Source organism: Hyaena hyaena, unplaced genomic scaffold, assembly GCF_003009895.1.
Source record: "Hyaena hyaena isolate Hyena2069 unplaced genomic scaffold, ASM300989v1 scaffold_36, whole genome shotgun sequence".
In the NCBI taxonomy this organism is placed as follows: Eukaryota; Metazoa; Chordata; class Mammalia; order Carnivora; family Hyaenidae; genus Hyaena; species Hyaena hyaena.
Window position 1 is genome coordinate 297,923 of NW_024080668.1, and position 51,556 is coordinate 349,478.

Consider the following 51,556-nt stretch of genomic DNA (forward strand, 5'->3'; position numbering starts at 1 on the left):
TCATGACAAGAATGTGCACAGAAGAAAACAAAGTGTTCTGTCCTGCAAATACAAATAGAGAAATGGATAGTCGTGGAGAAATGGGAAAAGCTAGCTCTGGAGAGAGCTGCAGGGAGGATAATCCAGTCCGATGGTGGACATCCACGTACCTACATCCCCAGCCATGCTCCCCTCCTACGCACAGTCTGTGGCCAAGCCACCTGGTGCACCAGCATGTTGCCTGGTCTGAGTCCTTGACTGGATTAAAGTTCAGCCCTTAGGAGAGCCGGGGTGGCTCAGTCGGTTGAGCTTCTGACTTGGGCTCAGGCCATGATCTCACAGTTCGTGAGTTTGAGCTCTGCATCGGGCTCTGTGCTGACAGCTCAGAGCCTGGAGCCTGCTTCAGATTCTGTGTCCCCTTCTCTCTCTGCCCCTCCCCTGCTCATGCTCTGTCTCTCTCTCAAAAGTAAATAAACATTAAAAAAAATTTTTGTTTTTAATTCAGCCTGTAACAAGTCAGCCAAAGTGTACCAATGTCTTCAAAGGTATTGCCAGGAGTACTAATATTCTTGGCTTAAAGGGGATTCACCAGTTCCTCATCTATGACCTCAACAAATACATCAAACATCTGCTCCCTGGCTCACTATGGATATAATACCATGCCCTTGTGAAAATTCCCTTATCTTTGTTTGAAAGAAAAAAAAAACCCTAATCCTTCTAAATGCTGATGAGTTAAACAGGATGATATTTACTCCATTGTCATCATCCCTACACTTTTTTTACGGTCATGAATATAGGGCATGGATTGGAAGAAGCCATACAGAGGCGCCTGGGTGGCTCGGTTAGTTAAGCATCCGACTTTGGCTCAGGTTGTGATCTTGTGGTTCATGGGTTTGAGCCCTGCATCGGGCTCTGTGCTGATAGCCAGCTCAGAGCCTGGATCCTGTTTTCGATTCTGTGTCTCCCTCTCTCTCTGACCCTCCCCTGCTCGCACTGTCTCTCTCTTTCTCTCTGTCTTTCTCTCTCTCTCTCTCAGTAAATTTAAAAAAAAAAAAAAACATTAAAAAAATGTTTTTTAAAAAAGGAAGAGGCCATACAGAATTTTGTGGTTGTTCTGGGTAACTAATAAGTTTTGTGTGTGCCTGGGATATTAGGGTTGTAAATGACAATGAAAGGTATAAAAGCATATAATGCTTATATATGTTTATATAGTATGGGGGGGGGAAGAGCATCTGAGTTGTTTAAGAGCAGGTGCTGCTCACACTAGATCTTTTTATACGTGTCCTTCTCAAGGGCGTACACATTTACACTTTATTCCCGTTACACACTTTTGGTGGAAAGGTTATATACATGTCACTGAAGAGCCTCACAGTTCTGACTCTTTGTCATTTTCGTCCAGATAGTATTCGTCGTCGGTGGTTGTGTCTGTGTCACAATCTGAGTCGACAGGGGTCTCTTCATAGATATGAAGTGGTGCACTTGGAGATAAGGCATGTTCCGGCATCTGGCTGCTAGCAGAATATGAGCTTGGTGGCCCTGTTGGCTGAGGGGGGTTAATTACATCCTCTTTCAGGAAGCCGGGGTTCTTAAGAAAACTTGGTTTCCATAATCTTCCTTGGGTAAGTGACCTCTTTACATTCTCCAAGAAAGCCAGCTGTTGTTCTTTCCCAAAAATTCCATAATCAATAGGTCTAGATATAGATGTTGCAAACTTGGGCCCCATGTTTTTTCTGCCGCTACTCAAAGCCCGGTTTTCATTTCCGTCACAGGAGGAAAGCTCAGAAAAGGATCTGAATCTTCGATTGTACCCGCTGTTGGCAGAGAATTCATCCCCAAGGGTCAGTTCACTCAGGGCATGGTCAATAGAAGTGCTCTCAGAAAAATGGCGCCCCCTGACTTTTGGAGGGTGACTTTTGCGTACCAGATCACCGTGCACATTGATGCTTTTTAAACTGTTTGAAAGACAGGGGTATGGTTCAGGTCCCCACTCCAGAGAGGAAGGACTTCTTTGTTGTTGCTGATAACTGGCCAATGGGATGCTTACTCTAGATTTCTCTGTAGGCTCCAAAGGAAAAAGAGAGTTCATTCTTGTCTCAGGGTCAGAGAAATCAGCTTCCCCGAAGCTGGTGAATGTGGGTGGGGCCAAGACTCCTGACTCTCTTTCCAAAGTCTGAGCTGCTGTGACATCTTCAGACTTCTCATACATTGGTGATGATTCTGAGATATTTTTAGATTCATTCTGATGTAGCTGTGAAATGCTGTTAGACTTCGGATTGCTTAAGTGTGTAGAAGCTTCTCTGTTGGATATTACAGTGACCTGGAGAGAGTTCTCTGATTTTTCCACATCCATTATATCCCTACTCAACCTGCTTTCATTTCTGGATTCTATGGACTTTGGAGTAGGCTCAGGGGATGGTAGATTGCACTTGGCCTTGCCAAGAGATAAACTGTCAGGGCCAGAACTATTCCCACTTTGTGGAAAGATAGTGGCTACATGTCTTCTGGGGCTTAAATCCTTAGCTGGGAATTTTCTGCTTGCTTTGGACATGGCTGCCGATCCGTGTTTTACTACCGATCTGTTTTTCCCCTTTTCTGGGTCATCCAAGCTGGTTTTCTGTTTACTGCTTCCTTCAGGAAATGAAGGTGGATCCCATGCCAACTTCTGCATTTCATCTTCAACCCCGCTGTTCTCTGTTGTGCTCATCCCCTGACTCCTTGGGGGTAGCTCTCTGGGTTCAGACTGTGAACTGTCTAAATCTGGTTCACCTGAACAAGTCCCTTCATCAAGCTGTAGTTTACGCAAAGCTGGAGTAAGACCAAAGACTTGGCTTTCCAAGTCAGAAAGTACTTTATTGGTCTCTGTTTGGAAATCTGTTCCGATTTCCCCTCTTACTTGACTGGGCTGCAATCCATTGGAGCTACCATCCACGGCCTCTCTCTGAAGGCCTCCTTCAGTTCCTGTAGCTGTAAAGTCTATCCCAGGACCTGCACATTCCCTGGAACTTCCTGCGTTTTGGGAATTTCCAACATTCTCTTCTGAATGGGCTGGGAGATTAGAAGGACCACTGTGGCCGGATTTACTGGATGGCTGATGGTTTTCAGCTTTCTCTTCTGTGCCTTTTTTTCCCTGAAGCATTGATGAAGTAGGCAGAGTTTCACTTTGTGATCTTTTCCCTCTCTCTTTTCTGCTCTGCAAATCACCTAGAGGTGTTTTAGTGAGGCTATCTGGGGAAATCTCTCTAGTTTTAGATTCTCCTTTATGAAAAGAAACACCTGCCTGCGTAGAATCCACTTGCTGTAAGGTTGGTTCTGAGGGCCAAATGCTTGGTGATTGTGAAGTGGCCCTATTTTCAGTGGTGTGAGAAAGACAGCGGGTCTTCTCCTGAGCAGAGTTGACTGGAATCTTTAGACCTTCAGATGAAGGTGTTCCTAGCTGCTCTTGTGTAGAATAATTTAGTTTGTCCTTTTCAAAAGCTTTAGTAAATGTTTCAGCATCCACTTTAGTTGATTCCGTAAGCGAATCTATACATTGTGTATACTTCTCGAGAAGGTGAGAGAATTTTTTGCTGTATTTCCTTGGTAGAGTGTAATATACCGAAACCACCTCAAGACATTTTACGTTATCTTCATCGCCAGAAACAGAAAACATGCTAGTAGTCTTAAATTTATGTAACGTTTTCCCACTTTCTTTTCTTGGCATGTCTGAAGAAAAAGGCAAAGGGTCTTCATTGGAAAGGGAAAACGGACCTGTCCTGGAGGGAGCAGTTTTACCATCCTTTTCAGTACATTCTGGAAAGTGTTCCTTTTGGTGGTGTCTTTTGGGTGAAGACAAATCGCTAACAGATGAATTATTTTCCAGAGGGCTAATGATCACCTCCTGAGGTTTAGGTGTTATAGCTGAAGCATCTGGGTTTGAGACCAAGCTTTCTTCTCTTTTGTCTCTCCCATCGGAAGCATCTGGTACCCCTGACGGACACGACACGGCCCTCTTGATGAGGAACGGAAGTGGTCTAACAGAAGCAAACCCAGTGTTTTTCAGGTTTGTCATCTTCTCCGTGGCTTCAGGTGCTGCTGGGACCGAGTCTGACACTGTGTTGGAACGTGTGCTTTCTGACTCGGAAGAACTGGGACTGAGTTTGTTCAGTGTGTATTTCCCTGTTGGGTGTTCCACGCTGTTTTTGGTTGGGAATGGAAGTGGTTCATTCCTACACGAAGACATCACTGTCTTACTTTCCGACTTCCTGTCATTGATGAGAGAGCTGGCTGATTTTGCTGGAGAGGTACAGGAAGTTGTGTGAATTTCAGGAGGCTTGGAATTGCTTTGATTTGTCTCAACAGAGCTACTGTTATCACTCCTGGGTGCTGATCTACTTTCCATTTTGCTTAACTTTTCCACAGAGGATACACGTCGTCTTATTTTTCCTTTTCCTTTCCCATCCTTGAAAGGAGAGTGAGAATGGCATTTGACAACATCAACGACCTCACTGAGTACAAGCACACACTTCTCGTTACACTTTGGGTTTTCTGAGGGGCTTAGGGCAAACTGATCACTTTGGTCCTTGCTATCATTGTCCTTTTGTGCCCTTTCTCCCTGAGAGGGATCCTTGCCTGGAGGACTTTTCCTGGAGAAGACTGTTGTGGAAGGAATCGCCAGATTATCAAGGAAAGAATTATTCGATGGTGAGGAACCAGGTGACAGATGACCCCTAGCAGATATACCTGATGACAGATGAGAATAATCACATGGGATCTTATGACCAGAAGCTGGTTTGCTACAGTTTGTAGAATGACTTGTGGTGCCTTGTTCTTCCTTGATATCTGAAATAGCAGACTTTTCTGGAGATTGTGCCTTTTGATCATCAGCAGGTTCAGAGCTCCAATGGTTATTTTTAACAATGCCTGAAGTATCTTCATTACTTGCTCTTACTGCCTGGTGACCACCTTGATCTGGGCTGGGAAAAGACGCTGTTCTGCGTTCCTGAATGAAAGGAAGGGAAGTTGCCGAGCCAAGTTTTCTGTTCCCAGTGTAATTCTTATCTTTTTTAAGTTCATTGGCTCTCTCTCTGTGTGATATATGAATTTTGGGGATCTCTTTCCTGGCAATGCCTCCAGGTGACCTTTTTGAACTTACTGTGGTAGATGCATTAAAAGCAAACCCTTCGCCTCTGGCTGAGTCCTGGGAGAAGGGATTTTGGAAGTCCAAGGAATGTTTAGAGATCACGGTCTGTGAAACAGGTTGGGCCATTTCACCCGTCACATTTGTGTGGTCCCTCCTGTGTAGCTGTTTGTCTTCTTCCCGAATAGATTCATTCAAGGCTTTCTCATCAGTCACTTGTGTGACCAGAATATTGGATGGGCTTTCAGTAAGAGGTGGAGAATCGACTGAATCGCTCTGGGTCACAGGGACTTCTGTATACCTTTTCACTGGCAGAGAGGCAGGCTTAGTTTTCTGCACAGTGACTGTGGGATTCTGAAAGCTAGGCCTCTGAGCGTTCCCTCTGTCACCAGGACTCTGGGGGAAGGAGGCTTTGAATGACGATGCTAGAGTCGTCGGAGCAATTCCAAACGAGTAAGGTTCTTTGTCTGCGTGAACTCCTATAGGAGGGCCGCGCCGTTGACATACTGACCTGCCAGATCTGCAGCGATAGCCGGGACCAGTCACGGGGCAGACATCTGGTATGCTGAAATGAGTCATCTGGCTCTCATTACCTTGCAACACCTCCATGCTCTCCAGTGTGGATGTCTGAGAATCAAACTGCCAGAGATGTGGCTCTTCTTGATCTCTGAAAGCGTTTGTTCTGTAACCAGGAGAAAATGATTCCCAGTGTTGAGAACGAACACTATGGCCGTGACCAGCTGATGCCTCAAAGGATATCATTTCAGAGTCTCTGTGAGAAGTGAATGGATGCCTACTTTGATGGAAGTCAGACCAGAAAGAATGTTCTTCCTGTCGGCCCCAAAGAGGACTTTGTCCAAATCTTGGTTCCCTGCTTTGTCCAAAGGTACCGCTAGAGAAAGATCTAGCAAATGGGTGTCCTTGATGGTAGAATGGCATATTTTCCGAGTTCTCAAATGGGTCAGGACTCATTGCATTATCCATGGGGGTGTCCAAATGAACACCTTGGTAAACACTCTGCGAACAGTAAAATTCATGTCTCCTATCCTCCTGAAAACACCTGGGATACATGTACTGGTCAGCAGCGTCAACCTCCATTGGCGAAGGTGCCCCCAGGAACTCTTCCTGGCTTTGCCTGTCTCCAGAAGAATCTGATCTATTCCATATGATGGATGATAAAGGGGTTCTCTTTGGGCTCTGCCGGTGCCTTGGTGGGATAAACCCACTCTTGTTCTGAGTTATGGTTGGAAAATGTAAGCTTCTTGTTGTGAAGTATACTGTGGCCGGTGAAGCTGACGGCTGTCTGCTGTCGAAACACACAGAAGTACTACCGAAAGTATTCTTTTGCACGTAATCTTCTTTTAAGAGTCTGGGCTCCCTTGTCCGGTACATATCATAAATTGTTTTTGTCCTAGGAGAAAAGGTTTTAAAACCTTCCCTAGGGGTTCCTGGTCTTAGGATGTCATAGATAGACATATTAGAAGCTCCGTTATGGTGGTTTTGATACCTTCCTGTGATATTGCTGTGTGTGCTCCCCCTGGAGTAAAAATGACTGAGCTGTGATCTTGATCCATAGCTGAGAGGCGCTGCGGTATTCCCTGAGCTTGGACATTGCTCCTGAGCCAGTTTATTATCTAGGTCATCTAAAACTGAAACGAGAACATGGGTCAGGTTATTTGTAATATAAGATTTTACAGTCTAATAATAATGAGTTGTTGAGGTCCCTCTTCAAAAAACAAAATCATTTACAAATTTTATTTAAAAAAATTTTTTTAACCTTTATTTTTGAGGGAGAGAACATGAGCAGGGGAGGGGCAGAGAGAGAGGGAGACACAGAATCCAAAGCAGGCTCCAGGCTCTGAGCTGTCAGCACAGAGCCCAATATGGGGCTCGAACCCACAAACTGTGAGATCATGTCCCAAGCCAAAGTTGGACACTCAACTGACTGAGCCACCCAGGCACCTCTTTTTTAAAAAAAAATTTTTTTTAATGTTTTATTTATTTCTAGGAGAGAGAGAGAGACAGCGTGAACAGGGGAGGGTCAGAGAGAGAGGGAGTCGCAGACTGAAACAGGCTCCAGGCTCTGAGCTGGCAGTCAGCACAGAGCCCGACGCGGGGCTCGAACCCACAAACCGCGAGATCATGACCTAAGTGAAAGTCGGACGCTTAACCGACTAAGCCACCCAGGCGCCCCCAGGCACCTCTTTATATAAATGTGAGGACATTAATTTAGATTATGTTTTTAAGAGACTGACTTTTACAGGGTTGTAGTGGAAGTTTCTTTTTCACGCTTTTCCAAACCATACTTTTTCAAAACTAACCTTCCATGATGACTTAAGAACATAAAGCTACATTTTTCTTTTCTAACAGCATTTTAATTGTGGTGTTTTTATTTTTTAGCTTATCTTTTGCTTCACTAGGGTAGCTAAGATATTTCCCACCATGTTTACCTCAGAGGACCTCAATAAAAATGAGAGTCTATAAATAACGTGTGATTTCTCAGTTGTACTGTTAAGAAAACAGCATTATTACCAAAAGCTTAAGCATGTAATTTATAAACATATTTTTAAAAATTTATAGGAGCACCTGGGTGTCTCAGTCAGTTAAGTGTCAGACTTCGGCTCAGTTCATGATCTTGCAGTTCGTGAGTTCGAGCCCCACTTCGGGCTCTGTGCTGAGAGCTCAGAGCCTGGAGCCTGCTTCAGATTCTGTGCCTCCCTCTCTCTCTGCCCCTCCCCTGCTCACTCTCTGTCTCTGCCTCTGTCTCTGTCTCTGTCTCTCTCTCTCTCAATAAAAATAAATAAATAAATAAATAATAAAAATTTAAAAAAATGTATAAACATACTTAGTTGGATGGATTTCAGCAACATATAAAATTTAGATTTCTCTACAACTCTAAATGTATCAATGCTCATGGTAGATTGTTTTTTCCTGGAAAAATTAAGAGCAATTATCACCCCTATAATATTGTACTTTCTATATGTCAGACCCAGTTCTAAGCACTTAATTTATTAATTCATTATAGCCTCATATGACCTTCTAAGATTGGTACTATTACTATTCTTGTTTTATAAATGAGGAAACTGAGGCATGAACAGATTCAGGTGTTGGGGACAGCTAGGAAGAGGATCCAGGACGTCGGTCTCCTGAGTCTGCACAGTGTAGCACCTATGTCATAACAGCTCACTTTTCATTTTTCCTTTTTTTTTTTTAATTTTTTAATGTTTTATTTATTTCTAGGAGAGAGAGAGTGCGAGATAGTGTGAGCAGGGGAGGGTCAGAGAGAGAGGGAGTCACAGACTGAAACAGGCTCCAGGCTCTGAGCTGGCAGTCAGCACAGAGCCCGACGCGGGGCTCGAACCCACAAACCGAAAGATCATGACCAAAGCGAAAGTCGGACGCTTAACCGACTAAGCCACCCAGGCGCCCCTCATTTTTCCTTTTAATGAATTATAAAGATGACTTCACTATAAGCTCCTAATGCTACAAGGATTTGAAGTCACTGCTATTAAACAATGTTTACTTTTCTCTCAATGGCAAGGTCAGAGGGCGGTGTCCATGTCAGAGCCCAGTGACCTCCGCATAATACGGAGGACCTAGGGGAATCTGAGACCCCAAGATCATGCTTACTAGGACCACAGCCTCTGTGTCTTTGAATGGTGTTTATTTAATTATATTTGACCTCTTTTCCTCAATAAAAACCTGTCAGAATTTAAATAGAACCATAATTTTTTTTAAGGTCTCAAGATTCCCTAAGGGCCATCCTCTGGTGGAAATATTTTACCCTATTCATATTCCAATAAACACAAACAAGCAGATTATGTGTTTATTGAAGAAATGTTCATTAATGAGGATCAAAAGTTGCCTGAGAAATAAATTATAGGATTATTTAGGTTGCGGAAGAAGTCCTACCTTTCCTCCTGGGTTACATAAAATGATACATTCTCTCCTTGGTTATTTACGATTATTTGTCATTAAAAATTTTGATTTTGGGGCGCCTGGGTGGCTCAGTCGGTTAAGTGTCCGACTTCGGCTCAGGTCATGATCTCACAGTTTGTGGGTTTGAGCCCTGCGTCAGGCTCTGTGCTGACAGCTCGGAGCCTGTGTGGAGCCTGCTTCTGATTCTCTGTCTCCCTCTCTCTCTGCCTCTCCCCACCTCAAGCTCTGTCTCTCACTGTCTCAAAAATTAATAAACATTAAAAAAATTTTTTTTTTAATTTGATTTTGGGGCACCTGGGTAGCTCAGTCGGCTAAGCATCTGACTTCAGCTCAGGTCATGATCTCACGGTTTGTGGGTTCGAGCCCCACGTCGGGCTCTGTGCTGACAGCTTGGAGCCTGAAGCCTGCTTTGGATTCTGTGTCCTCTCTCTCTCTGCCCCTCCCCCCCCCGAAAAGTAAAAAAATAATCATTTAAAAAATTTGAGTTTAACTCTTCAATGACAGAGTCAGTATTTGTGAACATATGTGGGATGTATCTGTGGACATGTCAACTGTGTTGGGGCAAGTGCTGAAGAGATTTCTGATGCTCTGGGCATCCCCTGCCCTGTTTTATTTGTACGCTGGTGCTATTTAACATGCACAGCCAGCAGAAGAACTCATCTTGAGAATTAAAGATCTGTAACTAAGGAATTCTTCGGGGAATCACCCTGAAGGGAAAAAAAAAATGAAGGACAAAATATTTATCTCCAGTCTCTGAAATAATTCCATATATCCACACACACAAAAATCAAACAGTGCCAAAGTGTAAGGTGTGGCAAAAATAAAACAAAACTGTTGAGTGACTAAAAAAATCTGTCTTTAAAACAAATTATAATAAAATCTCTTTGATTTCTGTTCTCCCTTTCAAGCTATTTGTGGGGGTTTATTTTCCTTAAAGTCTTTTGCTGCCTACATAGAAAATAGAGGAAAGTATAACAAAAGAGGTAAAATCACCTGGAATCCGCCCCAGATATAACACCTCTTAACATCCCCAGAGAAAGATTCTAAATTGTTCAGTCACTTAGAATCCCAGGTTAACAATGCTGTTTTATTCATTACTCTTGAGATTAAAAAAAAAAAATCTGTTCTGTGTTTCCTCTTCATTTGCAGAGAGGACAAATCATTTTTTTTTCATTTCATAAACGGTAGCTCTCCTGCACTAGCAAAAGCTTTGTTTTCAAACAGAGATTTTCCTCTGGGCTTCTTTTCTCTGAAGCAGGTTCTCTCCTAGGAACCATCTGGGGACGTCTCTCCCTGACCGCCCCACCTGTGTCCCAACTACAGCGCCAGGGAAGGTCCGTGCCTATGCAAACCGGATTTAGTTCCTGGGGCTGAAGCTGGAAAATGACTTCAGAGTTTCTTATGATGATACAGAGTAACTTATGTAAGGAGGACCTATGCTTGGGGCACCTGGGCGGCTCAGTGGGTGAAGTGCCCCACTTTGGCTCAGGTCATGATCTCACGGTTCATGAGTTCAAGCCCTGCATCAGGCTCTGTGCTGACAGCTCAGAGCCTGGAGCGGCTTCGGATTCTGTGTCTCCCTCTCTCTCTGACCCTCCCCTGCTCATGCTCTGTCTCTCTCTGTCTTTGGAATCTGTTTCAGTCTACTGTTGTCTGTTGTACAAGGTTAATTTTCCAACAACAACTCGATTTTATCACTGTGCATTTAGGTACTGATTGGGAACAATAAAAGTCTATTTAGGAACGGTAAACTTTATAGACATATTTCCTAAAAAGGCATTTCCTTTTACCTGAGCTTCATATTAAACATTATTCTCATTCTACAGATTTATCAGCCTTGGTCTGAGCCTATTTGCTTAGATTATATTTAAGTATAAGATTCTTTAATATTTGTGTTAATAGCATGTAATAGGGGCACCTGGGTGGCTCAGTCGGTTGCATATTTTACTCTTGATTTCAGCTCAGGTCACAAAGCCACAGTTCGTGAGACCAAGCCCCACAGTGGGCTCTGTTCTGACAGCATGCAGCCTGCTTGGGATTCTCTCTCTCCCTCTCTCTCTCTCTGCTCCTCCCCTACTCTCACTCCGTCTCTCAAAAATAAATAAGTAAACATTAAAAAAATACAATAAAGAGCAGAACGGCCTCCTCTTCAGATAAGGCAAATAAAAAGATTTCAGAAATTAAGTATAGGGTATGATATGTTTTGAGCACCTTAACACAAACTGTAATCATGATGTGCTTTCGCACAGGGAGTCCCAAAGGCAGGTTAATGCACAGACTTACCTTGGAAAAACTCATTTTCCAGCAACGAAGCATCCCAGGGAGGCATACCACTTCCCTCTCTCATGCCTGCTGGCCCCGGGACAAAGACACTGTCAACGGGTTGATTTTCCAGAGGTGAGCTGTATAATTTTGCCTGCTAATTTTAAAACAGAAAATGCAAGATTATTTCTGCACCTTCTCTACCAGAATACTCATGTGTCCCCACAAAAATTGCCCAAACCTTAAAGTCTAAGGACCACACATCAATTTTTCTAACACTTCTTTCTCAATGCACAACGTTTCGTTATTTCTATCATTTGCAAGTGATCACACACTTCTCTATATCTACACTAATGGTTTTTAGGATGAGTCTTCAAGCAAAATCTTGAGTTTCTCTCTGCCAAATACTCCTACAAACTTGTACAGCCCCACACAAATCTTAGGGAGGTTTCTAGAAAACAGGAAAGAAATTGACCTCTCTTGATTTGGGAGTGTGGTCTTCATGGCCCCAGTGGCTGGAATTTTAGATTTAACACCATCCTCGGGGCTGTCAAGAGCTGGCTAGCTGAAGCCTGTAGTGGACCTTAAGGTGTGTGAACTTGCATTTAGATGAAAACAAAAAGTATCTCTATCCAGAGAGTTCATGCAGAATGGTAGAACTTCCTAGACAGACATAGGAGCTGATTAACGGTGCTCCCTGAATCAAAGGTGCTAAAAAGTATGACCTTATAAATGGTTGGTTTTTTTGAAACACCACTGCTAGTTTTACTGGGCTTAGGAGGATGATATAGGGCTAATGTCGTTTTCCTTTCTTTACAGCAACTTTTTATCTTAACATATTTTAATTGTTTTAATTTTTCTTTATTTGAGAGAGAGAGAGAGAGTGGGGTAGGGGCAGAGAGAGAGGGAAACATAGAATGTGAAGCAGCCTCCATGTTCTGAGCTGTCAGCACAGAGCCTGACACGGGGCTCGAACTCACAAACCATGAGATCATGACCTGAGCCAAAGTTGGACGTTCAACCAACTGAGCCCCCCAGGTGCCCCATCTTGATTTCTTCAAATCCATCACCACCCTACTTGCAAGCTTAATTCGCCTCCATGACCTTGGGGGATTATCCACTCCCATAGCTTCACTTTCTTTTGCCAAAACGCCATTTGCGTTTCCTCTGTGATACCAGCTCTGTCGCTGAGGACTCTAACTCCTGCAGCTGTCCCTGCACAAGGCTAGCACTTTCCGTTCAGCGACTGTTGTTAGCTCACGCTGCTCCTCAGTCCTTGCCTCTTGGGTACCTCTTCCCCCCAAGTTTTCTCTTTCCATTTGGTGTTGGCCATTACGCTTTATTTCCTTTGAATGCCCAAGACCAATTTCTAACTTTTCCAAAGCTCCAGCATTTTCACTTCTCTATCACAGGTCTGTCCGATTCCAAACGCCAGGTTCTCTTGATTTCCACATTCCTCACAATCCCGTAGTTTTACTCCTGCTACTTTCCTTCTCAAGATCGAGGTCATTATTTCTTGCAGGAGCCCTGCCCAAATTTTAATGACTAGTAGTTTTCAGTTCTGTGTGTAATGGAATACACACAAGGATTTACGAATAAGAGAAAAACAATCCTGTGATAACTTAGGATATAGATCATCGGATATAATAATTAACACACTAATATAAAATTCAGGGGTAAACAAATATTAAAGGCAAAGCATAACTACAGTAAGATACCATTTGTAGGTAATAAAACCAGAAACCAATCATTTGTGTGGACTACATGCATCTGATTAAGAGAATAGCAGGCATCGGTGTCTCTTAACCATTTTTAACACCCAAACAAACTCCAGATTTCCTCTATATAGACCAGAATACATTCCTTTTGGCCTCATGGATCATATGCTTTTATAATGAAAATTCATACTTAAGTGCAAAATACTTAGACTGAGGGCTCAGGTGAAGAGATGAACTTCTCTAAGATGGGACACATTATTACCTCTTAGAGACCCTGAATATAACTTCCTTTGGTCATACATCTGCCCAAATCCCCTGCTTTAAAACCAACATTACTCGTCCAACATATTATGGATGCTTCCTCCACATAGAGGTACAAATTATATGACTAAGAGGAAATACAGAGAGATCACGATCAATTTGAACTCTGCAAGCATGTTTTTTTTCCAGTGACAAAGCAGTTAAAAAAGTCACTCCTGGGGTTGCCTGGGTGGCTCAGTTGATTGAGCTCGACTCTTGATTTCGGCTCAGGTCATGATCCCAGGGCCGTGGGTTCAAGCCCACTTCAGGCTCTGCACTGAGCATGGAGACTGCTTAAGATTCTGATGCTTGCTTTCTTTCTCTCTCTCTCTCATGTAAATAAAAGAAGTCATACTAGTCTATGGTAGATACCAAACATAGAGAGGATTGAATACTATTACTGTATTCCTTTTATTTGAGCTATATGTGAGTAGTTAGTATCATTATTAATTATTATTATTATTTTATTATTATTAGCAGCTGAATATTCTAGGCAATGTGCTTTGCGGTCTTTACAGATTACCTTATTTCATTACTTTAATGACCCTATGAAGTTGCTTCATTTGGGAAAAATGAGATTTCAAGAGGTCAGGTCATTTGCTTCAGGTCACACTGGTGGAGGGAAGGATTTCTTCCCAGTCTGTGAGAGTCCAGAGCCCAAGCTCAGTCGCATGTCTTTACTGTTTTCTTAGTTTATTAGCGCACTACATCCTATCTGGAAGCACCCTCGAGGCCAAACACAGGTCTGAGAGGCGCTGGGGAGAAGTTTCCTCTCACCTACAATGGAGATAAATCTCTTTGCGGCCCAGAGCATGGGTTCTCGGACAGGACTCCATCTTGGAATCCTTCTCAAAACCACGTTCCGCGCCATGGAGTTGCCATAAAAGACAAAGCCTATTTCCCATTCTAGCCTAAAGGAGGAGGTTGAAAACAACCCCGCAGCAAAATCGGGTTGAAATGCTATTCCAACCTTGAATTTCAGCCATTCCTCCCCTACGGTCTTCAAGGGCCCTGTGCTCCAAGCTCACTACGCACAGTTCTCTAAAATGCTGTGCTCTTCATCCTAGACCTTCACGTCTCTGCTCCTGATCTCTGCCCTCTCCCCTCTTCTCTTAGAAAACGGCACTGCATCCTTCGGTGTCCAGCTCATCTATCACTGTCTCTGTGAGCTCTCTCCCTGGGAAGAATTCGTTACCATAGTGTTTTTATACCTATTATGGTACAAACCTATTATGGTGCATATTATTATACCCATGATGTCCTACTGAAGCGTCTACCTTCTTTCCACTTTGACTCTATCATTAGACCTCTCTCCTTCCTGCCTACCACACATTTCAGTCCCCGCCCTGGTCCTGGAAACCAAGCATTTGAAGACAAATGGATTAGGACCCTGTAAGTGGATGAACTTGTACAATAACTAGTATTCTCTTCCGTATCCTGAGCACCCAGCATACCATCCATGTGTAAGTGACTCGCTAATATTTACTGAGCGGATTTCCAACACCTCTCTTCCTACCATACCTTTACCTGCTTCTGAACTTCTCAACCCCATTTTTGTACAGTCACTTGATACCAACTATCTAACATTTGAGCAAAATAACCCATTTATTCCGTTTTCAATATACTTTCAAAATACCCTCTCTCATCAGATCCTTAGAACAAAATTTGCAAGTTAGGTAGGGATTATCGTTCCCATTCTGCAGATGAAAAAACGGAGTCTTGCATAAGTGCCCTATTTAAGTCATGTGAATAATAAATGGTAGCACTGGCTATTCACACTCATGTGATCTGATCCCTAACCCCGTCCTTTCCATTATGTTGTTGTTTACTGGTATTTTACTCATGTACACGATCCTCATTTAGATGGTAAACTCTGTGGATAAAAACCTTGCTTTAAGCATTCCATGCCCTCCATGCACATGCAGTTAGGGGTTGATTTCTAGCAGACCAAGGTAGGAAATTACACAAACGAGATTTCTAGTAAAGATTACAAAAATCGAGACACCAAGTATTTACAATATTAGGACTTGGAAAAGGACAACTAAGGGAAGAAAGCATAATGGTCAGACGCAGGAGTTCCACACATCCAAACCCTACTTCTGCCCCTTAACAGTGATATCACTTTGGACAAGCTACTTAACCTTTCTGTACCTTCATTTCTTTCTTGGTAAAATGAAGAAAGAAGAATAATGATGATAGTAGCAGCGCCCCTCCCCCCAGCTTACTGGGTGGTGCTGAAGATTATGAATTAATCGCCATACAACACTTTCTAACGGTGGCCAGAGCCTAGTGAGTCCTCATTGTCAGCCCATCACTATTTGTCAGTGGTTATGGAGGATTTCCTGGAGAATTCCTGCTGATGCTTACCGTGTAACGAATTAGAAAAGTGTTTCAAAGCATTAGAAACCAGAGTCTGAAAATGCTGGCTTTTAGGATGTCAGTTACATTCTCAAACGCGGTCCACAAAAAAGGCTGAGCAAAATGAAGCCTTTTACTCACCCCGATTCACTCTACTGATATTGCCTGCAATTCTGACACGATGAGACAAACAGACCTTCTGTCACAGAGTCACCTGAGACTATCTGAGAACTTCCTGGGGCAGCCAAACCTGTACAGCAGCTGTTGGAGCTGAAGCCTGAGCTCACTGATAGTATTGAATGCCTTGGCAAAGCCAACAGATTAATTTTTCAGGGTGTTCCTGAATTTGTTCTGTGTCTGTTATCCCACAAAGGTCAAATCCACCAGTGCGCCTGCAGCTTAAAAGCACTTGTTCGTTTCTTATTTCAGTGTTTAAGGGCTCAGATTGTGCCCAGCAATGGGGAGAGACGGGAACGCAGACACAGTCCCAGCCTCGGGAAGCCCACGCTGGCCCGTGTGCTGAGTATGCGGGCAGTGTGTCATGGGGGGTGTAGGACTGGCATATCACCTACCATCAGGCCCAGCCAAAATTGTTCAGACATGAGGAGTGATCACGTAGCTAAGGCTATCTGTCTCTGTTTTTGGTCTCAGAAATGGTGACCACTTTGACCCCAGTTTCCTCACCCATAAGGAGATGGCTCCCACTGGGAGCAATCTGCCCCACAAAGAACATTGGCATTTTTTGGAGATGCTTTGGATTGTCACAGTTGAGTGGAGAACTCTCGGCATCTAGAAGGTAGAGGCCAGGGAAGCTGCTACACGTCCTGTGAATATGAACACAGGATGGTCCCACAACAGAGAACAGCAGCAGCTCAAAATGTCAGTCGTGCTGCGGCTGGGAGAAACTGAGTACAAATCTCGAACCTTCTCTCTAACTTCTGAAAATCCCGTTTTCTGAAAACCTTGGCTGCTGTTAAGCTGAAGAAAATGTTTAAATAGCAGTTTTCTGCGGCACCTACATGGCTCAGTCAGTTAAGCGTCCGACTCTTGGTTTTGGCTCAGGTCATGATCTCGCGGTTCATGGGTTCAAGCCCTGTATCAGGCTCTGTGGTGACAGCCCGGACCCTGCTTGGGATTCTGTCTCCCTCTCTCTCTGCCCCTCCTCTGCTCTCTCTTTCTCTCACACACAAATAAATAAACATTAAAAAAAAATTTTTTTTTTAAATAGAAGCTTTCTTCTCTTTGAGTGGAAGGTCATCTAACGATGCAGACTAATCTCGTATTAACTACCAGAATCCCCTTTGTACCATTCCTGGCAGGCTGCTAACCAAGTGAAGGGAAATTCATTACCTCAGATCTTGGCAAGATCAAGTAGCAATGGCCTCAGCAGCAAGGGCCAACTTCCAGCTGTTTGCTGGTGAAGGATATAAGATTTCCATGAATAAATCATGGAAATCTACATGTCACACAAAACCTTTGCTTAGACAGTTTCATTATTTTCTCTCTGTCACTTTTCTTTTAAGCATTTTATTTATTTTCGAGAGACAGAGGGGAAATGGGGGAGGGGCAGAGAGAGAGGGAGACACAGAATCTGATGTAGGTTCCAGGCTCTGAGCTGTCAGCACAGAGCCCAATGCAGTGCTTGAACCCAAGAACCATGAGATTATGACCTGACCTGAAGTCAGATGTTCAAGTGACTGAGCCACTCAGCTGCCCTTATTTTATTTTATTTTTTTAACCTTTAATTTTGAGAGACAGAGATGAAGTATGAGCAGGGGTGGGGCGGAGAGAGGGAGACACAGAACCTGAAGCAGGCTCCAGACTCTGAGATATCAGCACAGAGCCCGACGCAGGGCTTGGACTCAGGAACCACGAGATCATGACCTGAGCTGAAGTCACTCAATGAACCAAGCCACCCAGGTGCCCCTCTCTCTCTGAATTTTTATAAAAGTTATTAATGGGAGTCAACAATCACTGGCTTGAGTTTCATTTCTTACCAATCCCAAGTCTTACCTTTTAGAAGGACACGTTTTTGAGTAGTGAAATGGTTAAATGCAAGTGGCAATCAGGAGGGCCAGCAAAAGATAACCTATTAATCCTCAGACTGGATTTTCATATCCTGAGAATTCCAAATTAGCTCTACTATTTTAAACTTCCAGGCATTTGCAATCCTTTTTTTTTTTTTTTTTTTTTTTTTGTATAATTTATTGTCAAGTTGGCTAACATGCAGTGTATAGTGTGCTCCTGGTTTGGGGGGTATATTCCCGTGAGATATCGTTAAAAGACTCTTACGGTTTGCATTTGCCATTCTTTTTGATCCCTCATCTGCTTCAGACCCCAGCACTCTTGAATGGTGAGGGAGGTTGGCCCTGAGTACTTCTCCAAGGACAAGCGGGAGCACAGAAGCCTGCTAGGGCCGGGCTGGAGATGTGACCCCTCGGTCCCTGCTCAGTAAAAAGAGAGTCTGCTGGTGGTGAGCAACCCCGGGCTCAGAAACAGGCGGCGCTTCTGGGCTGACAGAGCTGCAGGCATTACTGACCTCTGGCTGTGGAGTCCCAGAAACCCAGATTTTCTAATCTCAACTCTACCATTCGCCAGTGACCTTGAACATGATCTTCAAGTTCTCTGAACCTCAGTTTCTTCATCATTCAAAGGGGGGTGATAATGGCATACTTTACAGATTTCCTCTGGGGATCAAGTGAAATGATCTCTGTCAAGTGCCTGGATGATGGCAGTTTCTCCAAGAGAGTGAAGTAGTTATCGGTACTCATATCCTGGTTGGGGCTCAAGCACGTAGAGAAGCTAGGGTTCAGCGTTGGTCAGAAAGAGGTAGATTAGGCTGAAGAAGAAAGGGGACTCTCTTTTGTCTCTGAAATAAAGAACTTCTGTTTGTATGTACTCCTCACTAGAATTCTACCATGCTTTTTGTGAAGAAAAAAAAAAAAAAAAGACGGGGGGCAGGGAGAGAGAGAAAGGTAGGTATTGGCACCAGGGCCACAATAAATTGAAAAAAGCCTCTACCTTCCTCCTGCACCCTTAGGTCCTTTCCAAAAGATTCTCTTTCATCTCCCAAACACATGAGTCACACAGCAAGACTGAGGCATGTGAAGATCAAAAGTCAAGACCATGAAAAAGCCAGACACAAAAGACTTACAGCTTCTCAATCTTGTAAGCATGTGAACAGATAAACCGAAGTCTAAGCCCTTGGTGGAGGGTTATGTTGGGTCAGTCCCTCCACGGCACCTTGTTCCAGCCAAGGGCATCCTGCCAGTCCTCGGCTTCCACTCTGAACACAAATGATGTTGTAAGAGGGGCAGCGGATGCCTCTCATATCTGGCTCTGCCCAGTGCTTTAGGGATGTACAGGGGCGACCCGAGGGAGAAGGCACATCATGGCTTCACTCCTTCCCAGCAGAGCCCGCTGTTTGAGTATTTCAGTAGCAGAGCCAACTGGAAACCGACTGCAGCTGGGAAACTTTAAACTCTCTAGGAGAAATCTAAGACTTCTATGGTAAATTTAAAACAGAGTCAAGGAGAAGTCTCTTTACGGAGGTAGCCAACCAGGGATCTCATGAAGGCTGGATTCCCGAGCATAGCGTTTAGTTTCTGGTTACTCACCATACTCGTTCGCCTCACAGACACGGAAGGCCCTGCATGGCTGTCATATCTGTGGAAAGAATTTGAAATAATTTCTTTGAAGAAGTGCCTAACTCTCACCAGGAGGAAAGTCAATAGTGCATGTGCTCTGTTATCTGGAGAAGATTCTTTTCTAAAGTCCCATAGGAAGACATTTCGTGGTTAGTGCATTGTTGAAAAAATTTCAGAAATCTTTTCCCGTGACCATTTAGGCTCAACGTTTTACATCTTCATATGTCAGGTTAGCTAAGAAGAAATGACCTCACGGTGGACTTGGATTTGAACACAGCGTAAAGACATAATAACAAAAATAGTTACATGCGTTGAGGGCTTACTGTATGTCAGTGTTCTTGTGCTCTGTGCACATGTTACCTCACGTAAATGCATCACTCTTGTGAAGGGGATGCTACAAGAGTGCTGTCATTTTACAGAGAAGTTAGAAGACATTGCCTAATGTACATAGTTAGTGATGAGCTCAGAGCTGGCCACAGGCTCGTTAAATCCTGAGCAGTCCTTCTTAACGAGTGAGGCGCACAGACTCTTCTTGCAAATGGGAAATAGATTTCTGTACATTTTTATTTTAAAGAGAGATTAGGTCAGGGCCAGACCGAACAATTCACAAGGAAATTTTTAAATAGCAAGCCCTGTAAAGATGGCTTCTGGATGTTTATTTTTATAAAGATGCCTTATTTACTATGAAACCATCTTCGAGAACAATGATGCTCTTACTGTTTATGTTGCTTCTCTCCAATTCAGTAGGTGAAAAATTGACAAGACATGGGTCCCAAAGTGAGACAGATTTTAATCTTTTGGATCCACAGTCCTATGCCAAGGGCTGCTCTGCCTGAATTACAGCTCAAGGTTTAATAAACGACAATGGTTCACTGCTCTGTACAAAATGAGGTCCTCTCCTTCCCCAAGAGAACAGCAAAGGGAACCAAGAATTTAGCAAACAAACTGGGATTTTGGTCAGATCAGTCAAAACTGGCAAGATGCAGTTTTCTTTTCTTTGTTTTTTTTTTTGAATTTCTGAGAGAGAGAGAGCATGAGCAGGGGAGGGTCAGAGAGACAGGGAGACACAGAATCCGAAATAGGCTCCAGGCTTTGAGCTAGCTACCAGCACAGAGCCTGATGTGGGGCTCTAATCCATGAACTATGAGATCATGACCTGAGCCAAAGTCAGACGCTCAACTGACTGAGCCACCGGGGCGCCCCTTTTTTATTTGAACTCCTAGCTGCTTTGGGGTTCCCCATAGTTGGGTGTGAACCCGACCTCAAGACCATGACCTGAGCCGAAGTTGGACACTCAACTGACTGAGCCACCTGAGTGCCCCAGATTAGCTCAAATTTCAAACAGAAATTGACATGAATATTATGGACTGCGTTTCATATTACTCTGAAACACCAGGTCTAAACTAATATCTAGAACTTAAATCTTGCTTTTATTTTTATTCTTCCTTTCCCTACAGCCACACCGAGCCTGCATGCCTCCTTCCTGCCCATGGTTTTCAGGAAACGAATAGGACTGAGACAGGGACCCTGTTCTCCGAGAGCGTCCACAGTAGGAAAGAGTAGACACATTAAGAGCAGAAATACACGCCAAGAAGTGATGAGGACAATAGGGTGATGTAAGTCCAATGCCCTGAAAACGCAGAGGGCGGGTGAGCACTTTGCTGGGGGTGAGCAGGGAAGGCAGCAGGAAGAAGGCGGCAGTTGGCCTGGGAGGAAGGTAGAAAACAGCAGGGGCAAGAGCTCAGAGATGGGAAAGAGCCAGGCCGCTTGGGAACTGGCAGGTAATTCAATTTGCCAGAGCCAGGAGAACATACCAGATTGTGAAGGCTCCTTCCAGAGCTCACAGGGCGCCCACGCAGCTCACCAGGCCCTGAATCTACATGCCAGCAGCCAGGGCAGGGATTGGCCCCCAAGGGGGGCCGGGAGGGAGGACGATGTGACCCGCAGGATGACAGGAGCGCCTCTGGGAGGGAGAGCACGGAGGGTGAGGGTGAGCCATGCGCAGGGTGGGGTGGGGGTGCCCGTGATGGTGTGCCAGGCCGCGTGTGGGTGTCTTGGTGGACTTGCCGGCCTAGGACTCAGGTGGCTTGGATCCACAGAGTCTCCGCACCCACTCCCAGACCCTCCTAAAAGTGAATTTATGTTTCTGATGTGAACAGCTTTCACTTGCGCAGCAAATAAAAGCGGCGGTGGGTCCCGGACACGAGGCTGGTGGAAGTCCACCGGCCAGTGACGTCGCAGGACACAGGGCTACCTCCTCTTCTGCATTTGCTCTCAAGCCCTATGGATGCCACATCTTGAAGATCTCTCACATCCAACCCCACGTCTCAGCTCACCCATTCTGCCGAGTAAACTCCTATAATTTCTCTCTTGGACTCCTCTCCATCCTTCCTACCACTCATAGAGATCTGTCTAAAATCCAAATGTGATCGTATCAATCCTCTGCTTAACATCTCACAAGGTATTATCCAAAATCTTCACTTGATGCAAGGCTCTTTGATCTGATGAGCCTCCCAGGCCACCCCTCACCTGTCAAGCCCACACTCCACTCATCTGCAGGTACCTGTACGCTAGACTTACCAAATTTATTTCACTTCCATAAACTCTTCTCTTGTCTCTATACCTTTGCAGATACCACTCAGAAATTCTCACTCAGGACATTAGAGTGTGCTCAAGAATATTCTTTTTATTTTTTATTCTTTTTTTTTTTAATATTTTTATTTATTTCTAGGAGAGAGAGAGAGACAGCGTGAGCAGGGGAGGGTCAGAGAGAGAGGGAGATACAGGCTCTGAAATAGGCTCCAGGCTCTGAGCTGGCAGTCAGCACAGAGCCCGATGCGGGGCCCGAACCCACGAACCGCGGGATCATGACCTAAGCGAAAGTCGGACGCTTAACCGACTAAGCCACCCAGGTGCCCCAAGAATATTCTTTTTGAAAGGGCACCTGGGTGTCTTAGCTGGTTAAGCATCTGACTCTTGATTTCAACTTTGGTCATGATCCCAGGATCATGAGATCGAGCGCCACGTTGTGCTCTGTGCTGAGCATGGAGCCTGCTTGGGATTCGTTCTTTCTCTCTCTCCTTCTGCCCCTCCCCTGCTCATTCTCTCTCTCTCTCTCAAAAGCAAAAACAACCAAAAAGAATATTCTTTTTAAAACCAGAACCCCAGGTGACTTCCTCCAAATGCTGATGGAACACGCCCTAAGCACTGGCCACTGAAGAGCTCCGTCTGGATGACCACGGGCAATTCAGACCCTCCTTGCCCTCCCTGCATGACTACCCCATCCTATCCAATCAACCAACAGATCCTGTTGATTCGAACTCAGAAATCCCTCTCAAATCACCCATACCTTTACATCCCCCCGATGGTACCCCAGTTAAGGCATTTATTATCTGCTTTGTTTTTGCTCTAGGCCTTTACCTGCCCCTCTCCCTCCAAGTTTCATTCCAATCCAATCCATTCTCTACACTTTAGCCAGAGTGATCAGTTCAAAGGGCATCATGCTACTTCCCTGTTTAACATTTTAAATGATTTCTATTTGCTCCCAGGTGAAAGTTCAAATTCTTATCCGCACTCAGAAGGCCCATTACGATCTAGTCCCCATACACTTCCAGCCTCATCTCTCCCCTTGGGATATCCCTCTGCCATAAGGAATGAGCACACCTCTGAGCATCTGCACAGAAGTTGTCTGAAACATTTTTCTACCACCTATTTGCCTGGATAACTCTCATCCTTGAACAATCCTTATAAATGTCATTTTCCCTGGAAGAGCTTTCTGGGCTCAAGACATAATCTAAAAAACTCTCTGTATGTGCTCCAAGAGTGCATGGAACTTCCCTGCCTTAGCACTATTATTTATGTTTCTCTATTTCCTTTTTGCGGTCCTGACAAGACTAAAGCCTGGAAACCAAGGGCTGTGTGCTTTGTTTCCCCAGTGCCGTGTGCGGCATTCCTTGAGCAGTCTTCCCTGAATAAATCAGCAAATGTGTTCATTTTTATTCTCATATCTGCTCCTCCTTCTATATTTCTTCACCATCAACCACTAGTTTCCTGAGTCAGAGAGGAGAGTTCATCTCCATTCTTCCTTCTTCTTCACCCAACACATCCAATTACAGGGTTCTCATGAGTCCACAATCTAAATCCGTGCACAAATCTGTCTGCCTTTTGCTCTCCTCACTGCCTGCCACCGTGGTTCAGGCCCACAGTCCTCACCCTTCAGCTGCAAAAACCAGATATAGCTTTGGACATTGCCGAATGTCTTTTGCGGGGCAAAATGGCCCCAATGGAAAGTACCAAGCTAAAGTGATCTTTCTTTTTTTTTTTCAAAAAAAATTTTTAATGTTTTATTTATTTCTTGGAGAGAGAGAGAGAGACAGAGTGAGCAGGGGAGGGTCAGAGAGAGAGGGAGTCATAGACTGAAACAGGCTCCACGCTCTGAGCTGGCAGTCAGCACAGAGCCCGACGCGGGGCTCGAACCCATGAACCGCGAGATCATGACCTGAGCGAAAGTCGGACGCTTAACCGACTAAGCCACCCAGGCGCCCCTAAAGTGATCTTTCTAAAGTGAAGATCTGATTATGTCATTCCTCTGTTTAACAACTATCAATGGATAAAATACACATGTGCACCTGCACACCTGCATTGAATACAGCAAGACATTTTAGTGTTTGTCCAGGTCAGGGTGTTGTGGGTGACTTTAGATACGTGAAATACATATAACTATGGAAGCAATGACATTACTAGTAAAAGTGAGTAATGGTTTCCCATTGTCTATAGGATCAAGTCCAAGGGTCTTAGCACTCCGCGTCCTTAGCACTGCTGGTCCTTGTGTTGTGGCCTCTATTAACCTCTCGCTCCATCTCTTACAGGTCTTACCTTATACCAGCTCACTGAACCTCAGCCACCTACATGAGTACCTACTTTTTCCAGTCTCCACACCCTGGCTGTGTCAGTCTGCCCGGTGCAACCTCCGACTCTTAATTACCTAGCTCAGTCCTAAATGTCCTTTGACAACTGGCTCTCCTTTTCCAGGAAGGCCTCTGGTCCTCCAGTCGGAGTTAAGTGTGTCTCCTATGCAGTCTCATGGCAGGAATGCCCAGCACCCTCCCTCACACTCACCGTATTGCACCATCATCACCGGTGTTATCGGCTGTCACCAGTTAGGCACGGATGGTATCCCCGTGTGAATTCCACAGCGCATCCCTTCTGCAAGATACCTACTGTCATCTGCCAGAAAACTGCCATAGGAAGCACGGGAACCCATACTGGTTCTCCATGTCCCAGAGTCCTGTGGTGCACCTCACACCCGACCGCACGCAGCCTTCTGCTGTTCCCTCCTGGACAGACGGTGTCTGGGCAGGGACTTTGAGTTAGTGTCACAATTTTATCTCCAGCACTAACCACAGTATCTGATCCAGAGTAAGACTTTGATAAAAGCCACATAGATAAACAGAAGAGAAACCGTCACCTGGGCTAACAACACCCTTCCCGGGAATTCCAACCGCCCTCATTACCACAGTGGCACAGGAAGCTCTACCGCTGTGGCTTCCAAACCCGAGGGAGCATCTGAATACCCTGGAGAATCTAAAAGAAGTAAATAAATAAAGTTCCCTGTGCCCCATTTCAGACCTTCTAAATCAGGATCTCAGAGCCAGGGATCTGAGGATCTGTCATTATTTTTAAACTGTTGACGAGATTATAATAATGATTGGGCGAATCACCTGGGAACGGCGAGCCACCCAGGATGAAATCCAAAACCACTCCCCTTGTCCTGCCTCTTGTCATCACAACCCTTCCGTTTACCTGTGGAGACCACACCTGGCTTCACTGAGGGAGCATTTCCCAAGAAGGATCTTGTTTACTCTGACTGTTCCTTTCCACTGAGGTGTCAGATTTTTGTGTCTTCAAACTCAGGCATTGGTAGTGAGTGAGAGGCTCGATAGATAGATAGATGGATAGATAGATAGATAGGCAGACAGATAGAGAGATAAAACAACCAGAACTCGGGGGGGGGGGGTATCATCTGCCTTTTCTTTTCTTGGCACATTTTTATGTTTTCTAATGTTTTAATTTATTTTTGAGAGAGACAAAGAGAGACAGAGAAAGTGTGAGCAGGGGAAGGTCAGAGAGAAAGGGAGACAGAATCTGAAGCAGGCTCTAGGCTCTGAGCTATCAGCACAGAGCCTGACGTGGGGCTCAAACTCACGACCGAGAGATCACGACCTGAGCCAAAGTTGGACGCTTAACCGCCCCTCATCTGCCTTTTCAACTTTCCAAAACAGCATCTGAACATCCTGCTTACATAACACGAGGCTGCAGCGTGAGCACCTTAACTGGGTACACCCTGTGCATCAGGCAAATTTGGGCATGTCTGAGGAGCAGCGAGGTGGATCCACCAAAGCTGTTTGCATCTCCAGGGGTAAAAAAGAATCTTCCTGAAGTCACAGTGTAATGGGCAGGCGCTCGCGGCTGGACAGTAGCTGACACTTTCTAATCTCCACTGCGCTGCGGGTACTTGCATGTGCGAGGCACTGTGACAATCCTCAAAGGGAAGATGTGACCTTAAATTTATTTTTTTTAAGTTTATTTATTTTGAGAGAGAGAGAGAGAGAGAGAGAGAGAGAGAGTGCATGGGGAAGAAGCAGAGAGAGAGGAGAAAGAGAAACCCCAGCAGGCTCCACGCTGTCAGCACACAGCCTGATGTGGAGCTCATGACCTGAGTGGAAGTTGGATGCTTCACCGACTGAGCCACCGGGTGCCCCCTCTGAAGTTTACCTGCACATGGTACCCAGGAGTCGTATGAACTAGTTCCCTTGCATTTTCATGGTGTCTGAGTTCTGGGACACCACCAAATAAAGGAGTAAATAAATAAAGTGGACTTAGGGGGGAGTCCACACCCCTAAGATGGCCATAATGAACCACAGTTTTGAGAACGAAGGTGACCCCCTTGCAGAAACAACCTTGCTGTGGATTATGTGGCAGCATGAGACACAGAGTGGCAGGCACAGCACGCACTCGTGGTGTGGAGAGCATCACTGGAGTAACAGGGGTCTGGGGTAAGAAATGAGCAACCATAGACGCTCTTTGGCAGCCAGACTGCATTTGTAAGCTCATGACATACGCTATGGGTACTTGCTGAACTACGCAGAAGGAATTTTTGAGGCTCTAGGTTACTGAAATTTCATGCTGGGGCGCTGAGCACTATCACAGGCTCTAAATGCCCTATAATAAGACAGGAGGAAAGACAACACACAGGGAAATGTTGGGGGAAACATACATGCAATATACATGTATACGTCTCTTGAATTTATTGGCTAGCAATAAATAAATCAAAACATGAATGGAAAATAGTTTTCCTTTTTCCTAGAGGTGGGGAGGGGGTCCCATAGGATACAGTTCAGTCATTTATAAGGAGGATTAAAATAATAATGGAATAGGAGGGCCTGGGTGACTTAGTCGGTTAAGCATCTGACTACTGATTTCAGCTCAGGTTGATCTCACAGTTTGTGGGTTCGAGCCCCACATCAGCCTCTGCCCTGACTGTGGAGCCTGCTGGGGATTCTCTCTCTCTCCTCTCTCTCTCTCTCTCTCTCCCCCCTTCCCCCACTTGAGCTCTGTATCTCAAAATATATCAATAAATTTAAAACAATAATAATGGGATAGTTTGGGAAGTGCATAGATTTGAGAGGAGAAACTAGTCCTATCTAAAGCAGAAATTGCAAAACTTTTTGCCTTTTTGTTAATTAAGTCACTATGTTTCCAAGGCTTTTTACCACTGATAATAGAAAATTAAAGCTTCAGTATATCATATACTTCTACTGGTTGGGCCTTTCTTTCTTTCTTTTTTTAAAGTTTATTTATTTATTTTTGAGTGAGAGAGCATGAGTGGGGAGGGGAAGAGAGAGAGAGAGAGAGAGAGAGAGAGAGAGAGAGAATTCCAAGGGGGCTCTGCACTGTAGGCACAGAGCTCAATGTGGGGCTTGAACTCACGAAACCATGAGATCATGACCCTAGCCAAAATGAAAAGTCAGATGTTTAACTGACTGAGCCACCCAGGCACCCCTGACTGGGCCTTTCTAAAGTGAGTACCCGATGAAATGACCAAATCCATTTTCTTCCTGGAAGAATTATCCATTATCCAGCATCATTTCTCAGTTAAACCACAGCTTAAAGGTGAAAACTGATTTCTCTGATACTCAAGTCTTTCAGGGCTGAGCAGAAGGCTGCATTTTGCCTAGAGGGGTTGGTTCCCTTTCTGCGATTTGCAAAAGATCCTCTCAACTGCTTTGCTGACTTGTTCTCCAGAGCACCAAGTATGACAAGGCCGAGCCTTGATGGCTTCGGCAAGTAGAAACCTGAATCCTACTTTGCACGGAATGACTGTGCTTTCCGGGGCCCTTTGTCAGGGCTGCCTGAGCAGTAATAGTCAAGCAAGAGCTCCTGATTCATGGATTTGGAAGGTTGATTTTGTATTTCCAAAGATCACAAGTGCCATATAAAGTCAGGTTCTACTTAAGAGTAAAGAGTGCCTGAAAGTGGACAACACATGATTTATATTCTTACCTTAAGCCCCCTCCTGGCGACACACACACACACACACACACACACACACACACAGCCACACACATACACACTCGGGATTTATATCCAAATGTTTAGCTCACACATATATTTAAAAATGAAAAGGACATATTTGTACAGTTTACCTACTGAAATTCAAGAGCGAAAAGTAGAGCCTTCATGATCTGTACTAGTACCATTCATAAATATCTATTTCCACTAGCAGTACTTAAAGGATACAATCTGTTTCACTTCTGCACGCAGATGTTTATGTTTCAGTGCACATGGTTATGAGGAAGCTACCAGGCATTTTGGTTCACAAGAAAGTTGCTAAATAAAAGTTTCCTTTTTTTTTTTCCAATTTGATCTATAACCAAAAAAACATGGGGCTGCCTGAGTGGCTCTGTAGGTTAAGCGTCCGACTTCAGCTCAGGTCATGATCTCACGGTTTGTGGGTTCGAGTCCCGCATTGTGCTCGCAGCTGTCTGCCCAGAGCCTGGAGCCTGCTTCGGATCCTCTGTCCCCTCTCTCTCTGCCCCTTCCCTCCCTATTCTCTCTCTCTAAATAAACATTAGGAAAAAAAACAAACACGGGGCACCTGGGTGGCCTACTCAGTTGAGCGTCCGACTTCTGCTCAGGTCACGATCTCACGGTTCGTGGGTTTGAGCCCCGCGTTGTGCTCTGTGCTGACATCTCAGAGCCTGGAGCCTATTCCAGATTCCATGTCTCCCTCTTTCTCTGCCCCTCCCCCACTCGTGCTTTGTCTCTCTGTCTCTCTCTCAAAACTTAATAAACATTAAAAAAAATAAAACATACACATACACATGATATCCAGATGGGAGAGTCTAGATTTTCTGTCTCCTTGGATCCACTTTTGCAGTGACTTGCAATATGAGCTTGGAAATAACTTGCCCACAGAGTGAACAGGTTCCTCAACTTTTCCTGGTTTCCTGATGTGAGACGCTTGAGCTGTACAAACTCTGCCTTAGAGAAAATCACCTAAAACACAAATTACGTCACAAGTTCCAGCGACACCACGTGCCGGGAATATTTCTTTTCTCCTTATAAAACGTGTGTCCTTTCAAGGACATACTTTAAATCCCCAAACGAGAGAGGATTCCTAGCATTTCAAACATTCTCTGGAAGAAAAGCCACTCACCCGTTTGAAGAGCACGTCCTTACAAGCGGCTCTGGGCGAGCCCTGCACAGAAACCTACATGCTGTTCAGCTCTCCACTATTTCAGCTCAGACAAAAGCAGGCTGGGGAGAAAATCCGATCATCCATCCGGGAGGGAAGGTGGGTACAGGGGTCTGTCCCGCAGGCTGGGAGCCTCGTCCCGTGCCCACCAGCGGCGTGCCACGGGCTGTTTTGCAGCGAGAGTGACCTCCGGCACCTCGTACTGAGTGCAGCGACGCACCCCTGCCTAATGGTTTGACGGCACACATCACGTGTGAGGCCAACACCTTGAGAGGGTGGGAAGCTTCTCAGCCAGGAAGACAGGCTGAAAATATTTAGCAGTCAGCTCAATTGCATGTAAGCAAAGCCTCGCTTGTTTTTCACAAAGTGACCTAACAACTCAGGAGTCAAGAGGAACTGATTTACACAGTTTCACACTGGGAATGATCTGGAACTATGCCTCCACCCTCCCCAAAACCTCCCTTCCTGTGCCTTAAGTTTAAATTCTGGGTAACCACATCAGAGCAGCTGTCTTGAATACTGCTAGTCCCTCAGTTAAAAAAAAAAAAAATACAATTTTCCTCTGCTCTCTTTGCTCATCTTATTTACTTTCACTTAAAACTTTATACACCATCTCTCTTTGTGGAAGCAGAAACCTATATCCCCAAGAAAACAGTGGTTTTGATTTAAAGATATCTTCCTGACCGGGGCATAGACCAGCCTCTTGAAGCAGTGGGAGAAACTCTCAATGATTTCTTCCCAACATTTAACCCCTCATCCACCAAGGCCACTACCTGGGACGTGTGCAGTTGGTTAGAAATTGGATACCAAAAGAGCCAAGTTTCATGGTTTCAGAAGGACTTTGTCCCTATAAAAGCCACGACCCGTTTCCTCTGTTCCTATCTGAATTTAAACAAACATTAAACATTCTCAACACAAACAGGCTACTGGCCTCTGGCATCAAATAACCAACGAGCTGTCACAGGATCTGAATTTAACTCACCCTTTCTGTCCCGGTGACTGAAGCTTTGAAGTCTCCCTTCTGGATTTTCTGAAGGAGAACAGGGAAGAAAATGATGATCTGAAGCTCAGCCGAGAAGAAATGGACATGGGGTTTCTTTGATTGGGTGTAGTTTTAGATCTTGATGTTTGTGATTCCATGGGACCTAGACGAACATTGTAGAAAGGTGGCATCACTCAATATTTCTGGGTGACTATATCTCTGAGAACTAAGACTTTGCTCTTGCTTCCCACCTCTCTCTCTGCAGACTGAAAACAGAGCAGGCATCCCCACATGGAGACCCGAGGAAGTGCCCCTGATGGTTCTGCTGAACAGAGAAAACCCTCACAAAGGGCAGGGAGTCTTTCAATACGCACCGTGGACCACAGTTCAGCGAAACATCCCTCCACGCACAGCAGCTGCGTGAATCCGTCCGAAGCCCAAGGTGAGGTGTCAGGGACCTCCTTCAACTTTCAAATTGCTTTTAACTGCCCCATCCTTCAGACATTTTTATTTTAGTACTTTAAAACCACAGTGATAGATACCATGTCACTTTTTGTAAGCAAAGAAAGTAAGGAAAAAGGAAATGAAGCCATTTAAGGGTACCTTATTTCCATCAAAAATCTATCTCATGTGTGTATTTGCTACAATATGGTTTATAGGCGTGTATGCCTATAATACAAATATGTCTAATATGTGTATAATGTATAGTTATACATGTGAGTATCAAAACTTCTAAGACAACATCAACATATACAAAGTCTATGATACCGTAATACTTTGAGACATGCTGAGTTTATAAATATTAGAGAAGTTCAATGGAAGGGGGAAGTCGCCATGGTATACATGGGGTTAATTTCAAAATCTGAACTGTGAGTCTTTTTAGAGAGATTTGTTCCTCATGGGAGCTGTAGAATGTTGCCCATATAAGTTCAGAAATATTGTTACAGGTTTCTTGCTGCTCCTAACATTAGTAACACAGTAGCCAAGGTAGTCCACCTGACTATATCAGTAGGAAGATAGGTTACAATTTTGAATGTACTTTGTTATTCCTGTGAAAGCGGGTTTTACTTTCCTCATTTACAGATTAGAAACACACAAGTGATTGGTGGAGGTGACACGTGAGTAGTCACATAGTTGGCATGTTCAAAGAAGGCAGTGACCTACCGAGCTTAATTTACCAAAGTTCCAGAAAGGTGGCAGCTTTTCTGTTGCCTTCCTCATCCTTTCCCCCATAATCTCCTTCCCCCCTCCCCTCCTCCCCTGTCTCCTCCTCCATTCATAGAAGTGCTCACTGTGTCCCAGCTCAACACTTTGTACATACACAACCACCCTGTGAGGTAGGTATCATCACACCCATTCAAAGAGGGGAAAACTTGAGGCTTACAGAGTATAAGTAACTAGAACAGTCACATGGATTCTGACAGAATAGAGAATACAGGGAGACACAGCGCAAGCCTTCTTTGATATCAATGTGTGTGTTCTTTTTTTTATTTTTATTTTTTATTTTTTAATAATTTTTATTTATTTCTGAGAGAGAGAGAGAGAGAGTGTGAGCCGGGGAGGGTCAGAGAGAGAGGGAGACACAGAATCCGAAGCAGGCTCCAGGCTCTGAGCTGTCAGCACAGAGCCCGACACGGGGCTCGAACTCACGAACTGTATGATCATGACCTGAGCTGAAGTCAGACGCTTAGCCAACTAAGCCACCCAGGCACCCCATTTTTGTTTGTTTTTTTTTTAAATGTTTATCTATTTTGAGAGAGTGAGAGAGAGCCCATGTGGGGGAGGGGGAGAGAGAGAGATGGAGACAGAATCTGAAGCAGGCGCCAGGCTCTAAGGTGTCAGCACAGAGCCCAGCTGGGGGCTCGAACCCACAAACCGTGAGATCATGACCTGAGATGAAGTCAGATGCCCAACTGACTGAACCACCCAGGCGCCCCTCAACATGTGTGTTCTTAACCATTGGCCTATCTTGTCTGATTCTAAAAACATACCCCTAGGACATTACAGTACATGTTTGCTTCACTCTTCTTATTGTATGCTATGTTATAAAACTCTTCTACCTTATGATTTAAAAATAGTCCTAAACATGGACTGGTTAATTGGAGATCCACTGAGTCATTTATCTATAACATGCTGTAAGAAAAAAAATTTAGATGGAAGTTTTTTTCTCACCGTTTTCTGCCATCCCTTTCCTCAGCCTGTATGTAAGGGGTTGTTTTAACATCTGGCTAACATCCGTTTCATTACAAAACTTCTTTCTTTGAATTTCTTCAAACCATTCGCCAGTCACTCCTTGAAGCCATCTGACATCCCTCTTTGTCTTCTGGAGTTTGCTGAAATGAAACAAAAATATCAACACACCCTTTAAATGTCCTCACATCAAGTGCAAACTCATGCCGCAGGAGGCTAAATGTGACCTAGTAGGAGAATTGTGTAAACTGAGTCTGGGGGGGGGGGGGACGGGTCTCGTCAGAATTTCCTTCTCATCGCCATGTCCATTTTTAGCTATGTTTTTCTAAATATGATGACAATCTAAGTTTTTGCTACTCAATAAAATAATCGAGCTGGTAATGACACCCTGGGATGAGCGATGATCGATGTTTTAATGACATGGAAAAACTAGAATATTCTAGTTCTTTTTTAAAAAATATTTTGTAACGTTTATTTATTTTTGAGAGACAGAGCATGAGTGGGGGAGGGGCATAGAGACAGGGAGACAGAGAATCCCAAGCAGCCTCCAGGCTCCAAGCCGTCAGCACAGAGCCCAACACAGGGCTGGAACCCATGAACCCTGAGATCATGACCTGAGCTGAAGCTGGATGCTTAACCGATTGAGCCACCCAGAATATTCTAGTTCTGATTACTCATTCATTGGTTCATTCATTGTTTATTGAGCAATCTCCATGTACTAGTCCCAGTGTGGACAGTGGGGATTCAATACTGAATATAACAGGGTCCTTACTTGCCCATCCAGTGGCCAAAGATAAAAGTTAACATGCAGAGAAGAAATGATTGAATGTAGTTTTAGATAATGAAATTCTTTGGGGCACCTGGGTGGCTCTGTCAGTTAAGTGTCTGGCTTCACCTCAGGTTGTGATCTCACAGTTTGTTCATCAGAGCCTGGTGTCGGGCTGTGTGCTGACAGCTCAGAGCCTGGGGCTGCTTTGGATTCTGTGTCTCCCTCTCTCTCTGCCCCTCCCCTGCTCACGTTCTGTCTCTGTCTCTGTCTCTCAAAAATAAAGACATTAAAAATAATTTTTTTGAAGGTAATGAAATTCCTTAAACCCCATACCCCAAAAGCGCATGGAGGAGCCCACAGGTACCACTGAGTCAGCGAGGATGGTGGGATTAGAGCCGGGAAGGGACGGCGCCCAGAGTACAAGTGTGTGCACCCCACGCCTTCCCAGCGCCAGGCCCGAGGTCCTGTCCTGCTTTCCGTCTCCTTCTCCCTGCCCTCTCTGCTCAGTCCTCTCTCAAATGAAAAGGCCGCTCTAAGACCTTAATTAAATCATTGGTGGTGCTTCCCGGCTCCAAAGCAAATGGTTTCTCTCTCTTTCAGGAAAACACTAGAAATGTTCGGAAATGAAAGGTGCTGAACCCAGCACGGGCAGGTCTGCCTCCGGGGCAGGATGGCGGTGATGCTGCAACAGCTGTCCTTGGTGCAGGGTCCTCTGCGGAGCACAGGTGCTGGGGAGCTGGGTCCCTACGAAGCCGGGAGCAAGCCAGCTGCCAGGCGGCAAATCTGGGGTTAAAGGTGCTGAACCGAGGTGGCTGCAACCCAGGCTCCCGCTTGGGGCTACGATACTCTCATTTCACAAAATAATCGAGAAGGAAGCCAAAGGCCATCCTGCCCAGACTTGCATTTTGAAAAGCATTAGGCAGCGATCGTCACGTCCAGCCCACAACGTCCGCGTGGGTGCCTCCATGGCCAAGGCCTCCCTCTGTCGCCTGGCGGCTCACTTCCCTGTCTACCGACACGTGCAGTGCTAACACACTCAGAGACCGCAGTAGCTGAGCCTTCCTCATCGGTGCGGGCTGCCTCCATCTTCTCACACCTCATTCATTAGTGCCCCACACTTGTTCACCACCTCCACTTTCTCCAGGTCCCCCCACACTGTTAGCCGCCCCCACCCGGCCTGGACACACCCATGTCATCTCAGAGGACAGCCAAGCTACCCGACTTCCCAATTCTCCCATCCACATAACTGTATTTACTGGTTCCTGTGAGAGCCTTGATGTAACACTGACTCTCTTTGAAAATAATCACACTTCGCTTAGTTTCACCTCAAGCTCTCTTTCTCCGCTTGCACTCACAGCCATCGGGGCCTGTTTCTTCTTCAGCTTCAGGCCAATGAAGGCAGCAATGCGTGTCTCCCTGGGGAATACTCATACAGTCTGAATTCTACTCTAGGAAATATGTCTTGCACAAATAGCCCCCTTCCCTGTCCATTAATTTAACTGAACTTGGTGTAGTTTCTTTTCTTTTTTTTTAAAATTTTTATTTGATTTTGAGAGAGGGAGGGCCAGGGAGAGAAAGAGAGAGAATCTCAAACACGCGCCACTGTCAGCACAGAGCTGGATGTAGGGCTTGAACTTATGAGCGGTGGTGAGATCATGACCTGAGCTGAAGTCGGACGCTCAGCCTACTGAGCTACCCAGGCGCCCCTTTATGCGGTTTCTGAAACTAATTATGCAAAAGCAATGCAGCATCCTGGGAAAATGCTCATGACCTAAAATGAAGCAAGAAGAACAAAATGCACGTTTTATCAACAATAAGCTACGTAAAATGCTGCACCCATGTAGACGCAGTGGGGGAAAAATATCAAAGCATCTGATCTCTCAGTGCAGAATAATTACAGGTATCATTTCTAATTTTAGCTTTTTTATTGTTTAGTCAGTAAATATATGAACCTATTTTTTCTTTCCGTTTGTAAATTTTTATTTATATTGTGTTTTTTCCATTATAATTTTTTTCTTGTAGATAGAAGGAAAAAATCAGTTGTTTTCACAATCCTAACACAATTGCAATTACCCATTTGGTGAGGTTTTTCACATGGTTGTGATAAAAATTTATTGAATATTCCTGTGTAGAAGGCCTGCTAATGGTCCCGTGCAGGGAGACAATGCTGAATAGAGCAGAGGTGGTTCCTACTCCGGGAACTCTCTATCCAGTAAGAGAGGCAGATATGAGCCAACAACAATACAGATATAAAGTAACAAAGAGTAGTGAGTATGATTTATTCCTTCAACACACGCTTCTAACTCTGGGTAAAGAGCAATGAACAAGTCAAGTTCTCACCTTCATGGAATTTACACCCTTTGGGGGCAAAGAGCAGAAAGGTAAACAGGTGTTAGGGGAGCACGAAACAAGGAGCCTGGTCTGAGGCAGCAGCAAAGATTCTCCTGAGAAGATGACATGTGGCCTGAAGGTTGAAGGATGAAGGGGTAGCGTGCAGGCCGTGCTGGGAAAGAGCTTTCCAGGCAGAGGAGGCATAGCCATAGAGCAAGTGCCCCCAAGGAAAGAAGCAAGGAGCTGAAATGAGGCCAGCCAGCTGCAGTGTGGACATGGAGACAATGGACCTAGTCACCACAGAGGAGAGCCGAGAGGCAGTTCCTGCAGCGTGAGCAGAGGGTGAGCAGCTGGGCGTTTAGTCCTGCAGCAGCGAGAATGAGTGATTGGGCAGTGGCATGATACATCAGGTTTGCATTTTCAAAAGATCATCCTGAACTAAAAAGGTTCTGCACAACAAAGGAAGTCATCAGCAAATGAAAAGGCAACTTATTGAGAGGGAGAAAGTGTTTGCAAATCATATATCTGATAAGGGGTTAATTACCAAAATATATAAAGAACACATACAATAGCAAAAAGACCAAACGATCTGATTAAAAAATGGACAGGGGAGCTGAAAAGACATTTTTCCAAAGAAGGAATACAGATGGCCAGAAGGCACATGAAAAGATGCTCAACATTACTCATCATTTGGGAAATGCAAATCAAAACCACAATGAGATATTACCCCACACAAGGCAGGATGGCTAAGACCAAAAAGACAAGAAATAACAAGTGTTGGTGAGGATGTGGAAAAAGGATTTACCTACGTACTGATGGTGTGAATGTAATTTGTGCAGCTACTGTGGAAAACAGTATGCACGCTCCTCAAAAAATGAAAAAGAGAACTACCATATATGAACCACAACTCCACTTCTGCGTATTTATCCAAAGAAAATGAAAACACTAACTCAAAAAGTATACACACCTCTAGAATTGTAACTATATGGAAAAACAAAATATGATACAAATACAATTTTATATAATACTATGTATGTATAATATATATGTACAATACAATATATATGCAAGTATACACACAATGGAACATTATTCAGCCATAAAAACGAATGAAGAAAGTCTTGGCCATTTGCAACAACATGAATAGAACTTGAGGGCATTACACTAAGTGAAATAAGTCAGAGAAAAACAGATACCATATGATCTCACTTACATGTGGGATTTAAACAACAACAACAAATCAAGCTCATAGACACAGAGAACAGATTGGTGGTTCCCAGAGGTGAGGGATGGGAGGGGGAAGAAATGGGTGAAGGGAATCAGAAGGTACAAACTTCCAGTCACAGAAAAAATAAATCCTGGGGATGTCATGCACGGCACAGCAACTATAGTCGATAATATAGCAGTGAATATTTGAAAGTTCTAAGAGAGCAGATCTTAAAAGTCATCGTCATAAGAAAAAAAAATTTGTAGTTATGTGTGGTGGTAGATGTTAACTAGACTTAGTGAGGTGATCATTTTGCAGTGTCTACAAATATTGAAATCATTATGTTGTGTGCCTGAAAGTAATATAACGCTACATGTCAAGTATACCTCAACAGTTAAAGAAAAAACTTCCCAGCTCTAGGGGAGGAGATTCCAGTGGCGAAGAGGAGAGCAGTCAGGGTACTTGCAGGGCCCAGGAGAGAGAGGTGTTTGCTTAGACCAGGATGATGGTGGTGAAGCAGAAGAAAACTAGAAAGTGTTCAGAGCTACTTTGTGGGTAAAATTTACCCCCAAGTGCCCACCGAGAGATGAAGTAACTCTGGAGGGCTAGGAGACAGACATGTCAAGGAAGACGCTTCAGTTACTGATTCACACAGGTGCACAGAAGATGCCATTCACAGAGATGGGACATCTATAGTCTTCAAAAAAAACATTATATACTGAACACCTTTACCATTACTCCTCTTTGTAGCAATCACTAAATATTTGCATCCTATTCAAGCTAGTATGATTTCTATAATCTACTTACTATTCCTTTGGTGAAGAAGATTACGATTTTCCCTTACAAATACTGCTGTAGGGAACATCATTGTGCATTTCCAATTTTTGCAGTGACTTGAACAGACATTGAATTATTGCATCCAGGAGTCAAACACATTTTTTTTTGTGATTCTTTATACACCAAAATGCTTCTCACAATGGCTGCAGCATATGACTCACACTAGCGAAGTACAAGATGGTAATTGGGCACCTATGGAATACTAGATGTTGTTAGTTTGGGTATTTTTGTTTTCTGAATTTAATACTTTCAAGGTACCATGCTTGTAATTGCGGGTTGCTATTTTTCTTTCTTTTTAAAATGTTTATTTATTTTGAGAGAGACAGACAGAGTGCACGTGAGTGGGGGAGGAGCAGAGAGCGAGAGCCAGAGAGAGAGAGAAAATCCCAAGTAGTCTCTATGCTGACAGCCCTACTTGGGGCTTGAACTCATGAACAGTGAGATCATTACCGTAGCTGAGATCAAGAGTCAGATTTTTAACCAACTGAGCCACCCGGGCACTTCAGCCATTTTTAAGGATTTTTGTTTCCTTTGCTTAAAAAAATTGCTACATTTCTTTGATGAGTAGGGAGGTTTGATGACATTCCCACATGTCTGCTTACCAATGACATTTTGTGCTTTGGCAATTGTGCATTTTATTGATTTACAAATCAACATCTCAGGATTTTTCACCGCAATGAGGCATATTTAATAAAACACAAACTTGTTATTTTTCTTATTTGCTCTAATTATTTCCCCTAGGTTTCTAACTTTCATTCTGAGTAGGGTTAGGGAAGGTAAAACATAGTTAATCTGTGGCTGTGCTTATGCTAATGTTTGTCACCTGAAGGCAACGGGAAATGAAATGCAGACAGTGATACATGAGATCTATAAAAGGGCATGATTTCAAAGACATTCAGCAGATTTGGGGGCACCTAGCTGGCTCAGTCACTAGAATGTGCAACTCCTGATCTCGGGGTTGTAAGTTTGAGCCCCATGTTGGGTGAAGAAATTACTTTAAAATAAATAAATAAATAAACTTTAAAAAAGAAGAAATTCAGTGGCTTCTTAAGCAGAAATATTCCAAGGCTGTCAGGAAAGTAGGTGAATATGGATAGTCAAGAACCAGAAAATCCAAGAGCCAGGGAGTAAAAAAAAAAAATGGCACTGCATTGACCTATTACTAAAGGAAGTAAAACATAAATAGTTCTGGCCTTTGAGGTGAAGAAAACCCAGGAAGGGAAGCTATGAATGACATGCAAGTCTCAACTCTCTAGGTACCTACCTATAACTCAACTCCTTAATCTTTTACACCAAAGAGTCCTACGTCCTATAAAATAGAGTCAAGGCTTTTATAATGGCTGACTGAGCTGCTTGTATTAAAAAGAACACAACGGTAAAACCAGTGGTTTAGACCGATCTATTTGCTTAAAAAAAATATCGAAGCTCAACAACAGCAAAACAACAAATAACTTAAAATTCTTTTTAATGTTTTATTTATTTCTGAGAGAGAGAGAGAGAGACACTGTGAGCAGGGGAGGGGCAGAGAGAGAGGGAGACACAGAATCTGAGGTAGGCTCCAGACTCTGAGCTAGCTGTCAGCACAGAGCCCGACGCGGGGCTCGAACTCAAACTGCGAGATCATGACCTGAGCCGAAGTCGGAGGCTTAACTGATGGAGACACCCAGGCGCCCCCCAATAACTTTAGTATAAAGACATGTGAACCTTCAAAGGGCAGTATTTTAAATCTCAGTTGGACTCAGCTTGGGAGAGAGAATTCAACCAAGTTCATACCCAGGAGGCCACGTGGGGGAGGCCACGTGGGGCAGGCCACGCATTCTATGCAAACGAGCAGAACCTTATGCTTCCAGACGACGACCGTCCAGATAAATTACAAGCACGCACCTTGTTGGCTTCGTTAGTCTGGCCTGACTCAACGTATCAGGAGTGTCGCCCGCGCTTGTAATCTGTTCTGCCCCCGGGCTGGTGAACTTGACTGGTGAACTTGACTCCACTAAATCAGGTCTCTTGCTGAGCCACAATCCCAGCCCTCTGCCCGGAGTCAGAGTGTTCCTTCTCATCCCCACACATCTTCATCCTCCGTGTGCTGCTCTGATGCCGTCTGAGCCCCCGCAGAACGAGTCTGTCCCCCCAGGTTCCTCCTGGCGTCATGAACCCGTCTCCCCTCCCTCACTGTGCCCCTGCTGACCTTTGCGACTCCGTCTTTCTTTGCTCATCTTCACTCCGAGCTGACTTTTGTATTCATCTTACCGGCTCGCTTCCTACTAACACTTAGCGTGTACTCCGTGAATGACAGCTCTCTCTTTATGTCCCATTCTTCGCCCCGCGCCCCCACCCCTTGTCTCTCAGAGACTTCAAAGAGCCCTGGACCAGGCTCAGGTTCTAGCTGGGCGATCTCGGCCAAATATTTAACTTTCTCGGCTTTGCTTCCCTCATTTGGGAAAGGAGGTTGGAGGATGAGGCAGACGGTTTGCAAAACAGGTCTGCACAACTCCTCACCTCTCCCGAACCTCTTTCTTTGCCACGTGACTTTGTCACTCCTGCCCCTCGGGTCCAGGCTGGCCTTGTGCTTGGAGCAGCTGGAAGTAATCAAGAGGTATGGTCAGACTTCGGAGCCCAGGCCTCAGGAAGCCTCACAGCCTCTGCCTTCTCGCTGCCTCTCAGAATCTTGATTCTGGTGCGTCAGGAAGCCGGGCAGGCCTCCGGGAGAATGAGAGCATGCGCGGAGCGGCACAGCCACCTGCCAGGCCGGTGACTGAGGAAGCCACCTTAGCCCGTCCACATGTCGGAGCCCGGTGAGAGAGCCACCCGGCTGAGTGCGGCCCACATGGCTGTCCCACAGAATTGTGCGCTAATCAGCGGAAGTCCTTCTGAGCCCTTAAGCTTCAGGATGGTTTGTTATGCACAACTTAAATACATAAACACAGATGAGATTATCCTGAAGGTATCTTCTGGTGTAAATATACAGCAAAGGGGCGCTTGGCTGGCTCAGTCACTTGAGTGTCTGACTTTGGCTCAGGTCATGGTCTCACGGTTCGTGGGCTCCAGCCCTGTGTCGGGCTCTGTGCTGACAGCTCAGAGCCTGGAGCCTGCTTCAGATTCTGTCTCCCCCTCTCTCGGCCCTTCTCCCACTCATACTCTGTCTCTGTCTCTGCCTCTCTCCCCTTCAAAAATAAATAAACATTAAAAAAATAATAAAATAAAATGTACAGTGAAAGGAAAAGACTGACTATCCCTACCTCAGATTCAAACCATTAAGAAATCTTATAAATCTGAAAAGGGTCTTAACACATAATCTCATTAAAACACACACACACACACACACACACACACACACACACACACACACACTATAACCTCACCAATCTCTCGGTCTTCGGGTGAAGTTCTAACAAGTAATAACAGCAGGTGCTGAGGGGCTCCTACTCGCAGGATTTTGCAGCCATTAAGGCTAATCCTCACAACTCTGCGTTTGGACTTGATGTCCTCATTTCCAGAGACGTCACTGCGCCCGCAGCCTGGAGAACTGCCCTGGGCTGAGAACCCATGCCTGGATTCTCAAGCCCACGTCCACCTAGCCTTCTCTCTCACTGCCTCTGGGTACCATTAACTCCATTAATAAAAAATGCAATTGCTACACGTAAGCTCAGAGTGACTTTTGCCCATTAAAAAGGTAGGACTGATAATCCAAATATGACTCAGGAGCATGCAGGTGGGCAAACGTTGAGAGCAAACGAGTCCCCTACACCAAAAAGCACCAATTATACCTTCCATTTTCTTGGCAGAAAGATCTCAAACATTTCTCAAAATTGCTCCCTCAGGAGCTGCTCTTGCTGCCGGAGTCAAGTCCTCTTTATGCGATTCTCATTCCTCTTTTCATCTCCTCACTCACTTTTTCTCCACTTTTCTTATTTCCTCGGCTTCGGGACACTTGGAGCTGACCTTTCTGGACACGAACCATCTTGTTACACCTTATTCTGCTTTCCAGGCAGCCCAGCAGCCCAATCTCTATCAACCCTCCCCTCCCGGCTTCAGGGACCTCTTGCCAAAATATTCCCCCAGTCCTGCCCCCTCTCTGGGGCTCTCAGGCTTCATCATCAGTGAAGCCTAGAAAAAATTGTGCAGCTGAATCCCGTACAAGGGGATTTGTCGCTTGAGTTGTAGATCAAAGCAGCATCAAAGTTTTTCTCTCACGCAGAAATTCAATTATTTTTTTGTTCCATATTGCCCGGCAACCACAACACACAGAAAATCACAAACGGAGAACACAGGGCGGGAGCTGTTTCCTGAGTCAGAGCTTGGACACCGGGTTAATGTCACAGTGGAGGCTGGCTCAGTCCGTCCAGCTAAGGACCTTTTCCAAACCCTGAAACCCCAAGGAAACTCATTTCAGGAAAGTGAGCCCTTTTGTTTTTCTGCTCCTGAAAGGTGATACTTCCAGGTACAGATTTCTTATCGCTCATCTGCTAGGAAGAGCCTTAGAACAAACATTTCAGCCCGGAAGAGGTGGAGTAAAGAAAGCAAAAGCCCTGGTTCACAGCTGCACCAGCGGCTTCGCAGCCCAGGGCCTGACCTCCGGCCGTCAACTCTTATGCTCTTCTGAAAAGATGGTCTTTTCAGAGGCTTTGTCCCTGACATCAGAACCTGTTGTCTGCCTCCATCCACAGCCATGACTCACAGAGAGGCAGGACAACAGAAAGCAAGCAGGTGTCTTGTAAAATGTGTTCTTTTGCTGATAGTAAAGTTAAACCACAGAGGGAAGTCTGGGGGAAGGGAAGTTCGCAGATAAAGAGAAGGGATGAATTGAAGCAACAATAAGAACAAAAACACAAGCCTTTAGAACGAAAAGAGTGGCCCCAAAATAATGGCACCAGCTTTTAAGCCACGCTAGATAATAAAGCCCTTTTAGATTCTTTGCATGGCTGTGATCGAGATCACCCAATGTAGACTGAAAGACGACCTTTTCTATATTTCTTAAACGGGCCATTACAGCCTTCTTGGATGTTTATTCCCGCATGACATGAAATCACAACACAAGGAAGAAAATAAGTAATCTAAGTAACACCAAGGTGTGTCATTCCCACAGTGGGTCAGATTACAGTGAGTGAAGTCTTCCCAGTCCATCATCCTAAAGAAGGTGAGGAAGGCTCGCTGTCCCCTCTGAATCAAACTAGGTGCCAAATCCTCATGCAGCCAGACATCACGGCTTTTCTGTCTTCCTGGGTTAATCTTATCTCTTTTTAATCCATTTATTCCTTTTACCCAAGCCCACCTGGGAAAGCACGCAATGTCACCTCTGATTTTGCAAATTACGCTGAATTACTTGCCATGCCGCCTGCCTGGCTGGCCCCCAGGCTGCCAGCTTCTTGAGGACGGGTACTGTTTCATCTGTCTCAGTATCCCCAGGGCTCAGCACGGTCCCTGACTTATAGCGGATCAATAAGTATTTGCCGAACTTTTGGAGTAATGAATGAGCGCTACAAACTTGTGCCCTATGGCGAAGCAACTGAATCAGCATCTGACATAAGTGAGAGATGGAATCCTGCATGCCAGTTAAAATTATGGATGTAAATTTCTTTTTCCATAAGAATGATACAGGAAAGCCAATCATAGCCAACATTTGCACAGTGCATACTCCGGGCCAGGCCTAATTACATGTGTTAGTTCATTTAATCTTCGCAAGAATGCTGGGAGATAAATAATACTATTCCATTCTTCCAATGAGGACATTAAAATACGGACAGGCTAGTTAAAGTCAGACTGCCTCCTTTGAGTGCCATCCCTGATCTTCACACACTGTGGGATTTTTAACCACTCTGTGCCTCAGTTTTCTCATCTATAAGTGGGGGTGAGTGTAATAATACCTCATGGGGTTTGGGTGAGGATTGAGTGAGTAATGCACGGAAGGCCTATACACCCATGCCTGGCAAAACAAAGGGCTTAGTTAGTGTGATGCTGCAAAACGTGCTGGTGGATGAGAAGGGAGGCTGGAAAAGTCTATCACCTTCCCCAGCAAAACAGAGCTGGACAGCAGTGAAGAGAATCACCCTTTGGCTATTCCTTTCCCTGTAAAAAATTCAAAGGCGTCAACTGTTTAAGGGTGGACCACCTGCTCCTCCCGGATCTCCACAGTGCATTTAAGTCAACAGGGTGACTGCTAGAAGACGAATTTGCAGTGCGGACTGCAGACGGGGGAGCATGTGGGGGCTGCTCCCTACCGGTCACTAGACTGGCCCTCACATCGCACTGAACGCACTAACACAAGGTTCAGGCACACAAGCACTAAGACTTTTTGCACAGTTTTAGTAAAACGTCTAAAAGAAGTTGACTTTTCTAAACTCTCCTAAGGCAAGCATCCTTAAACTGAAAATAGTTTGGTTTTTTTAAGTTTATTTATTTTGAGGGGCGCCTGGGTTGCTCAGTCGGTTAAGCGTCCAACTTCGGCTCAGGTCATGATCTCACGGTTCGTGGGTTCGAGCCCCACGTCGGGCTCTGTGCTGACTGCCAGCTCAGAGCCTGGAGCCTGTTTCAGATTCTGTGTCTCCCTCTCTGTGACCCTCCCCTGCGCACGCTGCCTCTCTCTGTCTCTCAGAAATAAAACATTAAAAAAAAAAGTTTATTTATTTTGAGTGAGGGAGAACCAGCAGTGAGGGGCAGAGCGAGAGGGGTGGACAGAGAATCCAAAGCGGGCTCAGTGCTGACAGCTCCATCTCACGAACTGAGAGATCATGACCTGAGCAGAGGTCGCCTGTTTAACCGACTGAGCCACCCAGGTGCCCTTGAACTCCGAATAGTTTACACTTTTACTAATCTCATCCTGGATTCCAGTCTAACTTCAGAAAGTAAGTAGTCGCACATGCGATTCAGCTGGCTGTTTTGTTTTGAGCATGTACTATGTGCCAGGCATTGTTCTAGAAGCTTGGGATTAGTTGGTGCACAAAACAGACAGCTCCTAACTTTCCTGGAGTTTGTAGTAGCAAGTGGTGGTGTTTCCACGGCCACTTCCTGGCCCAAACCACCACTGTCTCTCACCTGGGTGGCTGCGGGAACCCCCCGCCGGTCTCCCTGCTTATATTCCAGTTCCTTTATCAGTCAGGCTCCACCCAGCAGCCGGGGAGACATATTAAAAATGTACATTATGCTTAAATCTCTCCAGGGCCTCCCTGCATCCTTAGAATCCCAAACGCCATGGTCTACAGGGCTGCGCAGCCTCTGGACCTCTGCCTTTCCCCTCATTCTCATCATGGGTCTCCCTGCTCCAGGCAGCAGCTGGCCTTCCTTCTGTTCCTCTCGGAAGCCACTCTGGTGCCTGACGGGCTTTGCACTTTGCTGTCCCCTCCACCTACAGTGTTCCTCCCGACTTCATCATTTGGCCATTCATTTGTTTCATTTAGGCCTTGGCCAAAATGCTGAAATCCGCGAGAGGCCCTCCGACAGAGAAAATCCCTTCCCTCAACCATACTTTCTATCACGTGACTTGGTCTACTTTTCTTGCTGTCATTAATCCTCTCATAAAAACATCCTCATTTATTTGCTTTTTTTGTCAGTCACCTCCTCTGTGACTCCACTAAAGTCAGACCCATGAGACTAAGGACCTTGCTTGTTCCTGTTTTCTGGAATGATGTCTGACATAGAGCAAGGACTCCGTAAGCCCTCGGTTAACCAGTGGATACGAATTTGGGAAACTCTTCTCTCTGGACCTGCATTCGTTCATCTATAAAATGAGGGGTTTGAATAAGCCAAAGTACACATGGTGGAGAGTCCCATATACCACTACGAGTAGGAAAATAAAATAACCAAGGTCTCAATAAGAGAGACCAAGAGATACCATTCAAAGAACACTTTCTGAATGGACAGGCCCTGGACAAAGAGCCTTCTTTGGTACCGCAGTGCTCAAAGGTACAGAGTGCATAACAAGCTTCTAAAACTAACAAGAGATAGAAAGCTAACCAAAATGATGAAATGAAAGAGCTCTCCTCCAAAGAAATTCCAGGAAGAGTTGACAGCTAAAGAACTGCTCACAACAGATATAAGCAAAATAACTGAACAAGAATTTAGAACAATCATCATAAAATTAATCGCTGGGCTTGAAGAAAGCATGGAGGACATCAGAGAAACTATGGCTACAAACACTATGGAGCTTCAAAATAGTTATGATGAATTTAAAAATGCAATAAATGAGATATATAATAAACTGGAGGCGTCCAATGCACGGATTGAAGAGGCAGAAAGGAGAATAAGTGATTTAGAAGACACAATTATAGAAAAAGAAGAAACTGAGAAAAAAAGAAATTAACTGATCCAGGAACATGAAAGAAGAGTTCAAGAGCTCAGCGATACAATCAAACGGAACAATATCCATATCATAGGAATCCCAGAAGAGGAAGAGAGAGGTAAAGGCGCTGAAGGAGTCCTGAAACAAATTATAGCAGAGAACTTACCCAACCTGGCAAGTGAAGTAGACACTGAAATTCAAGAGGCACAGAGAACTCCCCTCAGACATAACTTGAATTGATCTTCTGCACTACGTATCATAGTGAAAATGGCAAAATATAAGGACAAAGAGAGAATTCTGAAAGCAGCTAGAGAGAAAAGGGCCCTAACATACAAAGGGAAACCTATCAGAGTGGTGACAGACCTATATACTGAAACTTGGCAGGCCAGAAAGGAATGGCAGGAGATCTTCAATGTGATGAACAGAAAAAATATGCAGCCAAGAATCCTCTCCAGCAAGCCTGTCATTCAGAAGAGAAGAAGAGATAAAAGTCTTTCCAAATAAACAAAAACTGGGGGCACCTGGGTGGCTTAGTCGGTTAAGCGCCCGACTTTCGCTTAGGTCATGATCTCGCGGTTCGTGGGTTCAAGCTCCGCGTCGGGCTCTGTGCTGACTGCCAGCTCGGAGCCTGGATCCGGTTTCAGTCTGTGACTCTCTCTCTCTCTGACCCTCCCCTGCTCACGCTGTCTCTCTCCTAGAAATAAATAAAACATTTAAAAAATTTTAAAAAAAATAAATAAACAAAAACTGAAAGAATTTGTTACCACTAAACAGCTCTACAAGAAATCCTGAGGGGGACTCTCTGAGGGAAATGCTGCAAGGAATGCAAGATGCTAGAGACATACCACAAGCATGAATCCCACAAATGACACAATGACTGTAAACCCATATATTTCAATAATATACAATGAATGTAAATGGACTAAATGCCCCAATCAAAAGACATAGGTTAGCAAAATGGATTAAAACAAACAAACAAACAAAATCCATCTATTTGCGATCTACAAGAAACTCATTTTAGACAGGAGGACACCCTCAGATTGAAAGTAAGGGGATGGAGAAATGTCTATCATGCTGCAGGAAGTCAAAAAAAGCTGGAGTAGCTGTACTTATATCAGACAAACTGGACTTTAAAGTAAAGGCAGTAACAAGGGATGAAGAAGGGCATTATATAATAATTACAGGGTCTATCCATCAGGAAGAGCTAACAATTATAAATGTCTATACACCAAATATGAGAGCACCTAAATACATAAAACAATTAATCACAAACAGAAACAGTCTTATTGATAAGAACATGCTAATAGCAGGGAACTTTAATACTCCACTTACAGCAATGGATAGATCAACTAGACAGAAAATCAATAAAGACACAATGGACTTAAATGACACATTGGACCAGATGGGTTTGACAGATATATTTAGAACTCTACATCCTGAGGCTATGGAATTCACATTCTTCTCAAGTGTGCATGGCACATTCTCCAAGATAGATCACATACTGGGACATGAAGCAGCCCTCAATAAACATAAAAGTATTGAGATCATACCATGCACACTTTCAGATCACAATGCTATGAAACTCGAAATCAATCACAGGAAGAAGTCTGAAAAACCCCAAAAAACATGGAGGCTAAAGAACACCCTACTAAAGAACAAATAGGTCAATCAGGCAATTAGAGAAGAAATTTAAAAATATATGGAAACAAATGAAAATGAGAATACAACAATCCAAACTCTATGGGATGTGGCGAAAGCAGTCCTAAGAGGAAAGTATATTGCACTCCAGGCCTATTGCAAGAAATTAGAAAACGTGCAAGTGCAAAATCTAATAGCGCACCTAAAGCAACTAGAGGGAGAGCAACAAGAGCACCCCAAACCCAGAAGAAGAAGAGAAATAATAAAAATCAGGGCAGAAATAAACAATATAGAAAGCAAAGAAACAGTTGGACAGGTCAATGAAACCAAGAGTTGGTTTTTTGAAAAAAATAAACAAAATTGACAAACCTCTAGCCAGGCTTCTCAAAAAGAAAAGAGAGAGCACTCAAATAGACAAAATCATGAATGAAAATGGACTGATTACAACCAACCCCTCAGAAATACGAGCAATTATCAAGAAATACTATGAAAAACTATATGCCAACAAACTGGACAACTTAGAAGAAATGGACAAATTCCTAAACACACACTCACTACCAAAACTCACACCGGAAGAGATAGAAAACCTGAACAGACCATAACAAGTGAGGAAATCGAATCAGTTATCAAAAATCGCCCAACAAATAAGAGCCCTGGGCCAGATGGCTTCCCTGGGGAATTCTACCAGACATTTAAAATGGAATTAATACCCGTTCTTCTCAAACTATTCCAAAAAATAGAAATCGAAGGAAAACGTCCAGACTCATTTTATAAAGCCAGCACCCCAAGCCAGACAGAGACCCAGCAAAAAAAGAGAACTACAGGCCAATATCCTTGATGAAAACAGATGCAAAAAACCTCAACAAGATACTTGCAAATCGAATTTAACAGCACATAAAAAGAATGATCCACCAAGANTCATTAATCCTCTCATAAAAACATCCTCATTTATTTGCTTTTTTTGTCAGTCACCTCCTCTGTGACTCCACTAAAGTCAGACCCATGAGACTAAGGACCTTGCTTGTTCCTGTTTTCTGGAATGATGTCTGACATAGAGCAAGGACTCCGTAAGCCCTCGGTTAACCAGTGGATACGAATTTGGGAAACTCTTCTCTCTGGACCTGCATTCGTTCATCTATAAAATGAGGGGTTTGAATAAGCCAAAGTACACATGGTGGAGAGTCCCATATACCACTACGAGTAGGAAAATAAAATAACCAAGGTCTCAATAAGAGAGACCAAGAGATACCATTCAAAGAACACTTTCTGAATGGACAGGCCCTGGACAAAGAGCCTTCTTTGGTACCGCAGTGCTCAAAGGTACAGAGTGCATAACAAGCTTCTAAAACTAACAAGAGATAGAAAGCTAACCAAAATGATGAAATGAAAGAGCTCTCCTCCAAAGAAATTCCAGGAAGAGTTGACAGCTAAAGAACTGCTCACAACAGATATAAGCAAAATAACTGAACAAGAATTTAGAACAATCATCATAAAATTAATCGCTGGGCTTGAAGAAAGCATGGAGGACATCAGAGAAACTATGGCTACAAACACTATGGAGCTTCAAAATAGTTATGATGAATTTAAAAATGCAATAAATGAGATATATAATAAACTGGAGGCGTCCAATGCACGGATTGAAGAGGCAGAAAGGAGAATAAGTGATTTAGAAGACACAATTATAGAAAAAGAAGAAACTGAGAAAAAAAGAAATTAACTGATCCAGGAACATGAAAGAAGAGTTCAAGAGCTCAGCGATACAATCAAACGGAACAATATCCATATCATAGGAATCCCAGAAGAGGAAGAGAGAGGTAAAGGCGCTGAAGGAGTCCTGAAACAAATTATAGCAGAGAACTTACCCAACCTGGCAAGTGAAGTAGACACTGAAATTCAAGAGGCACAGAGAACTCCCCTCAGACATAACTTGAATTGATCTTCTGCACTACGTATCATAGTGAAAATGGCAAAATATAAGGACAAAGAGAGAATTCTGAAAGCAGCTAGAGAGAAAAGGGCCCTAACATACAAAGGGAAACCTATCAGAGTGGTGACAGACCTATATACTGAAACTTGGCAGGCCAGAAAGGAATGGCAGGAGATCTTCAATGTGATGAACAGAAAAAATATGCAGCCAAGAATCCTCTCCAGCAAGCCTGTCATTCAGAAGAGAAGAAGAGATAAAAGTCTTTCCAAATAAACAAAAACTGGGGGCACCTGGGTGGCTTAGTCGGTTAAGCGCCCGACTTTCGCTTAGGTCATGATCTCGCGGTTCGTGGGTTCAAGCTCCGCGTCGGGCTCTGTGCTGACTGCCAGCTCGGAGCCTGGATCCGGTTTCAGTCTGTGACTCTCTCTCTCTCTGACCCTCCCCTGCTCACGCTGTCTCTCTCCTAGAAATAAATAAAACATTTAAAAAATTTTAAAAAAAATAAATAAACAAAAACTGAAAGAATTTGTTACCACTAAACAGCTCTACAAGAAATCCTGAGGGGGACTCTCTGAGGGAAATGCTGCAAGGAATGCAAGATGCTAGAGACATACCACAAGCATGAATCCCACAAATGACACAATGACTGTAAACCCATATATTTCAATAATATACAATGAATGTAAATGGACTAAATGCCCCAATCAAAAGACATAGGTTAGCAAAATGGATTAAAACAAACAAACAAACAAAATCCATCTATTTGCGATCTACAAGAAACTCATTTTAGACAGGAGGACACCCTCAGATTGAAAGTAAGGGGATGGAGAAATGTCTATCATGCTGCAGGAAGTCAAAAAAAGCTGGAGTAGCTGTACTTATATCAGACAAACTGGACTTTAAAGTAAAGGCAGTAACAAGGGATGAAGAAGGGAATTATATAATAATTACAGGGTCTATCAATCAGGAAGAGCTAACAATAATAAATGTCTAAACACAAAAAAAGAAAACACCTAAATACATAAAACAATTAATCACAAACAGAAACAGTCTTATTGATAAGAACATGCTAATAGCAGGGAACTTTAATACTCCACTTACAGCAATGGATAGATCAACTAGACAGAAAATCAATAAAGACACAATGGACTTAAATGACACATTGGACCAGATGGGTTTGACAGATATATTTAGAACTCTACATCCTGAGGCTATGGAATTCACATTCTTCTCAAGTGTGCATGGCACATTCTCCAAGATAGATCACATACTGGGACATAAAGCAGCCCTCAATAAAAATAAAAGAATTGAGATCATAACATGCACAATTTCAGATCACAATGCTATGAAACTCGAAATCAATCACAGGAAGAAGTCTGAAAAACCCCAAAAAACATGGAGGCTAAAGAACACCCTACTAAAGAACAAATAGGTCAATCAGGCAATTAGAGAAGAAATTTAAAAATATATGGAAACAAATGAAAATGAGAATACAACAATCCAAACTCTATGGGATGTGGCGAAAGCAGTCCTAAGAGGAAAGTATATTGCACTCCAGGCCTATTGCAAGAAATTAGAAAACGTGCAAGTGCAAAATCTAATAGCGCACCTAAAGCAACTAGAGGGAGAGCAACAAGAGCACCCCAAACCCAGAAGAAGAAGAGAAATAATAAAAATCAGGGCAGAAATAAACAATATAGAAAGCAAAGAAACAGTTGGACAGGTCAATGAAACCAAGAGTTGGTTTTTTGAAAAAAATAAACAAAATTGACAAACCTCTAGCCAGGCTTCTCAAAAAGAAAAGAGAGAGCACTCAAATAGACAAAATCATGAATGAAAATGGACTGATTACAACCAACCCCTCAGAAATACGAGCAATTATCAAGAAATACTATGAAAAACTATATGCCAACAAACTGGACAACTTAGAAGAAATGGACAAATTCCTAAACACACACTCACTACCAAAACTCACACCGGAAGAGATAGAAAACCTGAACAGACCATAACAAGTGAGGAAATCGAATCAGTTATCAAAAATCGCCCAACAAATAAGAGCCCTGGGCCAGATGGCTTCCCTGGGGAATTCTACCAGACATTTAAAATGGAATTAATACCCGTTCTTCTCAAACTATTCCAAAAAATAGAAATCGAAGGAAAACGTCCAGACTCATTTTATAAAGCCAGCACCCCAAGCCAGACAGAGACCCAGCAAAAAAAGAGAACTACAGGCCAATATCCTTGATGAAAACAGATGCAAAAAACCTCAACAAGATACTTGCAAATCGAATTTAACAGCACATAAAAAGAATGATCCACCAAGA

At 44.1% G+C, this 51,556-nt stretch overlaps 1 protein-coding gene across 2 annotated transcripts; it reads right to left on the reverse strand.

Moving 5' to 3' along the window:
- Nucleotides 1–1,023: 1,023 nt before the first annotated feature.
- Nucleotides 1,024–30,141, reverse strand: EXPH5 (exophilin 5). 2 transcript variants are annotated; one of them, XM_039229121.1, is made up of 4 exons: nt 30,059–30,141; nt 19,290–19,338; nt 11,318–11,453; nt 1,024–6,744 (listed from the first exon to the last, which is right to left on the reverse strand). In XM_039229121.1, exons 2-4 carry the CDS (start codon nt 19,290–19,292, stop codon nt 1,346–1,348), a joined length of 5,538 nt encoding a protein of 1,845 aa, XP_039085052.1. In that variant the 5' UTR covers nt 19,293–19,338; nt 30,059–30,141; the 3' UTR covers nt 1,024–1,345. The 2 variants fall into 2 exon arrangements, with proteins under 2 accessions (XP_039085052.1, XP_039085050.1); XM_039229119.1 differs by lacking the exon at nt 30,059–30,141 and adding an exon at nt 29,038–29,200.
- Nucleotides 30,142–51,556: the final 21,415 nt, after the last annotated feature.

Excerpts from the sequence above, each read along its gene's own strand:
- EXPH5 (XM_039229121.1), bottom strand. Across the intron at positions 6,745-11,317 it reads GGAAAATGAGTTTTTCCAAG|TTTTAGATGACCTAGATAAT; the intron begins GTAAGTCTGTGC and ends TTCTCGTTTCAG.